Here is a 64,878-nt window from a genome sequence, read left to right as displayed (position 1 = left end):
TGCCTACCTGTGTACCTGCCCAAGCAGGCCCCTGTCCCATGAGCTGGTCCCATCCCTTCTCTCACCCATCAGCCGAACGTGCTTTCCCCTGCCTGCTTTGCCACTCACTGGCTCCTGTTTCAGCCCTGTTGCCCCCAGATCACAGGCTGCACCCCAACGTACTCCCCATCATCTTGGCCCCATGCACAAGACACAGAATCCCAGAATCATCCAGGTTGGAAAAGACCTTGAAGATCCTCCAGTCCAACCATTAGCCTAACATTGACAGTTCTCAACTCCACCAGATCCCTCAGCGCTGGGTCAACCCGACTCTTCAACCCTTCCAGGGATGGGGACTCCCCCCCTGCCCTGGGCAGCCCATTCCAACGCCCAACAACCCCTTCTGCAAAGAAATCCTTCCTAAGAGCCAGTCTGACCCTGCCCTGGCGCAGCTTGAGGCCATTCCCTCTTGTCCTGGCTGGTTCCTTGGTTCAAGAGACTCATCCCCCCTCTCTGCACCCTCCTTTCAGGGAGTTGTAGAGGGCCATGAGGTCTCCCCTCAGCCTCCTCTTCTCCAGACTAAACCCCCCCAGTTCCCTCAGCCGCTCCCCATCAGACCTGTGCTCCAGACCCTGCACCAGCTCCGTTGCCCTTCTCTGGACACGCTCGAGTCATTCAATGGCCTTTTTGGAGTGAGGGGCCCAAAACTGAACCCACTCATCGAGGGGCAGCCTCACCAGTGCCGAGCACAGGGGTAAGATCCCTTCCCTGTCCCTGCTGGACACACTAATGCTGATACAAGCCAGGATGCCATTGGCCTTCTCGACCACCTGGGCACACTGGTGGCTCCTGTTCAGCCAGCTGGCAACCAACCCCCTTCAGGTCCCTCTCTGACTGGCAAAGACCTTCATCCCAACCGAGGACTCTCATCCCTGCTCCTCCAACCCTTTGCTTCGCCCTGTGATTTCCTACGCCGCAAGCCAGGTAGGTTCATTGGTGCCTTTTGCTTTCTTGAAATCCTGCTCTCAATGACTGAGTAGATTTGCTGTATATTGCCCCAAAACACCGGTTTTCCCCACCCCATTCCCCCATGCCAACTGATGAAGGAGGCAGCACCCCCCCCAATGCTCTTCACTAACTGCTGAAGGTAAGAGGGGAATTGACAGCAGAAACCATCAGTACCAAGAGCTCATTATTCAGTAGTTTATTGCTTAAGCCCTGAGACACTTTTATAACATCAGTGCAAAGTTGAAATGAAAAATAAAAATAAAATGAAGACATCACAATACGTGGTAATTTATAGAATATATTAACTCTGTCGTAATACAAATACTTTAAATAGAGGGAAGAACAATAAATTACGACTCAGCACACGTTCGTTTGTTGTTGTGGAAAGGCAATTAGGCAATAATAGTTCCTAAGGATGAGGTAGCAGTATTGTAAATATGACTGTATTCCAGAGAACTACTCATATATAACTTAAAAATAGAACACCTGAATACTGGCTTTTCCTTTTTGTTTTGGGTCCCAAGCGGAAGAAAGCTTTCAACAGCCAGGACTTTTTGGTCTTAAATCTTTAGATTACGTGGTATAAAAATAAGTTATTTAAATAAAATATAATAATAAATAAACTCCAGAAGTATGATGCTAGTGAGCACCCATTAGATCCAAAGTTAGCCTGCAGACTCTCCTGGTCTTCACTATTAATAACTTAAAAGCACACGGACAATATAAAAGACACAATAAAGGCTACACTAAGTTCTGGCGGGCGGCGAGGCAGCCCCCTCCCTCTGCTGTTTCCCCTCCCAGCTTTCGCTCTCGGATGCTGCACTTCCCTGGCTCCGCTCCCACCGGGCACCGTGGGGAGTCGTCCCCCCCCACGCTGCTGTAGTAACTCGTTAGCGAAAAATGCATCATTTCAGCCTAGATTTTGATCTCTTTAGGAAGAGGAGATGATTATGAAGAAGCCTCCCTTCAGTAAGAGGAACAGGAAGCAGATAATTTGGTTTTGGTTTTGGTAGGCGCTGCAGGAGGAGGTGAACAAGTTAAAAAGCTCGGCCTCCTCGGCCGCCCAGTCCAGGCGTGATGCTCTGCTCCTCCCGGCCAGGCAAAGCCTCCTGCAAACCTTCCCAGGGGGGCCACAGCCCTCCTGAGGCTCACATCCAGCCTTCCTGGGGGCTGTAGCCCACCTGAGGGGTCACATCCAGCCTTCCTGGGGGGGCCACAGCCCTCCCGGGGGGTCACATCCAGCCCTCCCAGGGGGCTGCATCCCACCTCATGCTGGCTGGAAGAGCCGCAGGGCTGTGAGGGAGCGGTTAAGGGCAGCCTCGGCCAGACAAGGCCTCTCCTGTGGAGGTTGAGCTGTGTCTAACTCGGAGGGAAAGCTGGGGAGGTGCCGGGAAAGGGAAGTTTCCCATCGTGGCTGGACAATCCCGGGTGCCCGGCGTTACCCGCTGGGACTTGCTGTCAGGAGTGCGTTGGGTTTAGGAGGGCTGGGGCAGAGCTGAGGAAGTGCATGCAACGAGGAGCAAAAAAAAAAAAAAAAACCCAAGAAACCTCTGCAAAACCTATTTTAAGAGCTACCAGCAGTAAGATCCCGGGGCTCAGGGCTGGCAGCGACCCCGTTTCACTGTGCAGCCAACCTGGCCAGGTGCCTGTACATCCCCTGGGTGAAGTTCCCCAGCTCCGGCAAGAAGTTGCGCAGATAAATCTCGTTTTCGTTGCTCAGGGAGCAGCTCTGGGGAAGGGAAAGTGTAAAGACATTAGAGTTGACAGTGGGGTTTAGCGGCTGAGAGGGCAGGTAGCCAGGCTACCAGCCCAAGCAGATGGTTTGTTTCCATTGCCTCTGTCTCTATATAAATAATTCAGCAAATAGTTGTGAGGATGCTGCCCCGGGAGGTTGGGAATTTGTCCTTGGCTCAAGGACAAGCACCCGGCTCCTGTCCCCAGCGCCGTGACCCCCATGGCCACTGGCCTGGAGTGGCCAGGACTGGCCCGGGGACATTCACCCTCTTCCCGGGGAGGAAAATGATCCTCTGCAGGTCACAAATACCGGCTTGCTCAGCCCTGTGGGTACCTCTGGGGAGCCAGCACTCAGTAAAGCCAGCGTGGGGGGACACAGCCACCCCGGGGCCCGGAGCCACAGAGCGGGGTGGTGAGTTTGGAGGGGGGGTGGGGGGGATGCAGCTCCTGCTTACCGTCTGACCATGCAGCAGGCTCTTCAGGTTGACGATGAATGGCTCGTAGTCTTTCTCGCACTTCTTGACCTGGGTGAGCGCCGTGGCAGCCTGGCACAGCAGCTCCTGCTCCGACAGCTGGTAAAAACAGCGGAGAGGGGAATTACTAGAACCCTAGAGTTGATTTAAGTTGATGCTACTTATCAAGGTGTCCAGGGCTGGTGGGAGATTTCACAGCAACTTCCTAAACTTCCTTTCATTCATGGCTGTAATCACAGCCCTGGGTGGTGACTCAGGCCCTGGGTTGTGCCCAAAGGCCGGGGTGGGGGGAGCTGGGGGGGAACAGAGGCACTGGAGGCAGGTCCTCGGGTGCAGCCGTGTGCTCGCCCCCAGCCACTGGCACCTGAGCAGCTCTTGCTCGGTGACTAATAAAACTACCTCTGCTCCGTGGGCTGTGCGCCGCGGCGAGGAGGGCGCCGGCTATGTCTGTGTTTATTACAAACGCATTTTCCCGCCTATCTCACCATCATCTTTTACCTTTCGATCCGTGAAGGCGACCTGTGCCACGCGGGTGTCATTGCAGGGGACCTGGAGAGGTGGCACAAGGGAGAACCGTCATTACGAGACCGTCCTTACGAGACCGTCCCCGAGGAGCCGCCAGCTGCGCCCTCCCCCGGAATGGGCAGCGTGTCCCCATCCCTCTCCGGCGGGACACGGCGTGGATGAACCCCAGTGCCGCCGCTGCCACCGCCGAGATCCATCATTCAGCAAATTGTTTCAAAACGGGCTCCTGGGAAGATGGGCCCCAGGTTTGTTGGTGCAGGCAGTTGTTTGGGAAGGGGTGGGAGGGTCCCCGGGTGCTCAGCAGAGCAGGGACCCATCGGCAGCTCCCGCAGCGCCAGGCCACCATGTCCCCATCCCCAAGCTGCCCCAGTCACCCCAACACAGCTCTACCTGTTGTTTGGGAGAGCTTGTTTTGTTCCTCAGCACTTTTTTCTGCAATGTGCCCAATGTCAGGTGGAAAACTTCACCCTGCCTGACCCCAGCAGCTCTTGCACCACCAAGTGATGTGCTGAGCACCCAAAGTCTAGGGCTGAAAAGGGCTGGGGTGCCCAAAGCTGGAGGTAGGATGCAGCGGGCTGAGCCGGTTGGGAACAGCTCCTGCATGCCCCGGAGGGTGCCAGTGCCTGGCCCTGAGCACCAAGGAACATCATCATCATCATCATCATCAATTATGTTCCTCTGGTCTGTAAGCAAAGAAAAGCCAAGAGGTGTGGCAGCATTTACCTGCACTCCTGAGTTGAGCTGCTGGATGCGGTGGGTGATCTCTGACAGCTTTAGTTTGGGAGAGGTAGTGGTCAGCGGCTTGGAGGAGATGAGCTGGAGCAGGGAGAGGAGAGCGAGAGCAGCCTTCAGTGAGGGGAGCATCCTGTCGCTGCCGTCGAGCGCTTCCCGTGCCGGCTGGGCGGGCTGGCCAGGGCCTCTCTGCTGGCTGCTTGGCAGAGCACCATTTTTATAGTGCGAAGAAGGACCGGCATCTCCATTGACTACCAAATATAGGTGTCTTCCTGTGCTGATCAGGCGAGACAGTGGGAAGGGCCATTCGCCCCAAAGAAGGGCATTATGTAATGACGGCGAAGACTTTTTGCCCTTAACCAACATTATCTGTTATTCAGCTACCATGCAGATTTTAATCACCTAATTGATAGATGAAGAGATACCGGGATGAGAAGTTGAGAATTTCTCTTTGATGTTTGAGGATCTATTTACTATCGAGGGTGTTTGTCACACGCTGCACGTGGAAAACCATGAATGTGTGCACGACTTAACCGAGTGCGTTGCAAGGCTCAAGTAGAGTCAAGCCATGATCTTATGTGCAGAGAAATATCTCCTGAAGCTTTGCTTGTCTCCATGATGGAGAAGAGAGTTACGAGGAGGGATCGGCTCTGGGATGCGCGTGGCTGGATCCCTGCCAGGCTCCTGCCCTGGGTGTTGATGTCTCACGTGGGACTATGTGACCCCAGAAGTATCTGGTTGAGTTTGGAGGCATCTCCCGCTGGGAGCCAGCCCAGCCTTGCCGTGCAGGTGGGTCTGTGCGCTGTGCGCTGCGGCTGCAGCTCGGGGATCGGCGTCACCCTCGGGTTAGAAATCCAGGAGCCAAAGCCACACGAAAGCAGATATTTGCTTTGGCACCTCTGCCACCCGCGCAGGGCCCTGTGGCCAGCTCAGAGCCCACCCACCCCAGGGTCACTACCATCACGGCTGTAGGTGCAAGCACCCAGTGCCTGGCGCTGCTTTCCAGGGCACCCCGGCGGATGTGTGTGGGGATCTCTCCTCCCGCGTGGTCCCTTCTCCTTGGCGGTGGCCCTGGGGACATGCTGGGACCGCGGTGCCCTGTGGTGCAGCTTGGCCATTGCCGGTGGAGAAGGGCGTCACGGGTGGTGGCGGCGCTTTGGAGAAGGAGATAGCGTGTGGCTGTTGTCAGGGAGGAACAGCTGAACCGTGTGTCAGAAAATATTCACATCGTTTGGCCATAATGGCAGCAGCCATGGCAAGCTCCATTAGCCAAAGTCAGATTTGAAAGAAAAGAAAACCTCAAAACTTTTATCAAGATGTTAAACATCTGCAAAGACAAAAAAAAAAAAATGCTCTTGCATGTAAAGGAAGAAGTAGCTGAGTGGGTTTTCTGGCGTGTGGGTGTTCAGGTTTTAACGAGGGCTTGCTCAGCTCTGCAGCACGTATCCCATCCTGCGCAGATGGCTCCTGCAGCGCCGGCTTGGCACGGCGCCTTTCAGCTCCGCGCGGTGCTGTGCTTGTGGGCCACGCTTCCCACGCCATCCCATGCCATTGCATGTTCTCCCACACCATCCCACGCTGCCCCACACCATCCTACCTTGTCCCACACCATCCCATGCCACCCCCCACTGTCCCGTGCCATCCCACACCATCCCATTCCATCCCAGACCATCCCAGAGGACACCAGAAACCCAGCAGCAGCTCAGGGATTCAAACCACCACATCCCTGAGCAGAAGAGCAGACACGGACCCGCAATTATTTCCCACCATGGCTGAACTGTGTTTATTAGGGGGAATTTTGTAGGGGAAAAAAGCTGACTGGCCAAAATGGCTCATTTCTTCCCCAAATTCTTAAATGCCTTTTTCCATGCGCTGCTGCAAGTGCAGGTGAAGTGGCTCAGCACCGGCTCTGCTCATGCCAACACCCAACGCCATCAGACAGTGCTGTGTGTAAATAGTTGTAAACTGTTAAATTCTTCTAGAAAACATACAAACATTTAACTTTAAATATTTTTTTTTTTTTAAACTTTCAGGAAAGTCAAGGTGTTGCATAGCCCGAGGAATTTCACATTTCAGCCAAACCCCTTCCCATTTCTTTTTGTACTGGCAGCCCGGGACATCACAATGACAGGACCAGGCTGCAGCACACCTGTTCCACTGCTTAAATTAGCCTGAAAAAACGGGTTTTCCTGGGAAAAAAGATGGTGACGATTCCTAATCATTGAATTTCCCGCAAAATCGAGAGGCTGGGTCAGAGTTTGGAGGTTTCCCCTCGCTGGCACTGGGAGGAAGGTGTAGGAGCTGGCGTGGGCCAGGGCAGCACGGCGCAGTGTGCATCCGTCCGTCTGTCCCAGAGCTGGTGTCTCTGGGGCTCCTGAGCCAAGTTTCCGGAGCGGGATGACCCCCGGGGGGGTCCCGGGGCCACAGGAGGCTGTGGGGGGGTGTGGGGGGTTGCGAACCCCCCCCATCTGCAAACGCCGCACGGAGAGCGTGTGTCACCTCCCCCAAAGGCAGATAAAAATCATTCCCTCAATGAACTATTGATACGGTAACACAAACCTGATGATGGGAAAGGCTGACACGTATCAATTCGGCTCGTGTGGGTGGAAGATGATAGTGGAGCCCTGTTCTGAGAAACTGGGGGGCTCAGGGGAGAGGCGGCATGGGAGAGGGGCTCGCAGCCCTTCGGGAGCGTCACTGACCTGAGGGGAACCGAAATTGCTCCGTCAGAGCATCTTCGGCTGCACTCAGCGCTAAACCCTGTGGGGATTGTGAAATAATAAGGGAAATTTCTGCCTGTGCATCACCCAGCACCCCTGAGCATCTTCGTGGCCTCCTCTGGCCCTGCTCGAGCAGGTCTGTGTCCTTCTGATGTTGGTGCCCCCAGAGCTGGACCCAGCACTGCAGGGGGGTCTCACAGAGCGGAGCAGATGGGGAGAATCCCCCCCTCACCCTGCTGCCCACACTGCTCTGGGTGCAGCCCAGCACACGGGTGGCTTTCTGGGCTGCCAGCGCATGTTGCTGGCTCACAGGCAGTTTTTCATCCTCCAACACCCCCAAGTCCTTCTTCCTGGGGCTGCTCTCCAGCCACTCCTCACCCAGCCTGGATTTGTGCTGGGGATTGCCCCGACCCATGGGCAGGACCTTGCACTTGGCCTTGTTGAACTCCATCAGGTTTGCCCGTCCCACATCTCCAGCCTGTCCAGGCCCCTCAGGATGGCACATCCCTTCCCTCAGCGTGTCACCACACCACACAGCTCGGTGTCGCCAATGAAATTGCCGAAGGTGCCTCAATCCCACTGTCCATGTTTCCCCATCAGTCTCCTCTTGCCCCCACATAGAGGAGAGGCCGGGGCGGGGGGGGAAGGCGCACGCTGCGCTGGTGCTAGTTGGGCCTTTCCACAGCTGCATCTCTAGATGATGACACCAGAAAATAGAGGAACCATCTGGAGAGGCCCTCAGTGCAACCAAACCCAGACTTTTTCCTTTGTTCCATGTCCAAAGCCATGGCTTTTTTCTTTTTTTTTTTTTTTTTTCTTTTTTTCCAGCAGTAACGCCAAGGTTGGTTGCCCACAATTTCAGACACAAACGAAGAGCGGTGGGGTGGGCTGGAGCTGTGGCCACCAGTGGCACGGGATGGCATCGGTGGGCACGGATGGAATCAGTGGAAAGAAACAGGTACGGCCGACGGGTAAATCGGATTTACAGGGGCTACAGCACCCTGCAGCAGCAGCCCCTTCCTGCTCCTGGCTCTGTAGGAAATGCAGGAACTACAGTCCATAATTTTAGATGGGCTGAATTTGTGCCTTTCCAGTCGAACAGGCAGAAGCCTTGTCTCGGTACCGGGCCGTCGCAGCGGCAGGCAGGAGGAGCAGGAGGTTTCCCACCCAGCTGCGTTCAGGACGGGGCGAGGGGCCAGGGAAGGCTCCGGCTTCTGGCAGGCGATTCCCAGTGCCTGGCCGCCTGCCCTCCTCCCATGCTTCGCCTCTCCCTGGCTGCCTCAGCGATGGGAAGAAGCCTCCCCACCTCTGCCTCCACAGAATCAGAATCCCAGGATCATCCAGGTTGGAAAAGCCCTTGAAGATCCTCCAGTCCAACCATGAACCTCACACTGACCGTTCCCAACTCCACCAGATCCCTCAGCGCTGGGTCAACCCGACTCTTCAACCCCTCCAGGGATGGGGACTCCCCCCCTGCCCTGGGCAGCCCATTCCAACGCCCAACAACCCCTTCTGTAAAGAAAGCCTTCCTTAGAGCCAGTCTGACCCTGCCCTGGCGCAGCTTGAGGCCATTCCCTCTCGTCCTGGCGCTTGTTCCTTGGTTCAGGAGACTCATCCCCAGCTCTCTGCACCCTCCTTTCAGGGAGTTGTAGAGGGCCATGAGGTCTCCCCTCAGCCTCCTCTTCTCCAGACTAAACCCCCCCAGTTCCCTCAGCCGCTCCCCATCAGACCTGTGCTCCAGACCCTGCACCAGCTCCGTTGCCCTTCTCTGGACACGCTCGAGTCATTCAATGGCCTTTTTGGAGTGAGGGGCCCAAAACTGAACCCACTCATCGAGGTGCGGCCTCACCAGTGCTGAGCACAGGGGTAAGATCCCTTCCATGTCCCTGCTGGCCACGCTAGTGCTGATACAAGCCAGGATGCCATTGGCCTTCTCGACCACCTGGGCACACTGGTGGCTCCTGTTCAGCCGGCTGGCAACCAACCCCCCGAGGTCCCTCTCTGCCTCCACACCCTGTGGCAGTCCCAGCTGCGCCAAGGCTCAGGTTTGGTGGCGGGACAGGACGGGGTCATTAAGAAACAATGTCAGAACTCATAAGGTCCAGCAGATGCTTTAATTGAGGGGATATAAACAACTTCAGGTCTCTCCTATCCTTTTTGAGGGCCTGATTTTGGATGACTCCACTAACCATCTTCTTTCCAATACTATTCCAGCTTTGCCTTTTATAAAATCCTCTTTGAGAAGCCACAACATTTTTTCCAGGCCGTTTGCTGGTGTGTGCTGTTCCTTACTTGCAGAAGATGGTGAACTTAAATAAAACATTTTATAACATGAAAAAAACCCCGAAATGTGGGTCACCGTGTAATGTCTAGCATCAGCACATGTAGTATCTCTTGAATCAGTGGTTGAGTTTACAAACTGTGTTTCAGACCCTGTGCTGGAGCCAACCTGCTTCCTTCAGCCCCTGCAGCTGGAGGCAAAGGTGCGCTACAGCTACAGCAATTTATTTTTTCTGCATAAATCAAATTAGACGGAATAGGATGAAGCTAGATGAAGGAGGATTTGCAAATTGCATCACATTTCCCAAAGGTGTAATCTTGCAGTAAGTAGAGAGTAAGTGCTGGCTCCTGGCAGCTTGCCCTGGGGGGGCAGTAAACAAACCGTCATACTGAAATAGATTAGAAATGATATTTAGTGTGACATTTAAATGTTAACAAAGATACATGGCAACATTAAATGATTAAGCTTTTGAAAGCATCTTCTATATTTATTGCTTTGGTTTGTGGTGTTTATTTGTAGATAATCATGTGTTTGTTTTTTTTTAATTTTTAGGGCAGGCAAAAGCTTTTTTACCTGAAACGTGGTGAGCAGGAGGAAAACTGGACCTCCCCAGTTGGAAACTTTATGGAAAAGCTGCTCCTGGGAGTAGCAAGTTACATGTTCTTGGAGTCACTTTTTTACTTCAGGCAGGTCAGAAAGAAGTTTTGGTTGCAAAGAAAAAAAAAATAAATTCATCTTCTCTGAGGTTTTAAACACCCAAAGTACTTTGGGCAGAGCTTCTGTCTTTGCAGCGGCCTCTACGCAGGCAGCACAGTGTTGGGCTGCGTAAGTGACAGCGAAGGAAGCGTCAGAACGCCCAAGTACTGGTTTTCAGCTGCTAATATAAGTTCAGTGATGTGTTTAAGGCCACTTTTTTTTTTTTTTTTCTAGTGAAAGTAGTTGCCACCTTGCTTACTAAGTGCAGATAAACTGAAAATAAGTTACGCTGCTGAAGAAATAATTGATGTGGCACAAAGGTGGGAGGAAAGTCATCGGCGCATGCCTGAACCCTCCATCAATTGCTGGTTCCTGGCTCCGAGTGTTCGCCAGGGCTGAGGCTGCCATCAGCCCCAGATCCCTCGTGAGGGATTTTTACCCATCCAACCCTTCCAGGCTGACCTGCCCCCATCTGCCTGTTCGGGCATGGGAGGCTCTCAGAGGGGTGCTGGGTGCCTGCTGGGCTGCAAAATCACCGTCCCAGGCAACTGCCCCAATCTTGGCTCCTGAGCTCACTGCAATCCCACGCACTGATAGTTCTAGGAAAGCCATTAAAATTATTCTTAGTTGTCATTTTTGGCTCTTAAATCACAGCATATCCGAGGGAGTGTCTGCCTGTGGCTCTGCCTTCCTTGAGGCGTGTGTGTGCATCGCTGCGTGGAGGACGGGCGCTCTCCGTGCTGGAAATCAGCCTCAGCTCCAACCAAAAGGGCAAGTGGAGAGTTTCTGGACCAGTTTGTCACCTGCCCAATGAGTTACCGCAGTAAATCTGTGCCCAATTTGCTTTAAAATGTCTCTGCTTGGTGCTGTACCATGGCTGGTGTTGAACTTTGTGTAGCATCACGCAAGGGTGAAGCCCCTTCCCCTCGTTATCCTGCTCCTCTCGGGCATGGCTGGAGAGGAGGCCAAGCCGGGACCACCAGCAGCTGCTGCACAGTGGCCCTGTTGCCTGCGGGGTGAGGCAGGAAGCCAGAGCGGAGCAGGGATGCCCTTGACGCGGCGTCGGGGGCGGCTGACTGTGCCCAGTGACAGCAGCCCCATTTCCTGTGGGTGCACAGGAGAGGCGGGGGCCCCTTTCTGTCCTCGCTTGCCCCAAGGTGCCCACGAGCAGCAGCGGATCATGAAAGTGTTTAAAGTTTCTCCTCCACCCGACTCAGACGAGCACATTTTTTTGTTTCCTGGTCTGTATCAAAGCCATGGGGCTGGTGGAGTCTCTTTCCACGCTGTCAGCTATAGAGGAGCCTATGGATTATTCAAACGAAAGGTGTGGAAAAAAATAATGATGTGAATTATTTTTTGTCATTTTAATACTGACACTTGATACAGGAAAGGTTAGTTTCTCACCACCCCATTTTCTGTATGTCCAAGTTCTGGCAAAAAGTTTAACCCCCAAAGTGTGTGTGTGACAGTAAACTTTGCAGCTGGGGAACAGAGAAGGGCTGATTTAGGCAAAATGTGTCTGAACTACTTTATGGAGGAATTGCAAACCATGGTTTTAAAACCCCACAGAATTCACAAAGGTTGGGGAGTTGCTTCTGAAGATAATGTAATTCTTCACGAGCTGGGATGTATGTGTCATGCTAAAATAAACAGTACAGGAAAATTTGAAAATTCAAAGCCATTTTTTTTTTTTCTGTTGATTATATCTTTAAGAAAATTCCCCTTCAGGAAGTAGTACTAGAGTCAGTGAAGCTTACTTAAAACTGCAAACGTAATGCATGTTAGTAGCATTTTCCTCTGCCTTCTCTTCCCCCTCCCTCCCCAGTTCGGCGTTGCTTTTTCAGGGGATTGGTGAAAGAGCGTAATTGCTAGGAAGTCCCATTCATTTCCTTATCTCTGAGTGGTTTCCCGATGACTGGGGCCACCCTGACTCTAGTGACTTGCAGTTTCAGAAAATTCAGGTGGAAATAATCCTTAGTTCAAGTGCTCACTTTCTGTCATTACCCTTTAAGGCACCTACCGCCAAGCCGCTTCACGCTCCGCTCACGTAGAAGGCTGAAGAACATGAGTTGAGATGAAGAATCAGACCCAGGGGTGTTGGCTTTTGTCTTTTTTGGTGCAGACGTCCAGCCCTGTTACCAGGTGGTGTCGGCGGGGTCCAGTTTAACGTGAGGGGCTCAGCAGAGCCAGGAAGGAGCCACAACAAAGCCTCAGTGGGCAAGCAGGGCCCTGCGTCACCGTGCCCGTGGGCAAAGGCCTAGGGCTGGGTCCCGGGGCCGCCTCTGTCCGTGGTGCTTAACCAGCCCCGGCCCTGCCTGCGCCTGCCAGGTTTGCCCGCACTCCTGCCCCCGTCCTCGAGCGCTTCCTCCCTGGGAAATCCATGAAACAGGGCTTCCTGCATCCTGAAGAGTGAGGAAGGCAGCGTGTAACATTCCAGGCTCATTTCCGTATTTGCCAAAGACAAACGTCCCGACATTACAAACATTGAACTTTTTGTGGTGGTTTAAAGATTCTTGCTCTGAAATTGAGCGTTGGTCATACGCTGTCTGCCAAGGAGGTTCGTCACTGCTGCCTGCAAGGATTTAAAGAGGTGTAAGTCCAGCTTCTGCTTGGATCCAGTACCCAGAGTTCAAGGTAGAAGAGGTGCCCCCTTGGTTACGACCAGGTCCTTTGCATTTTGAGGTGTGCCATTGCTCCTGGCCTTCCATTGCCATTCTGAGCGAGCAGCAGGTCCCCCCGGCCTGCCTTCTGCAGGGCCTTCGGGCCTTGCTGCGCCAAGAAGCTCAGCCTCCACACAAATGAACTCTCTGAGGCGTTTCTGTACCATTTTCACAGAACTTGTGTCTCATGGAGAATCAGAACATAACATAACTCTCATGTCACCTGAAAGCAGCAGAGAGGTAAATGACACTAAGCAAAGAGAATATGGTTAAAATATGCTTCTGTCATCCATTCATTCATCCATCTAGTTAGAGGTGGGACTTTCCTTTATTCTAAAGAGAACTGTTACACTTTGTGAAGATTCTCTTAATGTTACCTTGTAGAGAAACCAGTAAAAGTTCTCTCAGAAGCTTGTGAACTTTGTGTAGACTAGGTGGGTAGCTCTGAACACGCCTTGACTAGAGATGCAAATCCATCCTGAACTCGCCCCACCGCGATGATGGAGGGCAAGTGCCATTCTATCGCCAGAGCTGCAGCTGTTCCAAAGAATCTGCATCTGGATCTCCCCGCCAGGACATACCCAAAGAACATCACAACTTTATTTTCACTTTTAAAGCATAAAATACATCTAAAAGTTAACGGCACTGTATTCATTTAAATTCTTCCAAATCACGGTGATTCTTAAACCCAGGCACACAAACATGTAGAACGACAGGAAGTTTCAAAGTCTAATCGTTTCAGATTCTAGCTAAAAGAGTTACAAGTTACCTAAAAACTGTTACAAGTCTTCAGTAGTATAGGATATGAAGGAACTGTATTTTCAGATGCCTTCATCTGAGCTCTATCAAGTGAGGCAGCTAAGCCAGTCTACAATACGTAATTACGTGAAACTCTAATGAACGTAGGAGCCTAGGGAGCTGACACTGCATTTCATGATCTCAGAGCACTGGTCAATGTTCTTCTTTATCCTGTAGAACGTTTCCACGTATTCAGAACGGCCCAGAAGTTCAACAAAATCCTCATCGTGAGTTATCACCAGAAGCTGAAAGTTACGCTGTTGTGAGCGGCTTTTGATTATCCTACAAAGAGATATTATTTAGTGTTTATCAAAGTCACATTCTAGTTTTGTAGAATTTGTAAATACAGAGTACAAAAATATTTAACTATTGATAATAACACAAACTGTCAAGAAATCTAATGCAGATTAGCAACTCTTTTTACCCAGATAAAAAAATCCCAAATTATTTAAGAAATATTTTTCTTCTTCCAGACCAATAGGGAAGCTAAAGCTACCACTCTGCATGTCTATCTGCAGATGCCAACCAAGATATGCCAGCTTAAAATATAATTCACTTCTGCCAACTACTGTTAAAATTTGAAAAAGATCCATTTTATAGCTTCAGAACAAGAGATCACTTACTCCACCAGGGCATGTGCAAGAGACTCAATGTTTTCTCGGTCAAGATTGGTAGTAGGCTCATCCAGTGCCAATATGCCACAGTTGAGACAGAACGTTTCTGCTAGAGCAAGACGAATAATAAGAGAAGCAAGCACCTAGAGAAAAAAAAAAATCAAACATCCAAATCTCACTCTTTGAAGTGTTTATAGAGGAACTACGTGGAACATGCTATTTTTAATGCCATTACAAATCACCACTAAAGTTTACGTAACAATGTGCTGACAGTTCACAAAATGACGGTGACTAATTAATTATTGAAAAACTACATTAAAACTTCAAGTTTGAATTGAAAGATCCATTCTACAAAGTACTGTTGGAAAAATATCAGAGAAAAGTCAAATACTCAAAATTCCGCAGACGCTAGAAGTAAGGATTCCAACCCGAGGTCAAGATGCTACGACAGTGTCACCAGCATTTCCGCTACACTCTGCTCAAGCCGCACCCCTCTGCAGCAGGATGGTGCAAATTTGCACCCGTAGCACTACGTTCGAGTTACCGAACTCCTGACTACTTACTAAAACCAAAGGTAGTAGGATTTACCACCTCACATGTTAAGGTTGGTATTAATATGCCTAATCATATTATTATTAGATGTCCTGAACTAGTGAAAATTACAGAACACTCAATGGAAACTGTGCTGCCAAAAATACTTTCCAATTATCACGACTGCTGGCATCACAGTTCATGATCAAAGAATTCTCAGAATATAAGCTAAGAAACTGTGAATAAGTTTCACTCTCATTTACATAGGACTCTAACGTAACATCCTAGACTACTTTAGGAGAGGGCACATTTTTTGCCTATACTGCTGTTTTATAAGATTTGGATTTCCCCCCAAATTAGTATGGAATTTTCAAAACCAAGTACACATCTGCACTCAGGTGGGAATGAATTTGACAGCGTTTTTCATATTCAAGCAACAATACAGTATTCATTTTCTCATGAAATATCCTTTCACGATTCTGTTGCTGTATGCACTTAAAAATACTGTGTATCGTTTTGTTCCATTTATTGATTTCATTTTCTCCTACTGCCTGTACCACCTGGTTGTGAAAAAGGCCTGGCTGGCAATGAAACTCTGCTGGAGTAGCACAGTGGGAACTGCTACTCTGGAGGTAAGGAAGTGGGCAGTTTGCTACTTCAGATAATGGCAATTCTTCCTCAACATCAAAGAGATCTCAAGCTGTTGCCATCATAGCAACATAAGAAAGCTCCAGCTCCCACTGCAGGAGAAGGAGAAGGTACCTCTCTCCTCCAGCTGCAGTGTCCTTGGGCTATGCTGTGCTGGCACCCTGCCCACAGAGCATTAAGTGTCAAGGAGAGCTCTCCACAGTGCAGCAGGCACCAAGGATGGGCAGAAAGTGTTCCAGCAGGGAGGAAATAAAAGCATCCCTACGTGCATTTGTGTCCCTTTCTACTATCTCTGCATTTAGGAAGATCACTTGTTCTGCTGGAAATGGTTCATCTAGGGAAGCAGCAGTTTCCTGCTATAATACTGCAGGTAGCTTTGGTTGCCCAAGCTGCATAACCAACACGCCAAGTGTCAAATGGCTACAAGTATTAATTTTTTTTCCCCCCATACCTCAGCTCTTTAAAATAAAAAACCAGTACAGATGGTGATTTTGGAGACAGAGCAACAAGGCTAGTTCTTTTCTCTGGCTTAGGAATATTTTAGATGCTCTATATCATGAGTCTCTTGAACCAAGGAACCAGCGCCAGGACAAGAGGGAATGGCCTCAAGCTGCGCCAGGGCAGGGTCAGACTGGCTCTTAGGAAGGATTTCTTTGCAGAAGGGGTTGTTGGGCGTTGGAATGGGCTGCCCAGGGCAGGGGCGGAGTCCCCATCCCTGGAGGGGTTGAAGAGTCGGGTTGACCCAGCGCTGAGGGATCTGGTGGAGTTGGGAACGGTCAGTGTGAGGTTCACGGTTGGACTGGAGGAGCTTCAAGGTCCTTTCCAACCTCAATGATTCTGGGATTCTGTGATCGTAACACAACAGACAGGTGGAACCAACAACTCTCAACGCTGGTGGGACATGAGGCCACTGGCCCAGCGAGCACTAGTGAAGTACCAAGAGTGCAGAGCTGACAGCTGACCCAGGCAGGGCAGAACGCAAGGCAGCACCTGAAAGTACAGCATGGTATGGTATGTGGTGACATCGACCGAAAGGTGGTATTTGGCAACAGGGGAGAGTAGTGTAACTTGGAGAAAAAGAGGTCTCACCACACTTAGAGACAGACATAGTGGTGAAAAAAAGATCAAGGGCCAGCCCTTGGGAAGGAAAAACTACAGGAGCAAGTCAACAGACCTAAAGCTATGGGAACCTCAGTGAGACAGACTGGGAGGATCTGAACTTGAGGAGAGAGGGAAGTCAAACTCTTCACTCCTGGAGGGACTCTGACCAGTCCCCTACTGAAACAATGGACTTTGGCCCCCCAAAAGACGGTTCAGATGTCCAGAATTACAGATTGCAACCTGTCAGCAAAATCCAGACACAGGGAGGGGAAGTTGTACAGGGCTGTAAATTAGAGTTGGAGGTGCCTGGTCGTCGGGGTCACTGCAGAACACATTACTCTCCTGCATTCACCTGAGTCAGTTTTCAGAATCCTCTTTACCACGTACTAAAAAATGCTATTACCTTCTGCCCAGCACTACACCTTCCTCGCATATCCAGTGCTGTATCGCCCTTTATCATTACTACTCTGTAATTGTAACTTCTTCTTTTATCAGAGGCCGAGACATTCTCATCTGCATCAGAACGAATTTCTATATAGTCAATATCTGAAAATGGGAAGGAGACAGTTTTTACATTATCAAAAACCTTCAAAAATATTGTAGGATTAAACAGAGCTGACAGGTATAATATACAGTAACCATCAAAAGTTTTCTTCCGAACTCTCACTAATAGATACGTCTTTGAAATTAATCTTTCCAAAGCTGAAGGAATGAACTCATGCACTTCCCCTATCTCAAGAAAACTATAACTTTGGAAAATACAGAAAAGGGAAAACTACCTCTATTTATCCTGAAACTAACCACAGAATGCATAATAAAGATTACAGCCGTGACCAACAGATGTAGCCTTTAGAATGGAGCCAACTATCTTCAGATCCTGGATTTTCAGTATTTTGAAAACCCTTATCAGTATGCAGTGCTCAGTAACAAATGGATACATATGGGCAAAACTACAAAAAATTACATACCCTGTCCTCTGTAGGTGCTTCGCCAAAGGTCACGGATTATTTTGTTGATTTCTTCCATCTTCATGCTATGAAATGTCATTATTGCTCTAAAGAACAACAAAAAGTGCAAATTATTATAGGTGCAGCCATGGCCTACTATGGACTACAGGAGCTTTAAGGCAGGCAGCAGCTCCCTTTCCAGTCCCTAAATACTTTTACTAAAAATGTAGTAAGTACTAGTTCATTTTGAATGCATAAGTATCTAAAGATTCACCACACTCTATTGCGTAAATAATTCTACTCTCACCAGCAGCTCAGTCTCAAGAAGTAGGAGAGCAATGAAGACAAAAAGATTTGCAGTCACTCAACGGAAAGCAAGTTTCCCTGACCTTCTAAGAGATTTGTAATTTGTGCGTGAGGTCTATTTTCAGACTGACTCCCAGAAGAAGAATCTGATGTTAAGTCGTCCAGACCAACAGCGGTGTTACTCATCACAGGCCCCAACAGTGCAAGTAACTGGGTCTCGGTAGGAAAGGAGCCTGTGAAGTGTCCGCAGAGCAGAGAATTCTTATCAAGAATATAATTTATAATCACCCAAGCGGATGTTATGACTAGAGCTGCCTTTCTCCTCATCAGCAAGAGTGACATAGGGTGTCATTAATAATTTTCAATTTAATTTCCCTGGTTAACATATCAACATGACTTCAGTTCAACAGATGATTCCTTAAGAAAGCATTCAAGAAAGGACAGGATGCTACATTTCTAATTTGGCTTTTTTAAAAAAAATTGTACTCCATAATGAAAAAAATGCTTGCTCAATTTATGCCAGTGTCTTCTTTCAAAAAATACGGTGGAAATAAAATATATTTCTGAACTTGGACTTTGACCCATGCTTTTCCCGCCTCCCCCTCTTACAGGAGTGATTTCCACCTGTTCTGGGGAATACTGAAGCATCAACTTTAATAGGATTTAAGTCTGAAGAATGAAGAAAGTGTTTTCAACTATTTACTTAATTAAACCCGAGAATGCATTCCTCATCAATATTTATCATAAACCTCTAAATATTGTCAATAAAGATCAGCTGATAGCACAGAACACCCAGCTACAGATAGAGCTTTCAGTCTCTGGCCATTGGAGCTAACATTTTGTCTCACTGATTTTTCAGACGATTACCAATAAGTGATGCTTATCTATTTTTCTTGAAATTACAAGACTGATTTCCTGTTTTGCCTTAAATAGAAACAATAGATAATTTGATACCATACAAAAAGATTCTGAATTCTAAAAGGGAAATTCTTGGAGTGCATTTCCATTTAAGCTGAAAGGGAAGAATTATACATGCTCTGAACAATTTAGATCTTCACAAAATAAATTTTGGATTAGCTTACGTTCTAATATTATGTTTAATTTTATTTTATCATTAAAACTCTTTAAAACACATTTCCTCTAGAACATCTTTTCAACTTGGAAATTTCTCATCTATTTAGTTTCTCTTCTTGACCATTACGCTGTACCCTCAACCACATTACTGCTCTTCCGTTCTCCTTCTTCCACCACTACTAGACCCTTTTTAATACAGGAGACCAAATTTCCATACTATATGCAAGACATGGGTGTATTTGGAATTCATACAGTGGCCAAAAGGCTTCTCTTTCTCTTTTTTGTTCCTAATATTCAAATTATCTTTCTGTCACTAAGCACCAGTTTTGTATTTCCTGAAACATATCCACTGTTTCCAAGATCCTTCCCCATTGTCCCTCAAGTTGCAATAGCTCACTGCAATTCCATCACTAAAACTGAATATACAGGGGGTTTTTAGGGAGCCGTATGTTTTACTCAGTATATGTTTACAAATTTTGAGATGCTATTTTTGGCCAGTTAGTCCAAGACGAGACGACAAGCTCCCAGAGGAAGCAGAAACAATCAGAAAGTATACTACACCTTCCATCAAATGCAAGATGTTTCTTTTGCTCTTGCCTTCTCTAGGCATAAACCCACCCACACTGGAGAAGGGGAAAAACCACCTCTATATTGTGATATTCTTTAATGAAAACACAATCGTTTATCTGAGAAGATGATCATGTAGAACAAGAAATCTACCTGGCATATCTCATTCATGTTAAGATATGACCAGATGATGCTAAAATATATTAATATAGAAAGGAAAGTAGCATGAGAGACCATGCAAGAAAGACCCGGCTTAATAATGAAGGATTTAAACACTGGTTTCACCTTTCCTAAACTCGTACTGTGGAGTTTATATATTTTGAGATAATATGTGAGACAGGCTTTTAAGAAACACATTCTCCCAATCATTCATTGCATATCCTGTAATTCTTTTACTTCCCTCAAAAACCCACCAAAACTACAAGAAGAAAGGAAAACCATCAGCAATTTCAGGAGACACACTTATAAAAGCTTCCTAAAAATGCCTTCAGGTGGGAAAAAAGGTACAGAGGAACAGGGACAGAGGAAGAGCCTGCGGCTCCGCTGGCTCTTCCACATGTTTTTCACACGAAAACCGAAGCTGAATGTGTTTGCTGCCTGGACATTCTCTAACCACCACAGGCAACACAACAAAAGATTATTTCACACCAAGAATTCGGCACAGAAGGGTGATGATGTGTTGGGTTCACTCACTATTACCTCTCTCAGCTTGAACTGCTGCATTGCAAATGTGAGTCCTAACACATACAGCCGTATCTCAAAAAAGGTCCTACAGAGGACTGGGAATAAAATGATAATGATAACTGGATTTACCTATGATTATATTAAAACTCCAATTATTACCATCAATGCATTTACTGTAAGTACATTATATACACTAACTTACAAATTTTCAACATCCTACCAATCCTGTGCTGTTTGTAGTATATTTTCATCAATTTACTTAAAAAGCTGTACCTTGTTATCTTAATATTTAAATACCAGATTTTATAAGGAGAAATGATGATATACCTCAAATAATTATATAAATTTACTATTTCTGCGTTACCCCTGGAAGTCTGAAATTGAAAGCTGCTTTCGCATCAACGTTATCAATAAAGACAAAAACATTTAAGAATTACCCTCATGTGACAGTACTTACTTATCAAGAGCCTTGTAATAAAGGTCCAGATCTTTGTTCACCAGCTCTGTTGTTCTCATAACAATCATCATGTCCCTGTACTTTTCCTCTGCATCTCTGAATTGTGACTCTCGAAGTTCCTTTTTAAACCGAACAATCTCTTCCTCAAATCCACGTTGTCGGCCAAGTGCAACATGATGGTTTCTTTTCAAAGATTCTATTTTCTCCTCTAAATGTTTTTGTTCACTGTGAAACCATAATTGATATACAAGTCTTTTGTATCTGGTGTTTCACAATTTTTAATCAGGGTTCTAATTCTGAGTTTATGTTAGACTGTAGTTCATTATATTGTACCTATAAAGTCTGTAACAGTTAAAATTATAGTACTAACGTCACTGAAATGAAGACATTATTGAAATAAAAATATACTAAAGCTTGTTAAGGACATATTAAAATCACTATTCTGAGTGGGAGAAGCAAGTTATCAAGTTCAAACGCCGAAGTGCTATATGCAGAAACATAGAAAATAATTCATTTCATAGGTGGAATTAAATTAGAATACTGAGCAAAATAAGATGAATTAATTAGGTAGCCTCTAGAAAGCTAAATAATTAGTTCACACATAAGAACCAGCATAGGGCTAGTTGCTTTTCAAAACTGTTTATTATCTAAACAATTCAACTACTGAAGTAAATATAAAATTTGCTGCTGAGACTTAAGTGAGCAGACAAAATGAAAACTAAATATTCTTATCCAGAGACATGAATTATTTTAAAATGGGGATTTAGCAGTGGCATTCATTAAAAAAAATGGATTAGACTGGAACAGGTATGGGCACATGTGCACATACATGTATTTCTAGCCAGAAGCACTATATGATATCATTGAGTCATTTATGTTATCGTCATGGGGATACTATGCAAACATGAGCTTGAAGGAGGAAGTGGTCTACGTGAATGGGGAAAGAACCAGCCCAGGAAACACACTAAAACACAGTGAATATTACATTCAGTGAATTCTTGTGCAAAAGATGCCGTTCTGCTTTGAAGATGCTTACTTTTTCATTTGCGGGACTTTCATTTCTCCCATCTCCTTCACAAGTTGTTTGATGTTGTCTTCAACTTCTTTTAGCTCTTCATTCCGTTTCCTCAGAGTAAGATTGTCCTCCAGCCACCTCTCCTGGATCTATATCCCCAGAAAGCAAGAAGCTGTGTGATGTTTCAGTCTACTGATTCTCAGTTATGAAGCAGGAGTTCTGCACAACTCCAAAACACGCTACAAGCATAAAATAATTCACAACTACAAAAATTATCACAGTGAGAACGTAGCTTGTGCAAGAAATAGGGTATCATGGAAATCAGCAGTATTATTTCATATTTCAGTCTGAAATAATATGGTATTTATTGTCACAGGCAAACACAAGAGCCATCCTGTGTGCAAATATTAATCTGTTTCAAAGAGGGCAAGTAATTTAGGATGAGATTTAACAAAGTCCCCCATCTCAGTTCTGCAAGTTAGACAGTAGGTGGTGGGGTAGAATGGCGAAAGACATCTTTCCTATAAAGAATCTAAACAGTATTTGGAGTATATACACGAGAATTACAAGTACACGACAAAATCTGGAGTGACTAACACCTTTTGGTACCTGCAATTAGAAACACCTTACAGCTGTCCTACTTCAGAAGGCAGGTATCCTCCACACAAAGATACTTTTGAAAATACTGGCTGTTATCCCAACAGACTTACCCCTTTTGGAAATACCACGAAAAGATAGAAGTTTTCTAAAATGCATCTGCTTTTGCATATACAAATCTCAAGACTTTTTTCAGCATAATGCACATATAGCAACTATTCTGACTAATCCTAACAACTAAGTAAATCAGGAGACAAACTTTGCACCACTACAGACCTAGGCAGACTTAAACCAAACCCAGAAATTATTCCAACTGTGCAAAATACGCTTTACTGTAAAACAATGCATCTACCTTTTGAGTGTCAATATCTTGTCGAATCGTTTCCATCTCTTTACTTATCTTTTCCTTCTGTTTCTCACAGGCAGCTAACTGAGAACTTACTTCATCAAGTTCAGACTCCTTTTGCTAAAGAAATAAAACGGTATACGATTTAAACACAAAAGTGCTTTCAATGTCAACTTTTTATTGACTGGTTTCGAAGTTACCTTTTTATAGTCGTCTTTTCCTTGTTGAATATAGTTTTCAATTTCTTTCATGTACTTGTTTATATCTTTAACTTTCTCTTTTATGCCATTTATCTGCAGGGAAAAGATTTCAAATGAAATGCAGTCTTATGTCCAAGAACTGATATGCTCTGTATCAAAAATTAGATACTGGATAACACTGTTGTCTAAGTACAATTCCTTATTAGTAAATTAAAGGGAGTTACGATAAAGCCTACAACTTTTGAAACCCACATGTTCCTTATTACCATGAAAATGTTTTCCAAAGCAAATGGTTAATTATTCATTTGCCTTACACTTCACCTGAGAAAAATAGGTTTGTCTCTTAGCGAGGACAGGTTACAGTCACCCTTCTGATTTCTCCTGGATCTATTAGGAAGGGCTTTGAATACCACTGCTCACTAAATAGAGCCAATTGTCCCTCAAAGCCTTTTGACAAGACTGCCAAAGGTGAATTACAATTGAGTTAGTCTCCTGACTTGGTTATGTTCCTCTTCTTCCCTAGAAGTTCCACCAACTTAAAGCATTTGCTAACATCACTGCTGTTTCCTAAAAGCAAACTCATTACCATGGCTTGCAGCCATGCCTGAAAAACAATATATATTCCTATCTCCCAGCTATGTCAAAGGCAAACAAACCTTCTCCTGTGTTTCTTTACTACTTGCAGTCCTTGTATTAATTAGATCCTCCTTCTCCTGCTGCAGTTTTTCTAAAGTTGCATCCAAAGGAAATACCTGTTCTTTTGCTTCCTGAAAAGTAGTTGGAGAAAGTTCTTTTTATTTTCTCATTCTGTTAATGATCAACATTTTTTTCAAGTGGTAACAAACCTCATGTGGTTACTTCTTTCTTTTTTGTGTGTGTGTATTTAAAAAAAAAACCAACCAAAAAACGTGAAAATATGTATTAATAAAGTTCTGGAAATTCCCAAAGATATGCAATAACAGCACAGGATAAACATTTAAAAATACATCTTATTTGCTGGGATTACAATGTTAAATATAACAAGATTATTATTATTTTTTCCCCAGGACAAGAGAGCTGAGGGTTAAATAATTGTGTTTCCTACCTTGATCTCTCTGCATAAGGACTGAACCTCAGTGGTTAATTCCACTGTCTGCTCCTCCAGTTGTCGACGACGCTGCATGCTGCCGGAAATCTGAAGTTTCTCTGCTTTAAGCTCATTAACTGTACTCTTTAGTTGCTGAATCTGATTTTGCTGGTCTTGCTTGAGCTTTTGATTTAATTCAATTTTACCAGTAACTGCAGATGAAAGCAAACACAGAATGAAACAATCTGTTATTAAAAACATTTATTGTCTTCCTTGTGAAGATTTAACTCTCAATATGACCCCAAAAAAACAAAACAACAAACTATTAGAATACGTTTATTTCAGAATGTAAAATAAGCAAGCTAAGATTTTAATGGCAGGAAGTTTGGAACATTGTTTTCAATGTAAAAATGAAATACCCATTTTGTATGACCTACCTGTATCCCACAAGTGTTTTTTCTCTTGTTTTTCATGGCTTACTTGTAGAACAGTTCTACTTAAATCGACCCCTAGCAGCTTAGCCTCCTGCTGAGCAATTTTTCGTTCAACGTCTCTAATATCAGTCTGAAAGTATGAGGAAAAGTACTATTACTATTGTATTAGTGTTTAGAAATGTATTTTGTATCTTTGGCACACAAGAACAAGCTTGGGGCTTGAGGCACACGTGACTTGAGACCTCTAAATTTATCTCCTCTGCTGGAGCCAGGTCACACCGTTAGCAGTGAGGCTATGTCAGCCCACATGCTGACAGAAACTGGAATTCCTAATTGGGAAAGATAATGAGTCAAGACGGATGGACGGGCTTTTGACATCCCCAGCCCACCTCAGAGCTGTTACAGGTGCTGCCCGTCCCTGCGACAACGGAACTGTTGGAGCCTCAGGAGCTGCTGCAGCCATGCTCCTGGTCCTTTGTCTGGCCCCAGGTTCTCTACATAACGGTTCCTCTCGGTGTTCTCAGCCGAGCAACAATTTTGTGTTGGTAATAAAGGCATGAAGACTGTTCAAAACAGTCTCCTACATCAGAGTAATAAGAAGTGTAGGATATCCATTCCCCTTTACCATATCTTCAGATGGCACAGAACACGGGATAAGATTTCAGAAAGCACAGAGAAGATGCTGAGAATACACCAAACTATAATGCTTATGAGAACTGGAAAACACTCTGGTGTACTTGTGGTCATGCTTAAGTTCTGGATTAACCTCTTCTCCCAGTTACTATAGCACAGAATTGAATCAGAACTCAAGGGACTCCGTGGTCCCCAAAAGAAAAAAGCATTACATAAAACTTGGAAGTTTTATTAGTACTAAGATCACCTATGTTATGCTGTCTTTTAAAAAATTTTTACTTTGTTTGGAAAGTCTTAAGACCTCAAAGTTTTGTCACATTATTGAATAACTACATATTTAAATGCTAGCAAGTGAGTATCATTTTATTTATTAAAAGAAATTACCAAAGCATACCTGGTACCTTTCCATTAGTGTTATATCCTGCAAACGTGCCTTGGCACTGTCCTCCTCGGACAAGGCTGTCTGCAAGAGTGATTCCTGCTCCTCTATCTCACCCTTCAGGCCTGTTAAATCCCTGTTTGCATTCTGTATCTTGTTCCTCAAGTCTGGTATGTCCTTATCTTGGAGCTCAACTACAGTTCGCCTTAAATAAAATAGAAATCCAGAAAATTTTTTTGTCAAAAACAGTAGCATAAGTTCAAGATATTTGAGATCACAAAAGCTGTAATATGATTTAACAGTTGAAGACTAAATTTAGCCAAAATAGTATCCCCTTAACCTTCCCCACGTTTGATTAAGCTCATGCCATATACCCAGCTAAGGTAATACATCCCTCATGAGGTGAGATGAAACAAGCAAACAAGATCTCTTTTGGTTTTTAACTTAATTACAGCAAGTGCTCATGAGAGGGTCTAAATCCACTGTACAAGAGTGCCCTCTTGTGAAGGAAAGATCTACCCTCTAACATACATTCTCCAAATTCTCTCAGAGCAACGGTCTGAAAATTTCTTGAGACTAAGAGCCTCTTCACCTACTTGCAGGAAACCTGCATCCTCTACTCTTACTTTAAATGCTGTTCATACGCTAAGGAAAAAAAATACAGGACTGTGACAAAAACTCTTTAGGGCTAGTTTTGTTTGTTTATGTTTTGGAGGGAGGCAACAGTAAGAGAAAAGGGAGGCAACAACAAAATAGCCTGTCTAGTATTTTCACAGCTTTAAAAATACAGACTAATTCAGCCTGGAAATCAGAAAATACTGTAGGCACCTTTTCTGAATTTGTTAGCATTACCTACACTTTGTATTACCTTGAAAGTTCAAAAAAAACCCCCACAACATAAGAAGGTTTTTTAAGTAACTAAAATAAAGGAATAAATTCAGTCCAATCTAAAATGCGTTATCAGTATCGGAGACGGAGATGAATTCCCAAAGGATGGAACTGCACATGCCTGAACCTCTAAGAAACACAAATGGCACTGGGAGTCCACTAAAAAACCCAGGGATGTCCTTCTAGACATTGTAATTCATACAAAACGTACTGTTAAAGGAGATATAAATTAAGATATTATTAAAGGGTGCATAATATAGGTTCAGTTCACATTCTGTTTATACAATCTGCTGTTTCAGTATTTTTAAGAAACATATTTAAGGTGACGTGGCATGAAAAACATTTCAGTAACAACACAAACAGCCTGTCCAGTTTAAATTACAATGCTAAATAACAAGGAAGGGAACTGTGCCTCTATAGTGTAAATAATCACTAGAGAAGTATGTAACTACTTTTTCTGCCTCACTCTCACGAGAAGCCCCAAAGGACCAGAAATACCAAAACCATAAACCAGCTTAATATTAAAGTCCGAATGAGCAGAGAACAAATGCTAGCAAAATACTTATCTCAACGAGATTTTTTAAATTGAATTAACTAGCCCTAAAACAAAGGCTCCTTGATGTCTGCATAATTCTTAGTAATTAAAAAACAAGCATTTGAAAGAGAACAGTTTGCAAAAATATGGTTTGCTAAGTACTTTACCTAAGTGGCTTAAGACTCATCATTTCATCACGTTTTTTCTCTTTTCTTTTAAGCTCAGACTCTGTTGACTTCAGTTTGTCTGGAGCAAGACGCAGCTTAGACTGCAGATCATTAATTACATCTTGTAGTTCGGCCTCTGTTTGAAAAACTCTTTGACAAACTGGACAACATGACTGCTTCTCCTCTGTCAGTTGTGTAATGAACTGTGAATAAACTGCGGTGGCTCCGGCAAGCACAGCTGGTTTAAAAAGAAACAAAAGACTTTATGTTGAATAAACAGTGCATGATCAGATCTGAACTAGATAGGTATTTTCCATAAATGAAGATAAAATTATAACCCACAAAACCACAAAGGTAGGAAACTGAAACAGCCCTACGTGACCTGGTCTGAATTCAGTGCTGCCCCTGCTTTCAGCAGGCTGCCCCAAATCACCTCCTCAAGCCCTCGTCAACCTGAGTTAGTCTGTGAGTCCGTTTTATTAAACCATGCTCATCCCTCTGCAATTAACCGTGAAAGCGAGTACTTCCTTCAGAAATCACTTTCTTTCAGTTAGTGGTAGGCACTATGGGCCAAACTCACATCAGAGGGCGGGTTCTTCACACCTGGCAGATCATTATGTCATTTACACATAATGAGAGAATTAACCGAAAGAATTAAAACTACTGGTCCTGCTTAAGTATAAAACTGAAATAGTAGTAAAGATAAGGAAAATGTGTTACAAAAAATACTAAGATTCTGTCATGATCTCCCTTAAATCAGTTTCTGTGCCTATTGTTTGTCCTGCACGAGCAGCAGACTGTCTCAATATCTGTGGCTTACAAACAAGCTTTAGGGAAAAAAGTAGAGCTACATACGAATTTACCTCGCTGTTTTGAATTTTTTTCAATTTCATCTTGAAGTTTGTTCAGATCACTGTCAAAATCTTGGCTTCCACAAACATCAAAAAGTTTTGCTTCATGAAGGGACAACTGCGCTTCTTTTTTTTTCAGCTCATTGCTGACGTAAGTTTTATGATATTCTACTGATGCCAGTCGTTTGCTGAAACATCAATGCATAAACTTTTATTACAAAAAACCAAACATTTCAAACTTCAAGCAAAAACATGGGAGTTAATCTGAAATTGATATTACAGAGCTGTTCACCAGTTCTTCTTTAATGATTTTTCAGCAAACCTAGTGTCAACTTTTAATTAATCTAAGTACAGCATAAAGTGTTTCATTTTAATTCCCTTTTGTTTTCTAGATGCTTACTGATGAGAAACTAATTTCTAACGACCAAGCCATACACAACTTGATAGAATGATACAATATCAACGTTTTTCCCCTACAGCAATTATTGCTTACAAGATATTACTCAATTTCTTAAGCAAAGAATGTTAGCATTCTCCTACTCATGTTCCATACTTTTGAATTATGTCATATTCTTATACTTAAAATCTTGGGTTGTTTTGTGGAAGCTTAACGTGTATCACTGCAGTGTACTCATGTTACCTATTCTTTCTAATAAATCGTTTTATATCATCAAATGAAACCAGGAACAGGTATCACACATGAACTCGTGCTATAGTCACTAACCACTCTGTGACTTTTTTATAAGTCAGAAGACCAGCATTTCCACCCCCAAGCACATTCATTCAGCTAGGATTAGTTTAAACAATTAAGGATGTTCACAACAGTATTTTGCTATCTGCTTTTAGTCCTGCCTTTGACATACTACAACTGTTGTGATTTTCTTAACCAGCACAAACTATAGCAGCTATAGGTGACACAAATTCTGCAGGATCCTTTGATTTTGCAGATACCTAAATAAACAAAAACGAATTAAAATAACAAGTATGTTAAGCATATTAAACTTTCCAACATTTAAATTTGTAATTACATAAATAGTTATGGAGACATAATCAATTAATACCTACTTAAGGTTAGCCAGACTATCCCTTGTCTGATTGATCTTTCTATTTTTACCATGAAGCCAGTCTTCAAGTTGGTTTTTATTTGGAAAGTATCCCAACAGTGATGTCAGTTCATCAGAATGTCTTGATTTTACTTTTCTAATCTGCTCTTCTTTTTCTGCCTGGGGAGATGAAGCATTTTAGATTAATTTTTTCATATCTTTTGTATCAAAGGAGGCATTTTAGATTAATTTTTCCCTATCTTCAAGTTTATGTCACTCAATGCGTTCATGGAGTAACTGGTTTCTATGAAACCAGACAGATGCTTTACATATGATTGGTGATAAACTCTTGAAAAATACACAAATCTTGAAGGGACTGCAGTAATTTCATGTCCCCCTCTTATGAGATGATGATAGAAAAATTACTTTGTCTTTCTTCAGCATCTCCATTTGGGTAATTGTTGTGGTATGTAGATTCAACTGTTCCATCTCTTGATCCAACTTCCTAAGAGCTTTGTCCAGGTTTATTTTCTCATTTTGCAGAGTTCGTACTTCCAGTTCGAGTGTTTCTACATTGCTGTTCCTCTCAGCCTTCTCCAGCTCATGTTCCTAAACAAAAAATAAAAGCCCAGAAGACTTAATTACGCCAATCAATAAAGTTCTAACTAAAGGAAACAGAAGAAAGCTCTTAAGCTGCCTGTCAGCAGTATCATTAGCTGTTACAGGAATGACACCAGATTTGTAAAGAATACATGAAAAAGGACAAAGGCTGTGATGTTGGCATGGGGAAAGTAAAGCAGATACTGGATGCGCTGTTCTGGAACGTGCAACTGCCCCAAGTTGCTCATGGTTTTATTGTAAGTCATAACCACATGATTTCACTTCAGGAAGCTCACCCATATTTAGTTTGATTCTCTGTATTTTAGCATCTACTGTACATTAAATTTGGAATTACCCTGGTGAGGAGGCTAGAAGAAACACTGTCAAGCGCTGAATTCATACAGCACTAACAAACATAAAATATTTAGCTACAAAGGCATAACCAGCTGTTCAACTGGGACGTCAAATGCTTTTAACTGTGAAATATGTCATCAGATCAAATTCTTATAACCAACTACCCCATCTCACAGACAAGTTATCTGGAAAGTACTTTAGGTCATATTTTTCTGGCCCAGTAATTTAAGACTGACTAATCTTAGGATATCACCAGCTGTGGTATTGCCCTGTTGAGAACTCACCAAGCAGCAGAGCAGTATATTCTACACATGCACTGTACAAAACCAACGAGTGAACAGCCCCTGCCCCAAAGGGCGCACCATCCAAACAGACAGAGCACAGAGAGGGTATTCAAAGGGAAAAAATGCAGCAGACGGAGTAAACATCAAGGGGTTCTTGTCTGTGTGTTTTTAATGATAAAGCTGAAAGTTTTTACTTCAAACTTCTAGAAATATTTCAATTACATTCACTTACTGTCTTCACAATCTCCTGATCCAACTCCAGGATTCTGTCTGAAAACCCCTCCAACTGCTGCAATTCGTATTTTACATTCTTCAGCTCCACTTGTTTCTTATTCTGAATGTCTGATTTCAGGTCAATGGTTCTTTGTAATCCAGTCTTCTTGTCTCTTATTTCATCTATCTGTTTTTGTTTCATTGCTTCTTTTTGTGCAAATTCTCTCTGAAAGGAGTCAGCAATAAGATAATTTTTCAGTTTTTTAATAGGAAAATAACAATTAAAAACACTTCTTCTCACTGGGTTGCAAATATTCACCACTGTAATACAAAACATTGAAACACTTAGATAAATAGAACTCGTCCAAAATTTTTTGCTGAAATGTTTCAACAGGAAAACGCAGCTGCATCATACTGATAAGTGTTCTGTGAGAGCAACTCCATTTTGCAGATGACTTCAACAAAAAGTTGCTTATTTTTAAACCAGCTGCCCACTGTAATTCCTCCTCAGGCTTTTTAGCTTGTCGGTGATCCACTGACATGAGAGGGCTCCTGAGAAAAACCTATCTGAAGAACTGCCTGTTCAATAGCTTTGGCATTTCAGATCACTTGATGATCACTCTTAGTTCCAAAACTAATTTCCATGGAAACATTCAGGTGACTCATAATAAAGAATTCTAGAAGGAAAAAAAATGGCTAGTTTTTCCCCCTCCAATATTCCTCTTCCGCCCAGCACCATGAAGACACACGTGGACCAGTAACATCCCAACAACCAATACTAACCACACTACTAAAGCAACAAAATTCTTACCATCAAATGATTTGCAGCTTCTGTATCTCTCTCCTGTCTCTCCTTCAACAACCTGTGAAAGCTGGTAACATGCCTTTCATTAAAAGGTGCACGCTCAAAACCATCTAATTCCAGCTGTGCTGCCAAAGACTGAATTAATGAATCCCTCGTTGTGATGTGCTCTTGGTGACGATCTGCTTGCAGCTGAAGACGGCCTTCACAAAAGAAAACGTGACAAACCCTCAAAAACTGAGGCAGAAGATACATTTAGGATTCAAAGCTAGTTGCAACTATTTTCTTAAAGTCTTTGAAACTGAAGTCTTTTTGAACAACACAAAAAGCTCCAGAGTAAAAACAAACTGTAGCTTGAGAGACTGCTGTTTCAGGTAACTAAATTTTTATTAATTAAATAAAGAACCTAAAAGAAAGCCTCTTAAAACGCTAAAAATATTATTCTGATAAATATAAATAAAGCCCAAACATATTTCACGTAAGCATACATTTTGTGTCTGAACCACTACAGCTTTACTGAAACTTCCACAGTCCATTTACAAGAGAATACACAATATATGAGAGAATATCATCCTAAAGCTCTCTGACCAGCCAAACATTCAGCTTTCACGTTTTTCTTGGTTAAAACACACTTATACAATCACATCTGGCTAGTGGGCATTTTTATCACCTAAGGAAAATACAAGCTCAGACAGTGAAAACAACTGTGTCGTAAACTGCTAGGCTGACACTGATCTCTGCCACCATAAATGATCTATTTAGAAATTTTTATAAAGAATGGTTCATTTGAAAACAAAGGTACTACGTACTGTAATTATAGCTCAGAACAACAAGAGCACATTAGAAACTCCAGGAGAAGACCTGTCCAGCTGTGAGAGTCTCATACCATACTGTGCAGCTGACCCCAAACTCACATGTATTTTAGGGGTTTTGTCCAGGTCAAAACCTTTCAATTCTTATGAGTAGTTCCATTTCAGAACTTAATTACATAAAAAAATAAACACAAGGTGATAGACAAAGTCTAAAATACCTCGTTCAATAAGTAGTTCTGATTTCTCACTGGTAAATCTCTGGCATTCTTTAGTGGCTCTATCTAATTCACGCTTACAGTCTGATAATCTCTTATCCTTCTCCTTCACTGTTCTCTGGTGATTCTGGTATCTATCCCTCAGTTGTTCATCTGTTCCTTGAAAAACCTGTACACCAAACACAATACAGAATAAAGTTAGCTTTTTAACTAAATTTATAAGCCAGTTCATGATGTTTCAAGAAAAGTATAGTTTTTACCATAACAGAATTCAAGAAATAAGACATAAGCACCTCCCACACAGAATTTCTATATTGAGAAGAAATAAATATGCTACAAGCGAAACTGGAAAATCTGGTTTTTTAGGCTAATAACACGAACAAATCTAAATTCTTACCACTAAGGAATTTCTTTTCATTTGTCAAAATAGTTTTAAATGCCTTTAAATGCCTTGTCACAACCACAACAGAAGACTGACAATTATTTCTTATTTTAAGAAATTAAAAAATCTCCAGGGAGATGAATAATATTAATGTCAGGAGCCATCCCATACTGGTCAAAATAAGTGCTGGCTATCAGCAACAACCAGTGAGAAGCACTGATTTTCAAGTTACACACTGCAGGTCATCGTTACCAGTAGTTATCGTTTTTATGAAAATTTTTGTCAGTATTTGCCTTCCTGGCAGGCTAGTCTATAGTGGAGGGAAAAAGTTACAAAAAACAATTTAACCCAAATTACACAGAAACTAATACAGCTTTACTGAGCCATATTTGCAATATTTGATAATATCAAGTGAGCTACATGGACCGTGAAAATGTTCTTCACCGATATCTGATGCATAATAAAATATATACTTAGTTCACTGGGTAGCAAAAGACAGACTGATTCTTCCGCAGAAAGGATGGCAGCATGGAATTTAAAAGGCAACCTTTTCCATCTTCTGTTGCAAATCTTGATTATCTTTCTCCATCTGCCTCCTCCTGCTCTCCAGGGCTTTTACGTCGTTGTCTAGCCTCATTACCTTCATGAGATTCTGTTCAACTGCTGCCAGAGAACTCTGCGAAGGGAAGAGTGCTGTAAGCAAAATATCTCACCAGTCACTTGTTCTATACAATGCAGTTAGTCTAAGTGTAAAACCTTCAGTTTGATAAGTATTTTTTAAAAACAGGAGTGCTTAAATTTTAGTTTTTGTTTTAGCTACAGTTTATAATAGTTTTACTTACCACTAAATTTGAAAAAAAGAGATTAATTAAGCTACAAAAAACCAATGCTGCTACAAGAATTTCACAAACCACGTTCTTAAACCTCCAACGCCTGTTTACAGATTAGACCAGCATCTGCCAGGTTTGTTGAGGTATGCTTGATTCTGCTTCAGAGCAAAGCATTAGATAACACGACATAAAACTGTCAGATTTTAATCCAGAAATTCATCCAGCGTTCACATTTTTCTGTGTTCTTTGGTGCTTATGTACTGTTTTGTATTAAAGTCTGTATTAAAGTCTTAATGTAATCGTCATGCAAATTACCTTTAGAGGATCAAGCTGACCCTCAATAGATTTTACATTCTCCTTAGAAGCAGCCAGTTGAGCCTCTCTGTTGCTAAGATGATCCTGGATTTCCTGTGCTTTTTCTTTATTCTGTTTTAGGTATTTCAGTTCTGTCTGACACTCTTTTACTTTCAAGCTTTGTTTCAGTCGTACCTGACGGAGAGTTTCCAGTGCTTTAATATACCTTTAAAAAAAAAATAAATTTCAGATCCTACAGGCAATATAGCAATACTTATGTATGAAACAATGCCTTCATTAACACCTACATTATTAGAAAAGACATTTCTTACTTAGCTTTTATTAAGTTACAGTAAAGAGAAAAACCTTGTTGCTGAAAAGATCTCATCAAATTTTTGTTTCAGGGCCTTCCCTTCACTTAACGGCCAGTTGGATTCTTCTTGGTGGCAGAAAATGACATTGTTAATCACTGATTTGGAAACACCAAGGGCACTGATCATCTCTCGGTCGATTTCTGCACACTTGGAACTCAGACTGACCTTCTCACCATGCCTATGTAGCACAGATAAAGAAAATCCCGCAAGAAGTTACTAGCAAATTCTTTTAAAAGTAAACTGCGTTTTTAACAGTGTAATCTCATTGTAACACACCGATTCAAAAACTTAATGAGTAACAGTTTTTAAATATATAATTACCATGTTCAACACATGCATTTAACAGTGTCAATATTTGTAGTCGACTATTACACATTTTAAAACTATGTACAACCGCCAGAGGGAGCAAAACCGATCCTGAACGAAGTGAATACACGTCTTAAACTGCGGAGATGGGAGTTAAACACCGGCCATGATCTGAAACCAAAAAGGGGGCTAAAGGAAGTAAAACCTACATACTCCACACAATGCTACTTTCACACCGTATCCTTATTAATACAGTTTTCAAATAAATGTAAGTTAACAGGTATTAGTAGTTCTTACAGCAGTGGCTATCAGGATTTTTCGAATCAGCTAATAAAGTGATGAGACTACATAGCTTTAATCCAAGAGCACTTGTAGCTACTTCAAGGAACACATTATGAAGTTTTCTCTTGTCTTATACATAAAAAGGTACAAAACCCAAACCAATCTTCATGTCAGAGTAAGAAAAAAAAAACTCGACAAAACTTACTTTGTTCTAGTAACAACGGCTTCAAGTGTTTTAAATTCTGTTTTCTTGCCTTTCTGAGTACAGACCATGGATCGCTGGACAGCTACGAGCTCTCCGTTTACATCTCGAAACTGTAATCGAATCTGAGCTCTAACATCTGTTTCATTGGCAACCTTTAGTAGAAATAAAACAAACAAATGATTTCTCCCAGCTCTCTGTTTTTCCTGAAACAATACGGTCAGCTCATGTCTGCCTAGAACCTGAGCATCCCTGTTTTCATCACAACCCTGAGTGCAGTTAAATATTTCACTTAGGGCTAAACACACATTAAATCTAGTCACTATGACTTTTACCTTTGGATCGTGAACAAATGAGTTTCCTTTGGTGCCAGGAGGAAAATCTCCAGTGGATATATATTTAAGGCATTCAATGATAGTCTAAGAAAACAGAAATAAGTATGTAGTTACAATGGTAATGTAGAGTAAACAAGATGGACTACAGAAAAAAGCACAGTAGCAGCCCAAATACTTACAAATGAGCCAAATCTGCAAGGAGAGGGAAATAACATTTTACTGAGTATCGTGAGAATATGGTACTTTGCAAAATTGGTTTTAATCAGGATCTGGATCGGTTTCCTACAAAAAATATCAACCAGTGCTCTGCAAAATCCAGATGCCTAATAATGCTAAACAACACAGGCAAGATTTTTGCAATATTATGAATACCTTTCTGTAGAGATCACTATTCATATTTTGAGCCCTTTCAGACCTATTTACAGTTCAAAACCAAACATGCTGTAGTAAGCCTTACCGTTTTCCCTGCACCATTTGGTCCCACCAAAATAGTTAATGGATTAAAGAAAGTGATAATTTGTTTGTCTTTATCCTCTACTCCAAAACTCCTCACTCCAAGGATACTCATTTTCTCAATCTTCGCCATTTCTGCAGAATTCTTCTCTCCCAAAGTCAGAGTGTAAACGTTTTAAATCCTGTAAAATAAAGCTTCGTGAAAAAGCTAGAAGGCAAAAATCACAGCTTATCACAGAAAGCTGGCAACACATCTACACAAGCACAAAACATGACAAATAACATGGCTAAGGCTCTTCAGTTATGGCTCAAGGTACCGAACACATGAAGGCAAAACTCTGATTTGCTTTAAACTGAGAAGCTAATCAAGTTAAGTACTACACTATTTATCATTAAATCAAAACCAATGGCCCAAAATAACCCTTTATTCCACATCATAAAACCCATGCACGTGCCTTCAGAACGCCCCAAACACAACAGAGGCCCCAATATTTTTTTTTTTTTTCCTTTAAAACCCCACTGTTGTATCCACCACCCAACACCGTGCGAGCTTCGCTACCGCCTCCGTTTCTCACAAATTCGTAAGGGACACCCAGCATCACCTTTGTCCTGGTGTGAGGGGGAAGGAAAAAAGCGGGAGACTTTGAGGGGCAGGCAGGGCCTGTGCAGGGGTGGGAGCTGCCCGTGTGCGGGTGGGGGGGCGGGTAACTGATGGAGGCAACTCCTACCCTAAAGCCCGCTGCTGACCGCCGGTAAACACGGCTATTCAGGTGTGCTTCGGGGGTATTTCACCCGGCCGAACGAGCGGTGCTCAGTGCGCTCCCACTCTCCCCTCAGGGCTCTCCTCGCCCCCCCCCCACCCCGGGCAGGGCCGAGCCCAGGCGCCTCCGCGGAGGCCCCGGCGGAGCTCGGCCCGGTCCGGCCGCACCGCCGCGGTTGGAGGCAGGCGGGAGGGGTGGGGGGGAAGGCGGAAAAGGGCATTTCCTGGAGAAACCCCGCTGCCGGGGCACAGGTGGGCAGCGGGAGTTTCCCGCCCGGAGCCCCGCGCTGCAGCGGGGGCGGATATTTTCCAGGGAGAGACAATGGCACCACGGCGGGGGCGGCCCTTCCCCTCCCCGCCGCCGCCCCCCGAGTCCACCGCCGCCTCCCCGCTCCCCCAGCCCGGTCACCTCCGCTCGCCGCCGCCGTCCCGCGCTCCCCGGCAGCCACCGCGGCCACCACCGCCACGCCCCGGCCATGGCGGGCCCCGCCCGCCCCGACTCGCTACCGCCCCCCGCCGAGCCCCGCGGGAGGGCCCGGCCGCCTCGCTGCGCTCGGGTGCTCCGGCCGGTCTTCTCTTGGCCACAGGCCGTGTGGGACGAAGGGGGGGAAACGATGAGGAAAACCCGCTCCAGCTCGTCCCCTCGGCCCTTCTCCTCATCCCGCGGCCCGTCTTCTTCATCCCCTGGCCCCTCATCCCCGGGGCCTCTCTCCTCATCCCACAGCCCTTCCCCTTATCCCCTGACCCTTCCCCTCATCCCCATGGCCCCTCTCCTCATCCTGTAGCCCCTCTCCTCTCTCCCGGCTTCTCTCCTCATCCCTCAACTCCTCTCCTCATCCCCCAGCCCCTCTCGTCTGCCCAACCTCTCCCGCCTGCCCTGTCCTGGTGACCCCCATGGGCACCCAGCGATTCCCCCTCCGCTGCTGAGGAGCCATTAGCACTTTTATTAAAAACACAAAACAATTGTAAAACAATAATTTCAGAGGGTTTTCAAATAACGTTTCCAGCCTGCTGCCATGGCTCGGTGCTCCCGCAGCACTGGTACGGCAGCTGCGACAGGGGAAAACTCCAGCTGGCCCCAGCTCCAGCGCTCAGAGCAGACAGGTCGCTGTTGGAAGACAAATCTTCCAGCCCCGTCATCAAACAGAGCCGAGTGACAGTGGATCATCCCACGGACAAGCCCTCTTTTTCCCCCAGGGAGTAAGTGATGAACAGACCTGGGGGTAATTGAGTTGTGGGGAGCGTGAGGCTGCGCTGCCAAGCCCTGCTTTTAAGGGAAATCTGCAGATCCCCGCAGCAATCCAGCTCGGTGCTTCTGTCTCAGAAACCACATTTCCGACGCTGGCTTTGATGTCCGCTCATTCTGCCTGTTACGCGCTGTAGAATCAGAGCCAGCACGGGATCAACGACCAGCGTGCAGAGAGGTGGCACAGCAGCAGCAGAGCTACCTGGCTGCCGGCGCTGGGAGTAACTGCGTGCTCGAGTATTTCCAGCCGTGGCACGAGTCCTCGGGGCTGTGGTGAGCGGCGGTTCACCATGACGCCGTCGGCAGTGTAAGTGTGATGCATCCCTCTCACAGTGACAGATGAGAGTCAGGAAATGGTTTACAACTCTGAGGTGCTATGTGATCTGGTAATTCACCTTCCTTAGTAGGAAATCCAGAATACAAACTGCAGCAATTCCACATCAATCTCTTTGTGCTCAGCGCAGGAAGAGGATAAAAGGTAGTCATATATCTGATTGTAGGATTGCTTCATTTAGCTTTAATTTGAGGGGAAAATTCCTTCAAATCCATATGAAAAATAGGGAAAAAACTAAGTGGTGTAAGATATTTTTGAAGTTAACGTCTTAGCAGGACTCAAAAAAGCGTTGGGCATACAGAGAAGTGCTGTTAGAGGAAATGTGTGAGGACCCTCTGCCACGTCCTCCCAAGGAGAAGAGCTTCTCGGGCACAGAGGCGCTCGCTCTTGTACTTCAGCTTCCTATCTTAGAAATTTCATACGGGTCATTGCAATCATTCAAACACCGTTCCAACGCATGGAGTGTGAAACCCAGACAGGTGGCCTCTCATTAAGTAGAAATGTTTTATTTAACAGCATAGAGTGCTCTTTTCCACATTTTACACCTGCCTACAAAAATGGTTGGAAACAGAATATAAGCTGTTTGTAAAGAAACAGGAATACCTTCATTACCAAACCTACTTCTTATTCTCTCATAATTTGTTGCAAATCTGTCTTGTGGACTGACAGTTGTCATGCACAAAGGTGAATTTTGTTCAGACAGACAGATCCGTGGCAACTGAGCAAAGCAACTTCATGCTACTGCGTGAGTGACTCCAGAAATTTCTCTAATCTGGAAAGAAAGAAATCAAAGAAAAACTCAGTTTCCTAATTAAATTAGAACCAAACAAGAAAACGTTCAGAAACGCCTCCTGTATGTATCTGAAGGGAGATTGCTAAATAACGTAGTCAAAATTCCATACATTTTTTTGCCACTAACTCCACCTGTTTTATATACTTTTTTAGTCACAGTGCTAAGTCTGATTTTTTTTTTTAAATAAGAGGAAGGAAACAAGAGAAAAAATTAAAACAGACATAATACCTTCAGCAAAGGTGCATGTTTTATATTCACTCAGTAGGTAGTATAATACAGTTCCTGCTCTCAACAGCAAAGTAAGTAGTTACAAAACTGGCACAAAAGAATACAACTGAAACAGTTAAACAGGAAATCAATGGGTAACATGCATGTCCATTATTGGATATAATGACAGAAACTGCTGCAAGAGCTGTTGTTCCTATCAATGTTCACTAGGATGAGGAAGTAGAAGTTCAAATCACTTTAAAATGTGTAAGTTATTTTTTACTCTGAAGAAAATAGGGAAAGGGGAAATAACCACAAATACAAAAGAACTTCAGCTGCTTCTGGTTAGTCCTCAACCATTATCTATCCTTTTCTGTGTGCCTGCAGAAACATAAAACTCTTAACATTGGTGCTTTTCTGACTTAGCTGACTATGCTGATTTATGATCTTAGCATCGTTTGTTAAATACTTTCAACATTTCAGCCTGTCCTGGAAAAGAATCTGAGGAAAAATCCTGGACGTTAGGAAAGTCCAAAATTCTAAGCCAAATCTGGAGTTTTGCAACTGAACTTTACTTCCATAACGAGAAAGTCACTCTCTCACAATTTTAGACCACCAAATAACATTGTTAATAATGATCGCATGCACAAAGCACATTAAGAAGTGACCTAATAGAGCATTATGAGGATAAAACAGCATGTCAAGAGCTGCGTACCATCAGATGTAGATGTGGTCTGTGGACTCCAGCTATTACACAGCTACTGCTGTCGGGCACTGCTTAATCAGAGGTTACTCAACACTTTGTAGGTGCTTTGGGGTCTACAGAGGGGTTGGAAGGGAGTATCGGAGTTTTGAGGCAGTTTTGGGGACTGCAGGAAGGTCCCAGGTGACTGGGGGCAGGAAAAAGGATCTCTCCCTTTGACTGCTCAAGTTAATTTCTTTCTAGGGCCCACAGACTTCCTCGCCCCCTCATACCAGTCTTCTCCCACATCCATTGCAAGAAGCAACTCTTCCTCTTACCTCCATAGCTCCTATTCATCTTCCAGTTAGAAAAAAATCCAACCAGAACAAAAAAAGCCAGAGGGCTGCCCCTTCTTCCCATCTCTGGGGCTTTCTTATCCTACTCCTGAGTAGCAGGAGTCCCTCCAAGACTAACTGCAGGGACGGGCTGCCAGCTGCAGATGCCATGAACACCCTGACCTCTTCCTGGCAGCCCCTGGCCAGGCAGGAGCCATCCCAGGTTCACCTATAGGTAAAGCAGACGAGCTGTCAGTCTTGGGAATCTAATTTGTCTGTGCTTTCAGCCAACTCCAAAATAATAACTTTACCAGGATATTTTAGCACTTACTGTGCTTCCTCTATGAAGGGAAACAAAACAGCCGGTCTTGTATCAGGTCAAGTTCATGGTTAGGTAATGGAGGCAATCTTTGGAAAACAGCCCTTTGTACTCAATCTCGGCATCATCTGTAATTAAAATGAGTACCACATGAATGATAGGTGAAGTAAGCCTGGGCCTTGTCATAAGCTGGCAGCCAGCAGGTGGTTTTGTGGCTAACAATTCAGGCTTTCTCCATGTTTGTAGTCTGGTGATAATCCTACTTTTTATGAGCGTGAAAGGTTCATGAAGGGTGAGCTGTGGCCACTACAGATCTTGAGAGAAGAAGAGGTTAGCAGTCACTTCACTGAGACATTACTGGCACAGCAGGCTGTGAGAATATCGCCAAAGTCATCAAATCATAGAACAGTTTGGGTTGGAAGGGACCTTAAAGATCATCTTGTTCCAAGCCCCTGCCCTGGGCAGGGACACCTTCCACTAGCCCAGGTTGCCCAAAGCCCCGTCCAACCTGGTCTTGAACCCTTCCAGGGAGGGGGCAGCCACAGCTTCTCTGGGCAACCTGTGCCAGGGCCTCACCACCCTCACAGGGAAGAATTTCTTCCTTAGATCTCATCTAAATCTGCTCTCTTTCAGTTTAAAACCATTACCCATCTTTCAGAAGCAAATACAACTCCTCTAGATAGATGATACTAGATTAGACTCCATTTGGGTGTTGTCTCCTGCCCTGTAGCTGCCTCGTTATGACCTCCTTTGGCTGACACTCAGCACAGTTATCAGCCCTTCAGAGTACATGGATCTGTGACAGTATGAACGTGAAAGGCTGAGGAGCAGAAGGGACTACCCAAGTCACTATTTCCAGTCTCCTGCCGCACGTATGATCGTGTCATCCCTTCTAGAAATCTGTCAATGCTCCTTTATAAAACTGGTTGGAACATTAGGTACAAGAACAACTAGCAGTAACAAACTTATATATTTCCAGCGTAACGTCTGGTGGCTGGAGTGTTTGCTGTTTGGATTTGTCTGAACATTGTCCTGTATCTAAGATATCTTCTTCCTGCTCTTGTCTCCCGGTCTGTTTATAGACTGCACATATCCTCAGCATTCATTTTCCTACATAATCAGTTCAAACTCTTCCACTGTCCAAGTTCTTTGTTCAGCTGGTCAACGACGTTGTTAATGACCGTAGGACAGAGACTACATCTTGAGGCCATTCATTAGTTACCTACTTCAGCCTAATAACTTTCCTTTTCAACATGACTCTTAACATAGCTCAGTAAAATCATCTGCCATAGTATTTTCACATCTTCTCCAGCTTAACCAATACATTATCATTTGATGCAGTGCTTTACTAAACCCCAGATACCTAGGATCCTTGTCTACTTATAGGATGAACTCTCTTACCAAAGAGGGATACCTGGTCACTCTGGCATGATCCATCTTCAGCAATCAGTGTTACATTTTGTCTTATTCTACCATTTAGTTCTATGACTTTAACGTATGTTTCTTTCCAGACTTGTTCTAAAGGCCAACACATCAGAAGAGCCAGTCTTCATTAGTCCAAGATGCGTTTTATGTGTAACTTAATGCACTGGGGGGAATGTAGATTTTGTCACACCCTGATTTGAAAACTCAGTTCAGGTCCAGGTCAGGCCTGGGGATATGGCACAGCCACCTGACTGTCTCCCCAGGAGCTGCTGACCCAGCCAAATCATTTTGTCTTCTCATTTCTTTGCAGTCCATCCTGTCATTGCAGATGCTGCTCTTCACTCACTGCACCGCCTATCTCGCAATATCTTATATCAGTATTTTTCCTCCGACTGCCCATCCTTCCTTGACACTTTTTTAACCAGTATGATATCTTCATTTACCTGATTATTTTTTTTTTTAATTCCTATGTACTGCCAGTTCTGATTTCACTCTACCATACGGATAAGCATGGATGCAGAGTCTGACAGACAAGATGTTTGCACTCAGCTAGGAAATGGAACCTCACATATTGATCTCATTTGTTTCTGCTGCAGTTGGGCGCAGGGCATTTTACTGGGAGACACTTATCCCATGTTGCCTTCATACATTTTTTCCATTCTACTCCCACGTACCTCCCGTAATGTCACTACTCTTTCTTTATTCAAATTCTGCAAGACTCATTGACACTGTGACGCAAAGAACTACCACGGTTCTATCCATGGATGATGGACAGAAGTCTTCCATTATGAAAAATCATGTGCATTTTGTTCCGCTCCCAAATCATACCTAGGTGGTATGTCACCATGGGTGTGATCAGTTTGGGGAAAAATTTTTCATTATTTCAAAGCCAGCTAAGACATTGTTGGTGATTCAGATGCTGGTGACAGCCCAAAAAGATTAGATTATTGGCCAATACAGCAAGAAACATTCTTGTTATTTCTTGTTAATTATATCATTATACATTATATATTGTCCTTTAATTCTTGTTAAATATAACAAAATACATACTCTATTAACATATCATGCTAGACATGCTAATATCTATACTAATAGTTTTTTATAAAACTACCACTATTTGTGAAATATAACAAAATATTTGCTTTCTACCCACGCTGTGGGAAAGGGAAACCTTTCAGAAAATCTGCTTTTCTTCTGCCAAGTTTATCATAGACACTTTTTATCTCTCTCCCTCTAGGGAAGAGTGGCCATACCAGCTCAGGCAAAAGTCTATCTGACTCAGCATCCTGTCTCAGAGTAGTCAAATGCTGATTTCTGGAGAGGAATGTAAGTATATGTCATGTTATTCCCCGCGTGCTCTTCCAGGATCCAGACATTTTCAGCTGGGGCCCCCTCGTGTCTCTTTGGGTGTGCTCTGACGATTGGATGCTCTATGAGCCTAGTGTTAAAAGCTTTTTCAGTTAGGATCAAAAGATCCTTTCAAGAGGGTTTCTTTAATCTCTAGTTATACTTCTCTTGCTGAATTAGGACAAGAATAGGTATTTTAATATTAATATTAAATATTTAATATTTAAAAAGTATTTAAAAGTTTAGTTTAGCAGGTTTTGCCACATGACTTAAGTAGATCTGATCATAAAATTATGTATTGAGAAATTAATTATTTGATGTGCACAAGGTCTCCTTTGCTTCTGTGACTCTCAAGCAGATAGCTATGGAAAACTAGATGACTCTTCTCACATGGTTGAGTGATTTGTCTGATTTTGCTGGAAAATTGTAACCTTTTAGTGGGTGACTGTTACCCTCTCACAAGCCCTTGCCAAGCGTCTGAAAGTAGTTTTTAACCATTTATAAGCACTTCAGGACTTTTCAGTACATAGAGTTTTTCCACTAACGTTGCAGGACAAGGTGTTTACTCGATGCCAGGACTGCTAATTTCTGCCATTAATGCCTACCACGCTTTTACCGATAGGTTGTTGCTAATTAAACCCATGCTTTTCCTGGCTATGTATTACGTGCTGAATTTCACAGACCAGCGAGGGTGAAGGAGGAGGGCTAAAGAATTCAAACTGGTTAAGTGATGTTAGGGTCTGTGTGTGTCTAAGAACTTGCTATTATTTTTTACTATATCTAGAACTCCAGTTTCTGTTAGAAAATCCTATTGAAGAAAGGATGTCATATTACTGAGTGGAATGTAAGAACTACTTAGGTTTCCAGATCTCCATCTATCTGATTACGTGATGCAAAAGTAAGAATAGAACCACATAAAGATATGTGTTATACAAGGAATACTCCTATTTCCTGTGATGAGTTTTTGATATCATGTAAGAAAATGACATCTCTTATCTACAAAGGTATTTTCCCCTTATTTGATGTCAGACAGAAGGAAACCCCCAACCTGTCCCCACTGAGGCATCCCACAGTGCCTATAATAATTCACACTATGTTCTTGTGCCTTTTCCTATATGAGAAAACTTTCCCTTTGATTTAATATTCAAGGTGTACATGAGTATATATAGGGCATGTGGTGTTAAAAAGGCGTAATCAAAAGTAGCTTTCCTGGAAGCAAAAATGCTGTTGCTCTATATCCTTTTATTGAGTAGCTGCTTATCTGGCTCAATGGGCAGTGCAATAGAAGAATTTCAAGTAAACTTCAAGGCTTTAGTGGATCTAGCAAGCAAGGAGGTGGGTCATTTTCTTTTCCTCTGCATTTTCTACAGTTCTTTTGATGGAAGTATAAAATCAAGTCTGGGCTAGTTTCAGCTCTCGTTTGCGTGTCCTGTGTTTTGTTTGTTAAACTTGAGATGCTGAAGGCACTGCATGTCAACCTCTCCTCAGAAGCTGGTGCTGCAATTGTTTCCCCAAAGGAAGTTCAGAAATAGAAAACCTGATGAAGATGATATGTAGTTAGAGATGCTTAACAACGTGGCAGTCGCTTAGAAGAGAAATACCTTCTAACACTACTTTCTTTTTTAAAATTTTAGACTTTTCTTCCAGTACCTGTTGGGAAATTTCAGGTAAGAATTTAAAGCTTCTTTATTACTGCTGTTGTTAATCATTTGGAAAATGCTGATGCTTTATAGCAGATCTTGAGAGAAATAGAGAGTTAGACTCCTAAAAAAGACCAAATCTCACAAAACTGGAATACACGTGCTAATGGTGTGTTGATGAGCAGTTCTATCAAATTCAGTTAAGTTCCTTGTATGCAAAAAGTTATGGAAATAAATAACCAATTCTGAGACCATGATCTCTGAGACTTGGTTACACTCTCACTGAAGGTAATCTCAGGAGCTCTCGCAGAGAGCTTAGTGCTGAGGCTGTTCTCAACATCCCTGTGTGAGGTGCAGACCCTGAATGGGACCTGCTGGCATTTAGAGCAGGTGGTGGTGGATACGGTTCATACTGGAAACGCTAAAACGTTCTTACCTGTCGGCAAACAGAACCATGTTATAAAGCATAATGGAGTTTGTCTCCAAAGGAAGCAATTTGCAGGCAAGACAAGTTATCACACACAGCCATGTTGATCAGTGGTTTTCAGCCTGTGGTCTGCAGATTCCTACAGCTCTATGAGCTGAAAAAAGGTTCATGAAAAATAACTGAGGAGAGGCAGCCTGTTGTTGGGAGGCCTTTAGAGGAAAAAGCATCTGGATTTTGCAATTTTAAAGAAGGTGAAGAGCCACACTTCATAGACAGAAGAGTAGGGTGCTTCTGTCCTTCCACACGGAGGTGGTAGCTGTGAAAGGCAATTAGCAGATCTAATCTCCTCAGACTACTCAGTGTGATTTTGATAAAGCTGCAACCTCAAGGGATTTTATTCCTCTTTTACAACTCTTTATCCTGTTTTTCCTTGATAATGATTTTTTAAAAATATTTTATACTTTTTCTCTCCTGCTGTAGATTTTTATCAAATCCCAGAAAATATAGGAAAGTACCTCCTTCCCTAATTGTACAGTATTAGAGTAGACAATAGGTAATTTCTATTTCTGCTCTGCACGCAGTTAGTTATTGAATTCAATGAAAGATAAAATTTAACTTGTTTGGCAGAATATAATTTTGCTGTTTGATATGGTTTTTTTTAGTGCAATCATGTTCCCTGTCACCTTAAAAGAACCATAGAACGGCTGAAAGTTTACTTTAAGAATGACCAAATGAGAACACACATTTCTCTGATGGAGAGAAACATGGACCGCATAGTATCAACTTTAAATAAAGCACGAACAGTAAGTTTCTCATCAGTTATTTATAGTGATTAAACAGGTAAAAATGTGAAATGACTGTAAATGGACTGCTTATTTGTTTTCAAAACATACGAAATGAAGCAACTCGGCATCCTGGTCAACTAAAGCCAATGGCAAAATTTCGATGCCATCTCTGTGCACTCTTAATTTCTCACTGTTGAGCATTACGGCTGCTGCTCAGCAATGGTTTTATAGAAAACAGCCCAGATTCATAGTGTCTGGATGGAAGTCACCGTTTTCTAAAAGATGCATCACCCTGGACTTGTCATTGACCAGGGGATTAATAAGAAAAGGCCCTAAGCCACGTCTCAGTGCAAAGTCAGCCAGGAAGAAGTATTCCTGATTCTCAAAAGATTTCTCTCTGTTCATTCGTGAAGATCTATCTTTCCTTCTGATTAAATATCACCTTGAACAACCACCTCCACAGCGATACGCTCTTTTTATCCTCTCCCTTATTATCACTATTACCTGTTGGTATCATTATTCTAGAAACCCGAGAAAGACGGTTGCTGCCTGATGTCCGAGATGCCCCCGCAGAGCGCCCTGACGCGCTACGAGAGGTTCTTTCAGAAGCTGCATGAGAAGTGCTAGAAAAGGTGCTGCTGGGTGCTGGCAGCCCGCGGGGACGTCTCTCACCCAACACTAGAGCCGGTTCTGACGGAACACCGCAAAGCTGCCGCAGAGCGTCCCGGGGAGGCAGCACGACATTACCGTGAATGTTTTATATGTGTATTGTCAGATATTTATGTCTTATTGTAGTTAATAACATATTTATTTAATTTATAGAGAGCTTTTATATTTGTACAGAGTCCTAAAGTTCAAAGCAATGATGAATAAAAGAACTTAAAGTTATTAAATCTGTTGTGGGGTTTGTGTGCTATAATAATTAGAGTATACGTCAAGACTTGAATAAAACTGTGTGAGTGAAATTGAAAAAATACAGATTAGAAGGCAGAGCCATTAATGTGCTGTCCTGCAGACATTTACAAAATTGGCAGAATCTTTATTTCCTGAAGGCAGGAAAAAAAAAAAAATGAGAAAAGGCTATCTTTTAAATACGTGCATGATTAAGTTTGAATTCAGTGTGTTTTCCTGAAATTCTATGACATAATTGCAGTGCAGTATACCTGCACTCTTTATTTAATATATTTATTGTGACAGCACATCATATTTAATATTAGTCCAGATTTCTTTTCAACCCATGTTATCTTCAAATTTTGGAGCAAGAGTGAGGAATTTGTGTTTGTTGGCTCAGTGTCAGGCCAAAATGAAACCTTGAGCAGATCTCTCGGGTTATTGCCATAAAAATATGGTAATGATATTACAACAGAAATATGTTAGTGATATGAAATGATAATTACAACAGAAATATTACAACAGGATAATTACAACAGAAGCAACGGTGGTAGCAAAGGATGTCGAATTTAGGCTGGGTTTGATGGTTTTTTTTCCTCAGGATTGCCTTAAGCTGTATTTTTCATGAAGTGAAGAATGTATTTGTGAGTTACTTTTCCTAAATAAAGTTATTACGTTTTTCTAGAACCTGAAGTGTCAGAGGAAGACGACACTTCTGCTGACTTATGGAAGTGTACATTGGTCTCCAAATGAAATGCAGTGGATTCACCGAGCTGGCTTTTGGGGCACAAAGTAGTTCGAGGACCTGCCTAGCTAGGCATTGTGTAAGCTTTAAGTCAAAGGTGTTTGGCCTAGATGTATTTTTGGGAAGTTGTAGACCCTTGTCAATGAGGTAAACCACATGAATAAGTAATTGAGTATAATTATGTCCAAGGAACCAGCAGGTTTGTGACAATTGTAACAGATAGACAAGATGTGACAAATAAATGAAAGGGTGCACAGCAAAGTGATTTCCATCTTGGTGGCTGGGAAAAGCCAGGAGGAAACCAGACGCTGTTACTAGCGATGTGACAGTGGCTAATCCATTGGGTTGTGAAACTAATAAACCTTAGCTGGAACAAATAAATATAGTGGTAAAGAGGAACCACAAAGGACACCATCCCACAAGCCAATGCCCATGTCATTAGTCACTGCTGGAGGTTTAGCAAGAGCAGACATCAGCAAAACATTGAATTTTGAAAGACCCGAACATGAGAAGGTACCTCTAAACAGTGCTCCTCTGACGCAGCTCCCGAGGAAACGCCGGCACATCCTTGGAGAGGCAATAAACCAGGAAACCTGACCCATACAGGGGGGTTATTCAGTACTTAAACAACAGTTTTCACAAGCAGCTGGAAATGACGCACAGCTGCTAAAACTGAGGCAAGGCTGGAGAGCACCAGTTTTTTATTTTACGCTTCATTCCAGCTTTCTGCATAAAGCTGAAAATAGCAGTTGGCATTTTACTGCAATGTTTGCAGAAACGATATAATCTCAAACAAAACCAAAAAACCCCCTTTTCATCCAGCCGTTGCTGAGTGACTGTAACATCACTACAGGTCGTGCTAAAAACTCACCTTTCCTTCCAAACCAGGCTAAAACATGTTAAAAGTGTCAGCTATAATGTGATGTACCTGTGGGTGGCGACAATGTTGCTCACCTGTGCCAAGCTAAACCTCACCAGGCAAGCACAGACAAATGCTACTGACTGATTAAAAGACCACACTGGAGCTTAATTAACTAATTAAGCAGAAGAGAGCTCTAATTACAGCATATTTTAATGCAGGCTTGCATAAACTCAGTTCACACAATTGTATTCTTCTGCTATTCCTTCTCATTATGGTGCAGTGGGTCCATCCACACGGGGCAGAGCACATAGAAATATTTTCTTTCCGTTTTGCTCTTCTAGAAGCATTTTACTTCCCGTTAGTACAAGTTAACAGAGTTTGGAGCTCCCATAATTCTCATTTTAGGCTATTTGCTCTTCAGGAATACTAGTGCCAGGAATATAAAACAATTAAGAGTCCTTGGGAGCATTTTAAAATACCCTTAGTTGGAGAAATGGGTTTTTGGTGTGCTGCCAACACGGTGCATCATCCGTTTGCCATCTGGCCAACCTGTTGAAAAGTCATTTCAGAAGAGAAAGGAAAGGTGCTGTTTCAAACCAGAGTCAGCAAGGCACATGAATGAGGTTTTTAGGAGTCCTGGGAGGGAAAGGCTCTACATGCAGGGGCTGAGGAAGCTACAAGGCTGGCTGTGCAACCTTTAAAATTCACATTCAACATACACAATGCTGTTCACCCCTGTGAGTGAAAAGGAAAAGCCTCAAGGCTTTCATTTTCAAGATGTCTAGGCAAAAAAAAAAAGTCAAACTCAGGCAGAGACCACTCTTGTGAAGGTGTCTCACTGAATGCAGAGGACACCCCGCACCGAGGCAGACTCCTGCAGAGCGCGGTGTGTGGTGTGAGAACTGAAACCCAGCGCATCGCTTCCAAGATAAAAATCAGAAAACAAAGAAACAAAAACCTGGAGACGAATAATACTGAATTGTTTAAGCTGAAAGAACGATAATCACAGGTTTCTGAGCTCCTACCAGTTTCATTTTCTGGCTGGGGGAGGCAAAGGATTTTAGAAGAGGTGTTAAACTGCCAGAAGGAATTGCTGAGATCCGAAGAGGTGAACATCCCACTACGGCTCCTCTGCCTCATCACTTCAGGGAGTTACAGGACAACAGTTTAGATTATTTTTTAATTATTCTGGCTACCATTCCCACTAAAATTTCCCATGATGCTGAAAAGCTTTCTAGGACAGCCTGAGTCAGCTGGTGGTCGTCCCTTTGCTCCAGACTGGGCAGAGAGCGAGCAGCAGATAACATCTGCATTTCTATTAGTTTTGGCTGAGTCTTGGGCAACAGCTGGCTCCTCTGGGTCATCTTCCATTCCCTGGCTTTCCTCTTCTGCCTTTCTTTTTCTCTATAGGAAGTGTCTCACTTTGTGCAACAGCTCAGACAAGCTGGGCTTAGGGTGGCATCTGACAGAGTCCCTCTGACGACAGTGTCTGGTGCTAGATAGGAACTGTGCTGCTCTCCTAGCCTACCTGAGCGACTTGTGCCCTGGCTTGCCTTTAAGAAGCAGCAATAGTGGACTGTAAATAAAGAAGTTTGTGGAAACTATGCTAAGGCACATGGAAAATAAGGAGGTGATTGGTGACAGCCAACACAGCTTCCCTAAGGGCAAATCATGTCTGACAAATTTGGTGGCCTTCTGTGACGGGGTTGCAGCATTGGTGGATAAGGGCAGAGCGACTGATGATGTGTACCTGGACTTGTGCAAAGCATCTGACACTGTCCCGCACAACATCCTTGTCTCTAAATTTCATGGATAGGCCACTCGGTGGATAAGGAATTGGCTGGATGGTCACACTCAAAGAGTTGAGGTCAACGGCTCAATGTCCAAGGGGAGAGCAGCGATGAGTGGAGTCCGCAGGGGTCGGTGTTGGGACCAGCACTGTTTAACATCTTTGTCAGCAACACAGACAGTGGGATTGAGCCACCTTCAGCAATTTCACTGACAACACCGAGCTGTGTGGTGCAGCCGACATGCTGGAGGGAGGGGATGTGTCATTCCAAGGGACCTGGGCAGGCTGGAGAGGTGGGATGTGCAAACCTCATGGAATTCAACAAGGCCAAGTGCAAGGTCCTGCCCATGGGTCGGGGCAATCCCAAGCACAAACCCAGGCTGGGTGAGGAGGGGATGAGAGCAGTCCCAAGGAGAAGGACTTGGGGGTGTTGGTGGATGGAAAACAGCCTGTGAGCCAGCAATGTGCGCTGGCAGCCCAGAAAGCCACCCGTGTGCTGGGCTGCACCCAGAGCAGTGTGGGCAGCAGGGCGAGGGGGGGATTCTCCCCCTCTGCTCCGCTCTGTGAGACCCCCCTGCAGTGCTGGGTCCAGCTCTGGGGGCACCAACATCAGAAGGACAAGGAACTGCTCAAGCAGGGCCAGAGGAGGCCACGAAGATGCTCGGGGGGCTGGAGCACCCCCCTGTGAGGACAGGCTGAGAGAGTTGGGGGGTTCAGCTGGAGAAGAGAAGGCTCCGGGGAGACCTTAGAGCGGCCTCCCAGGACTGAAAGGGGCTACAGGAAAGCGGGGAGGGACTCTTGATCGGGGAGTGTAGGGATAGGATGAGGGGGAACGGGTTTAAACTGAAAGAGGGGAGATTTAGATGAGATCTAAGGAAGAAATTCTTCCCTGTGAGGGTGGTGAGGCCCTGGCACAGGTTGCCCAGAGAAGCTGTGGCTGCCCCCTCCCTGGAAGGGTTCAAGGCCAGGTTGGACGGGGCTTTGGGCAACCTGGGCTAGTGGAAGGTGTCCCTGCCCAGGGCAGGGGGTTGGGACTAGATGGGCTTTAAGGTTCCTTTCCAACCCAAACCGTTCTATGATTCTATGATTAGGTCAAGGTCATCTGGCCAATGTTTCCTCTTTTCTTCCAGATGTCTTTAACACCACCAAGGAGCCTGGTAACACCAGGTGTTTCTTGCTATGGGTCACTTTGTGTGGAAAAAGGGAAAATCTGTGAAAATAAAAGCCTTGGTTAGTCCTTGCATTTAAAATAATTTATGTTTTTCTGGTATATTTGGTAATACATACTTAATAAATTACATACATTAAGTAATTACTACATGCTTAATAAACCCTACATACTAAACTAACCCTGTAAGACCCAGTCAGAGCATCGTTCCCAGTGTAGCCCTGACCCAGTCCATCTCCGCGTGGCAGGCTCCGATCTCCCCAGGCAAAGTTATAACCTTTCTCCTCTGAAAAAAAAGGTCAGATATTGCACATTGTTTCCAGAAAACATTGACTCGCACAGGCTGTTACAGAAGCGTAAACAACATTCCTCCTAACAGCCTGTTTCCTGAGAAAAGATTTTACTTCTATGTAATTCAGGTCACAATCTGTCTTTACAAAATTTCTCAATTTCCCTGGCTTGGGAGTGGCCTTTGAACAACCACCAGAGCAGTTTCTGTGGCAGAGGTGCTCCAGGAACTGCGCTGTGGAGCAGCACTGCTTCGGGATGCTCTTCTGGCAAGAACAAAGTCCCAGGGGTTTATCTTTCGTCTCTGTTGCACAAAGCAGGATTTTGGCTCGCTGATGGAGCATCCCAGCCTGGTTTTGCACATGTGTACGTACCTCGCTTTATCAGCTGCCCCAGCAAGGGGCATGCACTGGTGGAAGGCAGCAAACCGCTATGTATTTATTCCCTAAATACCGTGAATATGACTCGAGGCCCCCGGCTAATGTCCCGCTTTTTGCACTTACCTGGCTTTTCTCTACTGCTCTCTGTTAGAGGTGAGAGTATTACTAAAGGTGAAAACAGTCTCTATAAGCCCAGGATATGGGTCCGTTTGGGGTCAGAAAATTTGCCAGGTTAAGAGAAAACTCCACTTCAGCTGGACTGCTTTAAACTAAGCCCCCAGGACAAAATACTGAAACATAATCACTGTGAGAAAGCATTTCAGGGCATTTCTGCAGGTTAATAAAAGCATATTCACATGCTAATAGAAAAGATAGTGGGTGGCTGGGAGCCCTCCCGGCCCCACCAATTGACCTGCTCGTCTCTGGGCGTTGGGCTGGATCCAGCTCAGGAGGAGACAAACCCTGCGGTGCAGAGCGGCTCCGCTTTCCCAGGAGCGGAGAGAAGAACTGGTCGGGGGGGATCCCACAAACCACAGTTGCAGGTTTTTATGTGGCCAAATATGTGGCAATGCAGCTGAAATCCATACGGGGCCACAGAGCATCTGCTCAGGTGGGACATCACAGCCACTTCAGAGATGCCCAGAAAATACTTATCTTTAATAAATGAGACGTAGCATTTACTAATGAGGTTAACTGATGATGTGTAGTTTCCGTGTGCGAGATTGCATCAGCCAAAAGCTGCCCATTTATTAAGGGGGATTTAAAAAACAAGATACGGCCTCCAAAGCCCCATGATCTCCTCATACATCTAGTCTGCCCTTTCAGATAAGGGAGGGAAAGGACACGACACAGAGTCTTTCACAAATGTCACTGTGCCCTAGGGCTCCCTTTACCCCCCCCCATTCGTCCCATTTACCACCGAAACACCCACACACCATTTCATAGTGTGTGCCCTTGACGGTGCCTGTGGGCTGCACGCCCCGGCCAGCAGCTCTGGGGTACCAGAGGACACCCCTCGGTCACCACTTGCACACCCCTCGGACCCCCCCTGCTCCTGACACCTCAGGACAGGAGGGGCGAGGCGGGGGGACTGCAGAGAGCTCCTTGCCCCGAAGCACCCCCGAACATTACCTGCGCCCTGCAGCGCTGCTCCGAGTGAGTCCTCCACCTCCCTGGGACCTGCCCCAGCAGAGGAGCACAGGCAGCTTTGAGCAGCCTTTGCTGTCTTCAGGGGAAAGACGGTGTAGAAAAGGAAGTCTGTTCCCTGATTTTCAGAAATTTCCATTATCTTGAGCCTGGCAGGCTAGAGAGGCACAAGCTACTGCACCATATCCATGCTGCATTACGTACTCGCGAGAGTAAAGAAACCTTATCTGAGCATCATAACTTCATGCTTATCTAGATGAAGGAGCAAAACCAGCTACTGCAAATAGTTGCAGCTTCCAGCTAATGATGCCAACAAAAAGATACGAAGGTGACAGCAGCATACAATATCTGACTAGCTCCTCATGCCACTTCAGGTCCACCTCCCCTGGGCACTGCAGTGTTTCAAGCTGCCATGGATTCCGCAGGGGTTTCATGGCTTTGCTACAGCCTGGGGGATCAATCCTGTGCTGGGGACTAGGCAGCAAGTGCTGAGCAGCTCCCACAGTCACCCAGATGCTGGCAATGCAACACGAGCAGGTTCAGAAAAGCTCAGCTTTAGTCTTGCCCGTTCGGGCTTGGTGAGCACACAGTGATGGCAGGCTGACTTGCTTCGTTCTTACACGGCATTTGCCCAGTCTATCGAGTCCGTTAATGCAGGCACGTACCCACCAGAATCGCCATTTCTGGATGCAGAGAAGCCCCTGCTCCAGGGGATGATCCCAGCTTGCAGCTCTGGTGTCAGCAGCGCCTTGCGCAGCTTTTAGGGCGGCTTCATTTCCACGTTTGTAGCATCATCTGAGTCTTTTTTCAATAATATTCCTAAATCAGCCATAACACGAACACCGCTTATCACACCCTGACTTCCACTGAAATACCTTTTTCATTAGATCAGAATTCATGAATTCACTCATTAATTACATTATTTATTCACTTCCATACTCCTGCTCATTCCAAGTTCAAACTGAGACACTTCAGAATAACCCAACAGTTTGGATTTCCACTTGCTGTCTTTTTCTCCACTCTCCAGAGTTTCTTCAGAAACATTTTCTATCCTTATCCTTATCCTTATCCTTATCCTTATCCTTATCCTTATCCTTATCCTTATCCCTGTTATTTTTTTATTCTTACCAATTCTATCAGTGTTTGTGGTGCCTTTGCTCTGCCCATACTCATAGATCAGAAGATTCCAGAGCCATAGGGATCAAAGGTGTACAGCACTGAGGTCAGGACCTGTTGCTTACATTGCCCTATTCTGTTCTTACATTGTCCTTCAGCTTCTTAACCCTGCATTCACACTAAAAAAAAACCCCAAACCATCTGAACAATAACAAATCTGAGGCTGGAAGATGTGACTACAGTTTGTGTAGGGACACCGAGCCATCTTGGAAAGAAAAGTTAATACTCAAGCAGTTCTGTTATCTCAGGCAGAAGAGGAAAAAACGTGAGGAAAAAAAGGAAAATAAAAAACCCCTGCATTGCAAAGTCCAATGATTCTGGAATATGTAACAAGAAGACAGAGGGGTCATACAATGGTGAAGACCCAGTCTTGTTCCTTTCCTGCTGAAAGGCTGGCTCCTTCTACTGATACGTGCAACAAAAATACCCTATAGTTCTTGGAAACTGGGAATTATCTTCTGAACACAAAAAAACAGAATTTGCCAAGGGGAAAAAAATATTTATAGAGTTCATACAAGGTTCTGGGACAGTGCTGGGATTCTGCAGAAGTGATTGAAAATCCCAAAGGCGAGAGAGAGGCCTTAAGGAAAGGCCTGAGATATAAATGTCTTGGCAGTTGTGCCGGCCAGGAACAGAAGTGGAGCCAGATGTGCTCGCTGCGAAAAGCAGCCCTGGCATGGGGAGCCTGGAGGCGGGGGGGTGTCTGTGGCCGATGGCTCTGTGGGAAATCCCTCGCAGCAGGGATGGGAACCACCCTGGTGTGGGGTGGACCAAGTGTTGGCTGAGGGAAAGGTGAAAAAGAGAGATTTTCCATTACCAATTTTGAGGTCCTGCAGCAATTCAAGCCCAAGTTTTCCACGGAGCTCTCCAGTGGTGGGGTCAAACCCCCACCTGGCTGGCAGGTACAGCCCGGGTACCAGCCAAAGGGGAGAGGAGGCTTTGCCTGAAAAATCAAAATGAGACCAAAAGAAACAAGCCTTAAAATGCCAAAACCACCGCGGACCAAGAACAAGGCTTAATATTTTTCAGCTGCGTGGGTGACTGGCAGTGCCAGGCGGGTTCTCTGCAGAGCTCCCAGCGATGTGCTGGTGCAGAGTCCGTGCTCCTGCAAGGATACGGTCCTCGGAGCTACATGATGAGAAAACTCTACAGATAAGCTGGCAGCATGGAAAAAGAAACCTATTCCTGTTAGACATGACAGCGAAGTGAGCAGCAATCAGCTTGTAGGGTAGCTTGAGCTAAGCCACACAACCACTACAGGCTTTTGACTTCCCCAATTCAAAGTATTGAGATACTGAGACGTTTACTCATATCTGCTGTGGTGTTGGGCTCCGGGCCACCGGGCCACGCAGATCTGCTCCTGCCCAGCGGAAACGGGGCTGGACCCCCTGCCACTACAGCTGCTGCCCTCGCAGGAACCCGCAAGCAGAAAGCAAATGAGAGTGTTTTTTGAAAAATGACACCATTTTTTTTTTAAAAAGGGATCGAAAAGGGCTTTCTCCAGCTTCCAGGAAAGAGAGAAACGTGAGTCACTGAGCTGGTTGATTTGGCCAGACAGCAAGTCATTACACCCTCTGTGAACTAAGACCTTAGACGTGACCCTTGCAAACCTGGTGGGCTTCCCCCTTGCCAGCTCCCGGCCAGCGAGCAGGGCAGCGAGGACACAAAATCAATGCCCCACCCTGGCTGTGCCCGTGGGGTCCGGGCTGACCCACTCAGGACATCCTGCATCCCTCCTTCCCCCCCCCAAAAGGAAACACTTTGCTGTGCCCGTCCCCAGGGCCACCCTCCCGCTCCAGCACGTGCTCCAGGGCAGCAGGTTCTTACTGAATACCTGCATTTTGACAAAACTTTTCCACAAATGCTGTCATTTTCCCTTTCTAGGAGTGGTCCACATATCTTCTGAGGGGTTTTGTTTGGGTTTTTTTCTTACACCACAGCCTTTTTCCTATTGCCTATCAGTAGATCGTGCGCTGTTATCAGAGAAGGGAATTTCTAGAGAAGTGCCGTGGAGATGGCAGCTGCTTGGTCATACTTTGGGCCATTCTATGTTTTACTGATTTACTGATGAAAGGCCACATCCTTATATACTTATTACCTACTTCTGTGGAAATGCTGATTGGGTAAGGAGTGTGCCCCAAGGTTAAACACCAAATTTACTGGAACCTTTCTCTTCCAGAAAATCTCAACAAGTGACCTTTATTCTATCAGTTTCAAAAATCACCCTAAACTGGTATTTCCTTGTAGAGAGACCATAAAATGGTAGAGGACTGGTCCAGAGATACTTACAGGTTCTGTGAGCACATCAGAAGGATGAAGATCCATCTCTGCCTCCTCTTGCTGGCTGCAGGCATCTCTGCTGCTCCCCAGATGAGCAGCATGGCTGAATTACTGACATTGTTACAGCAAATGTCTGAGGCGACGACAAAGGACATGCAGGTAAGTTCAATTTCCACTATTCTAATCTAAAATTTGATATATTGAATCCCCTTGTTCTTGAATATTTAACTTTTTTGGAAGTCAAACTATTTATATGACAATTTTTATTAGTTTATTAATGAAGATGATATTTGAAAGGCTTAATTAATATATTATTTTTCAGAATCTGAGGATTGAAACTCCAGACAATATAGATGTAAGTAAACCCCCTTTTTTTAAATAAAACTAACTTTTTCATAAATTTAGTAATTGAAAATTGAGATAGTTTTAAAATCATTGTCTCCTAAAATACTCTATTTGTATTTAAGAACAATTTTAAGTGTAACTATTATAAGATATAAAATGTTATTAAAGATATTAAATGTTACTGTAAGATATAAAATCTTATTAAAAATAATAAAATGTTGAGTCAAAGGAATGTGCTGATGCAAAAGTAGCCAAGGACAGCAATTATTCTTGTTCTATGTTGTTGTAAATCTCCTGCAGAACACACACAGAGCATGATTATCTGAATCAGCTTTTTAAATGAAAGACAGGTAGAAAGGAAAGAACAAACTCATTCACATTTCTTGCCTGTCCATCTGCAAAAATACTTCACTTAGTCAGCTTTTAGAAATGGCTTTTTATACCTCTACCACCTGGAAGGGGATTAAATAGTTGTATTACCACATCTTGTCTGAAGGATGGTGATAATGCCCTGAGAACAAGACACCAGCTACCGTGTGTCCTGGTAGGTCTGGCTTAAAGATCAAATTCCCCTTTATGCATTTGCCATCTTCTTTTGCATCTCCAATAAATTTCTCCTGTTCTCTCTTGGCGTAAAGGCTCTTTTCTTTGTGAGCTAAACAACTTCCTCTCGATGCCGATCCTGCTAACGAGAGGTTTTTTCTGCTGTGCATCAACTGGAAACTTGTTTTCAATATGAGATGACAGCCCAGCACGGAGCTCTTCAGATAACATCATGGCCATTTGTGGGGATGCAATCTGAGTCATTAATTTATTGAAAGAGCAGAATAATTCACATTTGTGCAGTAAGCTAGCTACAGGAGGGTGAAGTTTTTTTGATAGCAAATCCAGCCCATTCCTTATAAATGAGATGTAAAGTTCCCACATCTGTCAATTCTCTCTGGATCCTGTCTGGAAAGGCTCTCTTCCCAGGGTGGAACTTGGGCCAGGCTTAACCCTGAGCTTTTACTAAGGAAAACAGACTCAGAATCAGCAGTGCTGAACGCCAGCAGCTTGTTCATCCCTTTCCCTGCTGAGGTCCCCGGCGGTGCCACCGCAGCCCCCCGTGCTGGTGCCCGGCTCTCCTCCGGGGGGAAGAGCTGCTCCCTCTCACCTGTGCTTCAGATACAGAGATGATGGAGAATTTCCCAGCGTCTCCGCGTTTGTTGTTCGGCAGTGGCAGAAGCCAGCAGCCTCCCAAGCAAGGTTGTGGGAAAAATTATCTTCCTTGTCATGCAGCACCCGGGAATGACTAATAGGAGATCAAGCGCCGGTCGAGAACATCGTGAGCATGATGCTGGCCTCTGGCAGCTATCTGCATCCCCTCCCATCTTTGCAGATTAGTTTTTGCTTCATTTTTCATCACTTTCTTCTCCCGGTACACTTCAGTCTCTTCCTGCTCCCGATGGTGAGTTTAGCTGATCTCTTCCAAACCCACCCTGCACTGGTGAGTGCAACCATCATCACCCTTTGCTCTGCTTCCATCCCGTATCCCCTCTAGCCCTCTGGCCACCTTGCCTGGACCAGGAGGTCTCGGAGACAAATGCCAGGTACCGCTCTGTGGAAGAGGAGCAGCGTGGCCGCTGCACGGCCACCCTTGGGATGGGGCAAGGCAGGCAGGGCTGTGAGATGAGAGCGTGACCACTGTCCCCATCTCTCCCAGCACGTGGATGTCAGCTGCCACAGAGGTTAATGTTTGGAGTAATTTCAGGTTCATTTATTTTCCTTCTCTCGCGTTCAGACAGCTCTAGCTTCCGGGGCAGAAAGCATCTCGCGTCCAAACCAAAGACGTAAACCTGCTGTTATGAACAGATTTAAGAAATCAAACCGGTCTTCAGATGGCTGCAGAAGAGACAGGGCTAAGTCTTTAGATAATTACATGGGTCATCTGGACATTACAAAACATACGCTACCAGAAACTATCATCTACCAGGATTCTGCCTGCAGAGTAAAGAAGTGTTAAGCATGTTTACCTAAGTCGTTTGCAAATACGAGCCCAGAAGTTGGCAGCAATTTATTTGCCTCCCAGGCAGCTGGATGTAACGCAAGATGATTTTTAATAAACTTATTGTAGTTCATGGTTACAAATTCTTACATCTCGGTTTTGCTATTTCTTCCATCTTAGGATGCGAATTGCGTCAGCACAATCTTTGAAGGAATGGAACAGCTGAAAACTAGTCCAGCTATGAAAAAATTCAGTGTTTTTTTCCAAAAATTTGAAAGACTGAAGCAATCACTCACACCAAGCCTGGCAAAAGAGGTAGGAATTTATTTCTTGTCTAACAGAGATCACGCAGCAGAGATGTAATAAAACGTGATCCATAATTCATAACAAAGTCCTTATGTCTACAAGAGAGAGAATAACTTTTGTACTCGCTTCTATTAAGTACCTGGAAGCAGAAATCCTGGCATTATTTTATGCTTTTACCCTTCCCTCATCCTAGTTTTCAGCTTGACCCACCTCTGAAATGAGGTTTCATATGCGTGATCAGCCTATTTAAGGTTTAAGGAAAATCATATCATTTACAAAATTGTTTCCAAAAAATCTCTACATAATGGTTATATATTATATAACTTAATTTTCTTGATTAACTTTTCAGGGGCAATGTGATACAGAGAGAAAAAATGCAGCAATATTCATAGAAAAGCTGATGACATTCATCCGAAAAGCATCAAAAAATGCAAGAGCATAGAGTTATAATTTTCTAGAATTGTTGTAAATTTAAATGAGCAGTAAAATGTTTATTTGTTTTAAAAGTACTCTTCCTTTGTGTTAAAATCTGGCAGGGCACACCTTCGGTTTCAGCTGTACGGTACTGGTTTGTGTTTGGCATGTAACCTCGGGAAGTATTGATGGGGAAATGTCATTCCTATTTCTAGCTGAAAATTTAAATACTGGATAAAGCAAATCATACAGGGGATTCTGGAAGGACCTGACTAGGCATAAAACTTTTGGGTTTGTCATGAAAAAGTCAAGCTAATTTCTGAACAGTCACAATGAGAATGAATAGAGAGGGATGAATACAGGAGCAGAAGCAGCTGTTTCACACACTGCGCCTGACCTAACCATTGCCAACCCCTGGGTTCCGCATAAACACCGACTGATAAATCGAGGTGGGATGTGAACTCATTTCCTTTGCCTTTCTTTAAGACTAGGGTGGACCAGTGTCAGGGGGGTGGCATGCACTCTAGCAATATGGCTTGGGGATCTTACCACTTACCACAGGTTTAAGGTCAAATTTCTGCTGGAAAGTTTTGCTGGTACCACATAAACGCAGTGGAATGGGGTTTATTCTCAATAACAGGTCTGGGAGAGCAGGAACCCGTGTACAAACCATTAAACCAGTACACAGCTGATGCTGCTGAAAGAGGTGATTTAGCTCAGGGAACTGGTGTGGCTATACTGGGAAAATCTCAATGTTGTAATATCTGTCTACAGGAAAGAGGATTAATTAATATAATTACAGCAGCAAAACTTCTAGTACAGAGCTGGCTTTGCCACTGCTTTGAAGCCAGAGGAGGATGAACTGCAAAAGTTGTATTTGCACAATATTCCACCTCTTAAGCTTTGCCTGAGCTTCGCTGTATCTGTGTCTATCACTTACCAGCCAGGAGCACCAGAACAATGTGCTCACCTTGATTTGCTTAGCACTCTGCTGCAAACCTTTCACAAGCACAGAGAAACACACCCTGAGATTTTCCTCTACCTACGCTCTGGTAGATCAGTGTAAATTTGGCAACTAAAGATTTCGTAACGATCTGGGCATATGCTACTTAGAGAATGAATGTTTTTTTTAAAGCTAATGGTGATGATAGTAGTGTTTAGATCAGTATGAATTTATTGCTATGGTGTCAATTAAATTATATGACATTTTATAGATATATGTATTTTGGAGAAAATATTTATTCTGTATTTTTACTACTTTTAATAAAGTGAATAAATGTTTGTCTCTGCTTTTTTTCCCCCCTAAATTTCTTCCAAGCTATTCCCACACTTGAGCAAATCTAGTTATTGTAAAACCTCTGATGGTCAAGGAAATTAGATCCTTGAGGTGAGTGACCAAGTGTATTGCTAGAAGCTATTTCTATCGATGCACAAATTGAAAACCAGAGAGACCATTAAGGTGCACACCTCTGTGACAGAGCTGAGCTTGCACGTTTGGTTTTACTTTAACAGAGCTGTTGAGGACCCCCTGCTAGAACATGGACTCTTCGGCCATGGAGACCTACGTGGCTGGTCATAGAAAAGCTTACTGGTCTCTCTCCCTCCTTTTCAACAATTAAAATAGAAGGGGAGAGAATCCAAGTGGCAGTCTAACTGCCAAACCTGCTCCAGGTGGTGGCAATGCCTGAGCTCAAAGCCAAACTGTTTTTCAGTGCTTATTCTCAGATGCAGACACCTGCCAGCATCTGAACAGCACCCTACATACTGATTGTCCGACTTCGCCTGAGTAACTCCGAGCAACGAGGATAAACATGCTGCAAACAGATTAAAAAACAGCTGGTGAGGTTCCTAATCTAAAATAAATACCTTTTAAATAAACAAGCAAGCATCCCCGCAGATCTGCAACAGAAATTCCAGCCTTTGCCATTCAGAAATAAACAATTGCAAAGAAAGTACCTGTGGTGGAAAATGTTTTCACCCTCCTCCTGGAAGCTGGAGGCTGCCACACTGAGAGCACCCCCAGAGCTGTCCTGATCCACACCTCTGCTAAGCAGAACCCCCACCAAGACACCAAGACGCTGTAGCCAACCTCTATTGCTCTCACAGCTCGAAACAAAATCCCCCGGATGGCAGCTCTGCACCTTGCAGTCTGCCTGTTAAAACTGCCAGAATTAGGACGTTGTAATGAAAAGCACGTAACAAAGAGGGAATGGAGAAGCTGGATGCTGGCCGTAGGTTCCTCCTGCGCTAACTGTACGTCACCCAGAACACGGGCAGACCCCCCCGCTTCTGCAGAGAGGTTTAGACACCCAGCTACAGTCAGCACCCCAAGCTAATGCTTAATACTAATTAGAAATTATTAGGGAAAAAAAAAAAACAAATCCAGAAGAGATTTTCCAGCGTTTCAGTCTGAATTGGGATAGGACAAAAATCTCTAAATATTTTACCTGAATAAAAACTAAGGGGAGATCTGACTCAAAGGGTCAGCAGGTTTCCTTGCAAGCTCCGCTCTGCTGCACGACGACTCCCACCAGACCCAAAAGGACCCTCCATCAGCATTTTATCACCTTCTGTGCCCCGTTCCTGTTTTTCCCCATTTTGCCCCTCTCCGGGGCAGCAGCCGGCACCACGGGCTCGCTGTGCCCTCCAGCGTTACGCCTGGGACACCCACGGTACTTGGATCCGCATTTATTTCTTTCGTTTCAGGCTGTGTCCAGCCCGGGGCACGAGCTCCCCTTGCCGGGTGTTCCTGGGGAGGCTGCGGGTGCTGAAATTTTTTTTTTTTTTTTTTTTTTTAATTATTCCTTAGTCTCTTTTAGCTTGCCCAACAGTGATTCTGCCTTTTATCTGCCCGGTGACTGCCTGGATGCCATTTGGAGGCAGTTTCAACCTTCTGAAGATGCTTTCTAGCTTTGAATCCTCTCCCCTGCCCTTATGTATAGTTTTTTTCTGGATTTCTTCCACATTTTCTCAAGATATTTTGATAGATAAGCACTTGCGTACTGACTTCAAAATATGTTGTCAAACAACTTCCTGACCCCCTGCAAAAATTTGGGCACAAACAGATGAAAGAAATGTTTCTGATACTTGTATTAGAAGTATCAGCCCCTAGAAAGCACAGTAGGTTGGAGAATCTTAAACGGGCTTTACAAAAAAAATTAAATCAGGGGAGTCTTGAGCATGTTCATCCTTCTTCAGCTCTGCAGACAGGACAAAGCCACTCCAAAATTTCCAGTCAAAGCAGCTTTCTCAGGGAACACACCTGCAGGCTTGTGGCTTGTAGGGTGGGACTGTCCCTAACCGCAGTCCTAAAATCCCTCTTAGCTGGCACCTCAGACTAGTAGAACTAGCAATTTCACCCCTGCGAGAGCAACTACGAACCTGGTTAACAGCTATTAAAGTCATGGGTGATGCATTTCACCCCAAAAAATCCTTGAGTCGAGTGCCTCAGATGAACCTGCCTCTTGTGTTCATTTCTGCTTCTCAATCAGAATAAAACCAGGTTGCATAATATATTTTTTAAAAAGCGCAGCTTTCTGTGAACCTGAAATCTAGTTTTCATTTTCAGCGCAGACTCCCTAATTCTCGTGAGCTATTTCTGAGCTCGGGGCAGCAAAAATGGGGGCAGATACTCACAGGGGCAATCCCAGGTTGGTTTGTAAACCAGCCTGAGATAGGGTGTGCTGGCACATGGCCCGACTCGAGCACAGCGCCGAGGAGGCAGGACACCAGTTATACTGTCACTCCATAACTCTGGTGCCAGGTATATTGAAAATCCCAATATTACCCTGGTATCGGTCTACCTTCACCCCAAATTTCATTCCTCACCACAAGAATGACTCCAATTTCAGCTGGAGAACACAAAAGAACAGCCCTAGAGAAGGGTTCGGGCTCCCTGGGTGATGCTTGTGTTTTTTGCTATAAATATCCCAGAGTAAATTAATTCATTAAAAAAAGGTTTTAAATATAGGAGAAAGGAAAGAGAAGCAAATTGAGAAGAGATTTTTGGTGAGAGAGAGGTGCTTTCCTCCGGTGTCCTCCTAATCACAGAAAAAACTTCTTGCAAAACTTACCAATTTTGACATCACAAAAAAAAGAAACTGAGCAACCGAGCTGTAGTCACAGTGTTCCCAAGTGCTTGATTTCATTTGTTCTGAATTTCCTGGGTCTGACACATTCTCATACAACGTGTCAGTCTTACTACTCCTTTTTTGGGTGCATCCCCAGAGATCCTCGCTGAAGCACAGGTGAGACTCCTGTGATACCAGAACAAATACGCAGAAGTAAAATATTTTCTTGTCGCATCAATACTGATTTTCCCAAGTGTTTTCAAGTGTTATCATCCAACTTTTATGAGGGAAAAATACAGTTTTTCACAGTACAACTCCATAAGATGGCGGGAGCAGGCACAGATGGTGAAACAAGGATTAATCAGTAAAATTATTGTTTATAAATTATTTGTGCAGACGTTGATCTGTAAGACTTGTCACTCTGCCTGCCTGCAAGCCAGTCTCCACAACGCAGCAGCCCCAGCAATCCCCCATGAAGGAGCAGGCGAAAGGCAGCTGACGGCAGGTGGCAACAGGAGACCAGAAATGCAAGACGCAGAGTCCTTGCGGGTGAGCTTTTGAGCAGGAAAAATCACAGACAGGGATTTCCTTGGGATGTGCCCGGAGTCAGCACTGTTGACAGAAAATGAGTGATGATGCCTGGCTGAGCTCCGCTAAGGACGGGGCTGGGGGACGAGGCTCAGTCGCTGTCCCTGGGGCGAAGCTTTGTGCGGCTCAAAGCATCGCGGGGCGCCCACTGCCCGTCCTCACCCGACTGCACCCCAGGGTGAACCCCTCCTGCCAGCAACCCCAAGGCTGAGTCCCTGCTGGGGTGAAGCAGTGCTGGCTGCCTGTCAGGTCACCCCTCCCCGGGCTGCCAGCGTGAGCCCCGACTCCAAAACCCACCTCCCTCTCCCAGGCTCTCGGGAGCCAGCCTTTTTCCTGAGATGGGCTTTGAACTTCGAGCCAGCTACCGAGGGTACAGAAGACTCAAAACCAGACCCTCCAACCCTGCCTCTCCTCCTGCCCTGGCAAGCCCCAGGCCAGCCTGTCATGATACAACCCAGGAACACCAGCACCTACAAGCAAATGTCTCTAACCACTCTGATTTTGGCAGCACACCTTCCCCTCAACATCCCTGCAGGCTGAATCCAAGGCTCTCCCTGCTCCCAGGTCTGGCTTGGGCTTCACACAGCTGCTGTGCTCCCCCCTGGGCTGCCGTGCCCCCCCATATTCAGAGCTGTGACCCCTCTGTATCACCGGGGAAACGGTGCTGGCCCCAGCCCTCACCCCCATGGGGGGGTTTGCTGGGAGATGGGGGTCCCTTC

At 44.3% G+C, this 64,878-nt stretch overlaps 1 protein-coding gene across 3 annotated transcripts; it reads right to left on the bottom strand.

Annotated features, from left to right (window-relative positions):
• Positions 1–13,386: 13,386 nt before the first annotated feature.
• Positions 13,387–36,650, bottom strand: RAD50 (RAD50 double strand break repair protein). 3 transcript variants are annotated; one of them, XM_074883591.1, is made up of 26 exons: positions 36,597–36,650; positions 35,432–35,609; positions 34,975–35,058; positions 34,643–34,794; positions 33,842–34,027; positions 33,497–33,701; positions 32,899–33,027; positions 31,973–32,138; positions 30,952–31,145; positions 30,160–30,366; positions 29,116–29,298; positions 28,712–28,869; positions 27,659–27,834; positions 26,796–27,033; positions 25,221–25,410; positions 24,197–24,323; positions 23,778–23,971; positions 23,350–23,460; positions 22,694–22,786; positions 22,500–22,613; positions 21,572–21,699; positions 20,536–20,760; positions 17,469–17,554; positions 16,904–17,046; positions 14,230–14,363; positions 13,387–13,888 (listed from the first exon to the last, which is right to left on the bottom strand). In XM_074883591.1, the coding sequence occupies exons 2-26, from the start codon at positions 35,558–35,560 to the stop codon at positions 13,702–13,704; spliced, it is 3,939 nt and encodes a 1,312-aa protein (XP_074739692.1). In that variant the 5' UTR covers positions 35,561–35,609; positions 36,597–36,650; the 3' UTR covers positions 13,387–13,701. The 3 variants fall into 3 exon arrangements, 2 of the variants coding, with proteins under 2 accessions (XP_074739692.1, XP_074739693.1); XM_074883592.1 differs by lacking the exon at positions 36,597–36,650 and adding an exon at positions 36,156–36,248; XR_012630836.1 differs by lacking the exon at positions 16,904–17,046 and having other exon boundaries at positions 13,751–13,888.
• Between the last annotated feature and the right edge of the window lie 28,228 nt (positions 36,651–64,878).

Source organism: Strix uralensis, chromosome 14, assembly GCF_047716275.1.
Source record: "Strix uralensis isolate ZFMK-TIS-50842 chromosome 14, bStrUra1, whole genome shotgun sequence".
NCBI classification, from domain to species: domain Eukaryota; kingdom Metazoa; phylum Chordata; class Aves; order Strigiformes; family Strigidae; genus Strix; species Strix uralensis.
This window is presented reverse-complemented; position numbering and strand designations above follow the sequence as displayed.

What these genes read in the sequence shown, in the direction of transcription:
- RAD50 (XM_074883591.1), bottom strand. Translation starts at nt 35,560, where the DNA reads ATGGCGAAGATTGAGAAAATGAGTATCCTTGGAGTGAGGAGTTTTGGA. An exon ending in AGATGCTGAAGAAAGACAAA is followed by an intron (nt 28,870 to 29,115) that starts GTAATTTTTCTA and finishes TCATCTCCCCAG; the next exon opens with GCAGAAAAAGAAGAGCAGAT. An exon ending in TATTACAAGGCTCTTGATAA is followed by an intron (nt 17,555 to 20,535) that starts GTAAGTACTGTC and finishes GTTGTTCTTTAG; the next exon opens with AGCAATAATGACATTTCATA.